The sequence below is a fragment of the Dicentrarchus labrax genome, unplaced genomic scaffold (assembly GCF_905237075.1).
Source record: "Dicentrarchus labrax unplaced genomic scaffold, dlabrax2021, whole genome shotgun sequence".
In the NCBI taxonomy this organism is placed as follows: domain Eukaryota; kingdom Metazoa; phylum Chordata; class Actinopteri; family Moronidae; genus Dicentrarchus; species Dicentrarchus labrax.
The window spans coordinates 4587140-4658504 of NW_026136715.1; the positions used below are offsets into that span (position 1 = coordinate 4587140).

Here is a 71365-nt window from a genome sequence, read left to right on the forward strand (position 1 = left end):
TCTGTTTCCTTAAAGAAAAAACGTGTGAAATTCAACATTTGTATGTGATTATGTGGCTTTCTTTTTCTACTATATGTACAACTGTAATCCCCCCCAAAGACCCACTTTTACTGTAAATACACATACACAGTCGGTCCAGGTGCCCCCATAAGTCTGATTGGAGGAGGGTCGGTCTGCAGGAGGAGGATGGGGGGGGGCACTTCATGAGGAAGGAGGCGTTTCTTCTCCAGTTTGAGGTCAAACATCAGCGAGTTTATAAAGACTGATTTCTGTTACCTGATGCTCACAAAAGGGATATTTCGTAGAGAAAAAGGTGCGCTGACAATGCGGGCGTCTGTTGTTCTGCTGGTGTTGCTGGTTGTGGCTTCACACACTGCGGCAAGTGAGTACAGAACTAGTTATTATATACATATACATTATTTATATATATATATATAGTTTTTAATTTGTTTTAAGTCTCCAGAGTGGATTTGCTTGTTTCAGTTTAATTTTTATTCTTTAAAAATGTTTAAAATGTTTACTTTTAGTTAAGTTTTTATTAGTTTCCAGATAAGTTTTAGGTTTTTTTAAATTAAAATATGAGGTTTTTTTGTGCTCTTGTGTCGACACATTTGACTAAAGATGAAAACTAAAGACATTTTTAAAAAAAATGTAATTTCAGTTAGCTTTTATTTTTTATTTCGGGTTAACTAAAATGTTTTTTTACACCTAGTTTTGGTTTAAGTTTAGTTTTAGGAAACAATAAACTGAATTTTAGACACATGGAAGCAGTTTAACACAATAAAAGGAGAAAATATGTCTTAAAGGGACGATAAGACGGTAGTTTCAGACATAAACACAGTTCAGACATCTTTTATCTTAATTAATGTATTACTAGTATAATTCAGGACTGTGAATTACGCACTATTATATATTATAATATTGGATTATTATTACTGGTGCACAATTTTGTTCTTGCATTTGATCAAGAAGAAACTAAAACTGTCAAATAAATGCAGTAGAGTAAAAAGTACAATATTTGTAGTATAAATGTAAAGTAGCATAAAAATACTACAAAAAAATACTTGTGTAAAAGTTACTTTTACCAGAAGGGAGATCAAGTCACAAAGTCTCATGTCTTAACACTCAAGTCCTAAACTTTGAGTTCTGAGTCCTAAACAATACAACAAAGAGATCACCACAAAGTTTTTATACGCGAACACAATTCTGTCTGTAAATTCAGTCTTTGGTATTATTTCTTCGTCATGTAACGTTCGTTATTTGTGAGTCTCTCCTGCAATTTGATTGGATGCTGTCGGATTAGTTCAAACAAAGTGGATCCGGGGAATTAAGAGCTGAATGAATAGAGTGAATTTATTCGTGGCACTTTTTTCAAGGTCAAGTGTGAAACATTTAGGAGACTCTATTGGCAGAAATGATATATAATATTCATAGTTATGTTTTCATTAGTGTATAATCACCTAAGAATTGTGTTTTGCACACTTTGTGGCCCCCGCAGTTCACTCTCAGCGAGTTGTGATCTGCAGCTTCACCACTAGATGCCACTAAATCCTTCACACTGGTCCTTTAAATAACACCTTTTAATCTTCGGGGAGAGGAATCTAGTCTAAGTCTTAGTCTAAGTCAAAAAGTTTGAGGCTAAATTAAGTCATTGGTGTTAAAGTCCAAATCTTTTTTGATTCTGTCTCCAGTATAAAGTCATCACATTTGTCATGTGACCTGTGTCCACACCGCTGCTTTCCAAAAGATAAACAGACGACAAACAGCACTTTACATTATTCATCATTACACAGTCAGTGTCGTAATCATGGTGTTACACTGTGTAGATTTAATGTAAACCTTCATACATTTTAAGACAATATTCACTAAATTGACTATTATTTTATTTTTTTAATCTATATCTCAGTCACAGTTTTAATGAGCTCTGTACTCAAACCTTAAAAAGGTCAAAAATTGTGATTCAAAATCAAATCAATTCGGGTTTCATCATCATTTTCTTTCCTTATATGCAAGTAAATCCATTTAGGTAAAATGTTTTAGTCTATAAGATCTGAGTCGAGTTCCCATGACCTCTTTACTCAACCATGCATGAATGTAAACGACACAGAATGTGACCCTCTAAAGCAAAGGCTGTTTATCTTAATCCTTTTTATTCTGAAGTTAAAGGACAAATTCAAATTGTCTGTCTTAAAATGTTACACACATTAAAAGAGTTATCAATAAAGAGCCAGTATGGAGAGAAGGAGTTATAGTTACAACCAATAACTGTTTCAATGTAAACATTCGAACAGATAGAAACAATATTTAAAAGGCAGAGAAATACATTCCCCCCCATTTGGCATCAAGTTTAGTCATACGAGAAGAAAAGCAGTGATTACTGAATTCATAATCACATTCATAACTCTGATTCAGCTGACGATTAGCTCTGTTATCAGCCACTATGTTTAATCCAAATTCAGCCCTGTGACATTGTTAATCTGTGATAAAATCATGCACACGCTCAGCTGAGCATCACATGAGAGGGATTGGAGGGAGGAGAGAGTTATATTGGCAATAAAAAGACATTTAAGTGGGCACCCTCAGTCACATTCATCTAATTATAACATAGAAATATACACACATATGTAAATATATATATTTATCAAGGCCAGAAATGTAGTTGGGACAACTGTAAAACTAATAAGAAGTCACTCTGGTAGATATTTAAAGTGGAAATAGGAAGTTCCTTCGAAGGGAAAGTTTAATTTAGTTTAGTTTAATTTAGTTTTTAATCTTGATTTCACATGTTCAGCTGTCTCTATTGTAAGTTACTATAAATGTAATACTAAAACTTTTTTTTAAAAAATTTAAAAAAAAAAAAAAAAAAAAAAAGTTCATGTGTTCACCTTCTGTTAATACAATATGTTCATGGTTTGATCCGTCAGAGCCCAAAAACCGCTTCACTCGCTATCCATCATGGAACACTAAGATGTACCCAATCTGGAAAGATGGAGACCCGAGATACAAAGACTCCTGGAAAGGTACAACTGTTGTAATATTGTTGGTATAATCACAGATTATGATTATCAAATATTCATAATTTCTTACTTAAACTATCTTTTTAAAGTATTTTTGGGGCTTTTTTGTTAGTGACAGTAGAGACCTGAAATGAGGGGAGATAGAGATTGTATTGACTTTTTTAATGTTTGTTAGGACTCATTAAATGGTCTTATTAACCCTCTATAGGACACCACGGCTGCCCCATTAATATATACTTTAAAAAAAAAAGTTAATTAAGGTTTTTGAGGACGCACAGAAATGTACATTTTGTGTCCATTGCTCAGTGTTTTCACGTCTTCTTCGTCCAGGTGGAAGAGTGACTTTCAATGTAGGGAACGATTCACCAACTCTGACTGCAGCCAAAGTTACCTTTACCATCGACCTGGAGTTCCCACACAACCAGAAGGTGCAGCCGGATGGAGACGTCGTTTGGGCCGAAGACTGCGTAGTCAATGGTAACACAGCATGTGCGCACACACACACACACACACACACACACACACACACACACACACACACACACACACACACACACACACACACACACACACTCTGTCCCTCTCAGGATGAATTGTAATAACTTTGGTGATATTCTGCACCATCATCAGTTTAATTCTTTAGTTCATGACCAAAAACGTACAAATTAAACTAAACACCTCTATTGTCATTGTGAGCATGTAAGCACACTGGGATTAGTGGACTGTCTGAGCTCAAACAGCCGTTATAACACAGTCACAAGTCTCTTTCTCCTGCTGCAGGAACAAAGTACCACGGGTCTGAGCCAGTGTACCCAACTCAGAACACAGACTGGGAAGCGGTTTTCCCTGATGGGTCACCGGTTAAGAAGGACAAGAAGCCGAACTACGTGTTTGTCTGGAAGACCTGGGGTGAGTGGTGCTGTCGCCTCTGAGTTATGTTCACAGAGGGTCACAGAGTTCCTTGTGGCACAAACCTTGGCCTGAAGTATGACCCAGGATGGATTATGTATGAGCCGTATCATATGATCAGATTATGTCACTTCATTATACCTAAAAAAAACAACAATCCAAGCCTTTTAGTTTTGGGATTCAGACATTGCATGACTGGAAGCACGAGGCCTCAGTGATGTTATATCCAAAAAAGTGTTATATTAAGAAGTTTACATAATGAGTATGCAATCTGCTTATTGATTATCCATCACTTCATGAGTGTACTTGTGTTAGTATTCATATAAACAAGGCAACCCTGAACGCATCATACAAAGAACATTTATTTTAACCTGATATTATTAGATTAATTAATAAAGTGTTTATATATATTTGTAGTGAAAAGACAGGAAAGTGTCTCACATGCACTCTTTAATCTCTGGATGCTCATTTGGCAGGTCAGTACTGGCAGGTGGCCGACGGCTGCTCTTCCTCCCTGACCATCGATACAGATGACATCCCACTGGGCTCCTACACCATGGACATCGTTATCTACCACTACCGCAGCAAGGAGAAGTTTATTCCTCTGGGATACGCCTCCACTCAGTTCTCCATCACTGGTGAGTTAGAGACGGTATGAACAATCTACTTAATAATAACATATTTAACCGGAGAGTATTGAAGGGGTAGAACTTATTTAACCATTAATAACTAAAAGAGGAAAAAATATACTAAATATAATTTTGTATATTTAGTATATTTATGGCAAACACATATTTATCTGCAATTAAACACTACACTACCAGTAAATCCTCCTTTTATGTAAACAGGAATTAGGTTTTACATGCAAAATTATACATATAAAAAAGCTTAAAAGCTGCTATAATAAACGATTTTATAATAACAATGAACTGAATGACAATGTGAAAGGTGTCTAGTGATGAATCCACCCAGAATTATTACCTGAAGGCAGCTGTTTTCAGAGAAAAAGCTCTGATAATCTACTGTAAACTAGCATTTAGCAGCGATATTTCACTCAGGAGTTGGTGGAGATCAAAAATAAGCAACTGTTTGCTGCTGAAGTTCACAATATCAACTTAAAAAGGTGAAACTATGTCAATGTCGTGTTCATAACTCGATTCTGCTGCCTCCTAGTGGCCAAATTAATCAGTTATCGCAATTTAGTTTAGTTACGGATAATTAAATGTTAGTATAAGAAGCTAAATTTACATCAAATTTATGGTCTGACTTTATTCATCTAATTTAATTTGTTGCTTTTCTGCTTTCTGAAGCAAAACAGAATAAATGAGTAAAAACATTTAGCTATTTTTGCTAGAAGAACTAATTAGCTACTTGATTGTTATGTTATACACATCTTTGACTAGTTTATTTAGTTTATCTACTGGTTTATGAAACAGGTGCATATTATTAAACCTTGAAACGAACAGGGGGATTCATGTCAACAGAAATATGCAATAAATAAGATAAAATGCTGAATTATTAGACACTAATCAACCAGGATCTCTTTTTAAACTATATAATAAATCTAACAAGCAAAAAACAGCAAAAAACTTTATATGCAATGTGTTTTATGAGTACTTAATATCATACTATAAGCTGTAAACTGCAGCTATCGCCTGTTTATTTTGTCAACATCATTCTTTGTTGTTCTCCTCAGATCAAATCCCCTTCGCCGTCTCTCTGGATCAAGTGAACGACATTGTGGCCGGGGACATGCGCTTCATCCAGAACAGGGCGATCGCCTTCACCATCACCCTCCACGACCCCAGCCAGTACCTCAGCAACGCAGACATCACCTTCAACTGGGACTTTGGGGATGAAAGTGGAGCCCTCATATCCAGAGAGCTGACTGTCACTCACACCTACATCAGCTCCGGCTCATTCAAACCTCAGGTGGTGATCCAGGCGGTGATCCCAGATAAGGCCTGCGACCCACCCGTTGGTACCCCGACCAAGGCCCCCGGTCCACCCACTGATCGAGGCACCACAGGTAAGGAATAGATGGTGTAGTTCCAGCACTTAAAGGGACAGTTCACCCCAAAATCAACCTGACCTGTGGTGCTATTTATCCACTTCCATTGTTTTGGTGTGAGTTTTAGAGATACCAGCACTAAAACGTACAACAGCAACCATGACCTGGTTACTCAAGATAATCCACAGACCTTGTTGTGAGCAGTTTCATGTCGGAACTATTTTCTTTCTACGTATGACTGCGCAGAATGAAGCGTGCATCTACTCATCTGCAACAGGAAAACAATGGCAGCTCGCCTGGTCGCACACGATCTTGTATTACACCAACAATAGTTGTTCAACAGTGAACAACAGTTTACTAAAATGTGTTTGTGAGACTATTTTAGGTGAGAAATAGTCAATGCAGTAACAGAATCTGGATCCATATTTGATCAGCACTGCCTAGTTTGACAGTTTGATCTGAGTGAGAATGAGCTGTCAATCACAAGGTAGCCCCACACTTGAAGCATACCCTGCTTTATGGTCTATTTTACTCCAAATGGGACCATCATTTACTAAATGAACATCATGCTGTATGGAAGAAGACTTGGGACTAAAGATTGAGACCATAAACTCATTAGAAGCTCATAAATCAAGTCAGAACTAGGTTCATTTCACCATAAGACTGCATGGTATCGGTGGTTTATTGCAACCAATTGAGGTGCCCCCTGCTGGCCATTTGAAAGACTGCATGTTAAGGACACTTAACTTGGAAGCTCTGTCCACTATAAAAAACTGTCCATGATGTAAACTTTAATAGTGGCCTCCTCATCTGAGGTGTAACATTAGTGAACTGAAAAATGCAGCCTTCCTTCTGCACGGTGATACGGTTGGCAGCATAAAATGTCCAATTATTCATTAAAAGTTAAAAGCTGTAATAATATTTCCAACATTTTGTACCCATGTACCTCAGCTCCACATTCATACATCTTACTGAAGCACAGACCTAAATCAACAATCTTCCCTGTGTGTAGTGAAAGCTCCTGCACTGGCGTCTGCTGTCCCCATACTGGTTTCCACCAAGTCAACTGGCCTGAACGTCAACCTGGTGCCTTCGGACACAGAGGAGGACAACACTGAGGATGAGGCCTCCACTGCCTCCACCCCTCAACCTGCCCAGGAAACACCCGGGGTGGCCAAAACTCCCTCCCCCGTCAACCCTGTCCTGCCAGCTGACAGTGAAGCACAGACCGGGCTTGCAGCAAGTACGTTTATTTATTGTATTTATTTATTTAAATAACTGCTTGAACATAATTTACCAGAGAATAATTTTACCAGAAGGTCACTTGTTGAATCCCCACCAGAGGAAGTACGTGCAACTACAGCAGTGTGTCATGTTAAAGTGAAAAATAATGAGTTTAGAGCAGCTGCCAGATGAACCAGATAAGAGCTGATTTCCTAAAATGTAAATGTGATGTAAATCTTTAAAGAAGCACTGTCATTGTATCAAACGAGCAGAATGAGTCACTCTATTCTGCTTCATCGTTTGAATTCAGATTTACATGCTGACTGACGTGGTCGGCTCAGTTTTTCTTGTATCATCTGAATTATTTATAGAGCTACAAAACAACCATGTTGGTAACATGTTAAATAATAAATAGCTCAAGTAAATTGCTAATAATAACCTGTTTGTGTCAACTTGATATCGGATGAAAGGCTATTCAACAATACAGCAATAAAAAACAAGGTTTCTAGCTACATACATATACAGGAGGCATAATGCATGAAAGCACTTTGACCCTGGTGTTAGAGCAGGGTTTAAAACGTTTACTACCTGTGCTTGTTTGATACTCATACCTGTAAAAAGTACATTATCTGTACCGTATACTGGATCCAGCCCAGTACTCGCTCAACCATACTGTGAACACAAATATTCAGGAGCGGGCTCACTGAGGCAGGAACTCACTACTACCAACATCATGCTTTCAGTTAATGCTAAACAATGTTATTGTGCATCACAAATGTAGCTATCAAACCACTAAACCAAGCAGAACAAGCATAAAATGAGACTATAAATGATTATTCCTTAATATAAATGTCAAGAAGGATCTATTATCAGCGTATTAACTCCCTGCTGCTGTTTATTTTCCAGGTGGAAAGCGAACGGTGACACTGACGGGCCAAGCTACAGTGGAAGTAGTTGCTAAGAGGGCTGCTGGAGATAAACCCTCCGACGATGACTGTGTCATATATCGTTATGGCTCCTTCTGCACTGGCATTGAAGTGTTTGGTGAGTTCATCCCTTCATCAGTGTCACGTTTGTCGAGCTGTAAAATGAAAACCTCGGAGGTGATTGTTAAGTGACCGTCCTGTTCTTCTTGTCTTTGTTTTCAGAGGGAATTGAGAAAGTAGAGATTGTACAAATGGACAATGCCGTGTTTGCGACGCCTGAGATGGACAAAAATGTTTTGGACATCACTGTTACCTGCCAGGGAAGGTGACTACACCTGCAATTTATCAAATAATACAACACTTTGTTTCTTTTACAAGCATTTTATTGTCTATTTTGAACCACTGGAACAAAACTTTAATTAATATCCTGGGCTGTTATTTGCTGAACTCAACCTGCCTGTATTTGAAACAGGCGTCTATATAGGACAAGCCTTTAATTCATTTTGCACTCTTGCAAAGATAGAAATATTATCAGATTGTTTATTTAAACCTGTCTGAATATTACTTGTATGAAAATGTAGGCTATCAAATAACATAATGGATTATGATGGTTTCCATAAAGTCAACTTAAGGGTTAAACTGTGGAGAATCTAACTGATCTAACGATGTGTAACATGTCCCCGTTGTCGTTTCCTCTTCCACTCTACTCTGTCTTTCAGAGGCTGTAGTGAGCTCTGTTTTAAAGTTAGATTTTGGTTCCATATGAAGGATCCATTGTTAACAACCATGCCATGCTAGCATGTTGGGAAGGGGGCTAAATAACGCTCCAAATTGAGGCTATATTTTGGCGAATTTCAAAAGGGATTCCCTTGACCTCTGACCTCAAGATATCGGAATGAAAATAGCTTCCAAGGGTACCCACAAGTCTCCCCTTTGCAGACATGCCCACTTTATGCTAATCTCATCCAGTGTTGGGGCAACCCATCTATATGCATGTGTAGCATATTGACAAAAGTTGAAACATTTATATGTATGTAGACGATAAGAGGTTTTATACATCCAAAGAATTTCTATAAAATCCAGACCAGGCCTCTAAATGAGACCTGGGTCTATTTGGGACCCTGCTTTTAATTATCTGTTGTGTTCTTTGTGGGTCTAGCATGAAGAGACTACAACTTCCTTTTCATTGTGCAACCTTGTGTTATATAATGAAATAAACTACCTTGTATCGTCTCTCTCCAGCCTTCCGAAAGAGGTGTGCACCGTGATTCTGGATGCAGAGTGCTTGAGGCCGATTCACACGGCGTGCAACATGGTGGAGCCCTCCAAAGAGTGCCAGCTGGTGTTGCGTCACTTCTTCAACGACTCTGGCATCTACTGCATCAACGTGTCCATGGCCAATGACGTCAGTTTAGCTGCAGCCAGTGCCAAAGTCAGCGTCGACATGGGTACGCATCACAACCACCACACAACGGTCCACACATTTCAGTGTTTGGTTTGACAATGCAGCACATTTCTGCTTTATCCTGCTCACCCATAATGTGATCTTTGTTACAGGGTCAGGTCTGTCCTCTCTGGGCACTGTCGGCATGGTGTTGGGTGTCTTGGTACTCGTCCTAGCAGTAGGAATAGTGGCATATTCTTACAAGTAAGAGCTGATTTTTTTTTGTAATTATACAGAATCTAATTTATTTATTTTAAGGGATAACTTTGATTACATTGTATATTTGCCAACAAAGGCCCAGACCCATGCACTATATCCCAGGCATGACTAACTCTCTCACAGACAGGCATGTGCAAATAAGCAGTCCTAATCACTGGCAGTATGCAAAACACCTGTGCTCACTCTGGTGGCAGAAGCTCCACCTCTTGGGAAATAAACAAATAGAAGAAATACTTGTAACAACACACACAAAAATACAGAAAAAGGGCGTGAAACACAGTGAATACAGGAAACACATATAAAAACAGGAAGCACCTTAGCTGCATCATCCTGCATATGTTCCCAAAAACTATTAAAAACACCACCCTGCTGCTGAATACACACTAGAGGTCAAAGTGTGTATTAATCCGCAGCTGAAACTAGTCCTCCAAGTCGCTATCTCTTATGTTAACAATGGATCAAATTTGAAAGGTCACCCAACTCTCTAGTTGCCCTCAATTCTACAGAGCTTTATAACTAAGCACATGACCACTTTCAGCCATCACAGGCGGCTGTTTTCAGACTTCATTCAGCCCACCTTAGCTCCACGTCAGCCCATTTCTGGATTAGCCAAGAACCGGCTGAGTCAGGACTGCCAAGATGGCACCCACACCGAGCACTTTATAGAAATCTATGACGTCACAGAGACTATGTCTATTTTTAATTATACAGTCTATGCTCTCATAGCGTAATTCCCGTCCTCAGCAAGCAGCTGTTATAAGTAAAAACCCACACTAAGTTAGCAGCTAGATGCTTTTTATCATTTAGCAGAAAATGACATAGGAAGTACTGGAGACCAAAATAAAGCTAAAAAGAGTGTGAATATTGGTTTTACATCCTTAAAGTGGCTAGAAACACAACTTTAAGAGTATATTAATGTTGCTCCATGTCTGCTTGATGTCTAAATAGGCAGAAAACTCTCACTATAACAGCTCAATAGGTGATAATAGGTCTGTTTTGTGTTCACAGCTTGTTTCCATTTATATATTGTATATAATTGTGGCATGTTTTTACATTCGTACGTTATCTGTAAAACACATCTAGTTCAAACAACCTGTCTGGATTTTGTGTTTTACTCAACAGGCGCTTTAAGTCCTACCGCCCTCTGAAGGAGGACCTGATTGTGTCTGCCGGCCCGCAGCCCGACCGGGTTCACAGCTGCTCTGGAGCCTCGATGTTCTGGAGTCTTCTGAACAAACGGGGAGCTGTGGACAACTGCCCTCTGCTGCAGGACAGACCGGTGTAAACCATCACCAGCAAAACAAAGCAACTTATGATTGATGATGAAGTTATAGACACCTGGGAGGTCTTTTTATACTTTTTTTTGGTTTGTTTTTTTACATATTTTCTAAATGACAAATTCATGAGTGTGTAATATTTGGGTTCTCAATCAAATTTCCTGGAATTACTATTATTAGACATGCCCTGATCTTTTGTACCTACTTGAAGCTAGTTAAAAGTGTGTGCTTTTATTTGGACAAAACTGACTTTGAGTGTTTTTCCAATAAACTTTGGTCAAAACAGATTTGCTTTACTGTGATTTATGACACAAAAAGATGAGATAGACCCTCTAATCCCACCCAAAACTCATCCATGTTTTAAAAAACTAACATCCAGAAAGACTCCTCCCATTCCTCCAGTAAATAAAGGCTCTATTATAATCACAGGCTTGATATCATAACATTCAAACATTTTGGTGAAAATAATCCTTATAAATCATGTTAGAGCTTCACATAGTAAGCAAATATACAGCTTCAGAGTTCACTTGAGACATATACATGTCATTTTTCATACATTAAACCAATATTAATCAGAAGTCCTTCAGAAATCAGTAAATGGAAACAGAAGAACAGCATTGGACTACAGTTGAGGACCCATCTAGCATCAACATGCTAACTTTAACTAGGTGTTATATATGAGTCTACGACTTGATTACATGGTATAGCTCAACATTTTAGAATTTCAACATTTTGTAGGACTATGCACTCAATATATATTTAGGTTGAATTAAAAACAGACAAAAAAATTCACATGTCACAGGAATTTTATTTAGAACAGAGCCAAACTGGTAACTGATAGACAAACATTTCTGTTTAGAATGCATTCAAGAACACATTGCAAATCAATCATTTCCTGCTTAACTAATGCCTTTATGTTCCTTTTAATATTCCTCTCCTTCCTCCTCTCCCTCACCCTCAATGGAGTCAACTCCAACCTCCTCATAATCCTTCTCCAGAGCTGCCATGTCCTCTCTGGCCTCAGAGAACTCTCCCTCCTCCATACCCTCACCCACATACCAGTGAACAAAGGCACGCTTAGCGTACATCAGATCGAACTTGTGGTCGAGCCGAGCCCAGGCCTCTGCAATAGCAGTGGTGTTGCTCAGCATGCACACAGCCCTCTGGACCTTGGCCAGATCTCCACCAGGAACTACGGTGGGCGGCTGGTAGTTGATGCCAACCTTGAAACCAGTGGGGCACCAGTCCACAAACTGGATGGAGCGCTTGGTTTTGATGGTGGCAATGGCAGCGTTGACGTCTTTGGGCACCACATCACCACGGAACAGTAGGCAGCAAGCCATGTACTTGCCGTGGCGAGGGTCGCATTTCACCATCTGATTGGCTGGCTCGAAGCAGGCGTTGGTGATTTCAGCCACTGAGAGCTGCTCGTGGTAAGCCTTCTCAGCTGAGATAACAGGGGCGTAGGTGGCAAGAGGGAAGTGGATACGGGGATATGGCACCAAGTTGGTCTGGAACTCTGTCAGATCAACATTGAGGGCGCCGTCAAAACGAAGGGAAGCAGTGATGGAGGACACAATCTGACTGATCAACCTGTTCAGGTTGGTGTAGGTAGGACGCTCGATATCGAGGTTCCTACGGCAGATATCGTAGATGGCCTCGTTGTCCACCATGAAGGCACAGTCAGAGTGCTCCAGGGTGGTGTGGGTGGTCAGGATGGAATTGTAGGGCTCCACCACAGCGGTGGACACCTGAGGAGCTGGGTAGATGGAGAACTCCAGCTTGGACTTCTTGCCGTAGTCGACAGACAGACGCTCCATCAGCAGGGAGGTGAAACCAGAGCCGGTGCCACCTCCGAAGCTGTGGAAGACCAGGAAGCCCTGAAGGCCAGTGCACTGGTCAGCCTGAGGACAGAGAGGGAGAGATAACGATCACATATGAAATACAGTAATGGCCTTTAATTTTGATATTCTGGAGCAAAATCTGAACTCCTTCTGCTCTGAATTTACCAGTTTGCGGATCCTGTCCAGCACCAGGTCGATGATCTCTTTGCCGATGGTGTAGTGTCCGCGGGCGTAGTTGTTGGCAGCATCCTCCTTGCCGGTGATCAGCTGCTCAGGGTGGAAGAGCTGGCGGTAGGTCCCAGTGCGCACCTCATCTAAGAGGACAAAAAACAGACATTGCATCAGTTGTGGTTTATAATTATCAGATATTTCACTTTCCATTTGCCTGAGTTAATGTTAAGCTAAAGAGAATTACACTTACCGATGACAGTGGGCTCAAGGTCCACAAAAACAGCCCTGGGGACGTGCTTTCCGGCTCCAGTTTCACTGAAGAAGGTGTTGAAGGAATCGTCTCCTCCGCCAAGAGTCTTGTCACTGGGCATCTGTCCGTCCGGCTGGATCCCATGTTCCAGGCAGTAAAGCTCCCAGCAGGCATTGCCGATCTGGACACCGGCCTGACCGACGTGGATAGAGATACACTCACGCTGGAGGAAAGAAAAAACAGGGAGGTTATTGACTCCATTCAGCTTTAATTCCTTTACATACTGAAACTGCTGGCTTTTACATGAAACCTAAAACAATAATTGCATCTTGGAGCTGTGAACATTCAGTTGCTCCCCCTATCTGAGATTAACAGGCAGTGCAGCAGGAGGCACCTCCCTGCACCACAATCGGCAGGGGACAAAAAAATGCCTGACAGCAGCCCCCGCCGAGGCAGGACGCTGCTCTCGTCTTTCCTCCAGTCTTTTTTTTGTCCTCTTGTCTTTTCATCCCACACTCTCCCTCTTTTGCAAGCATAAGCAGAATGCAAATTCTTTTGCGCATGCACATCATGAGTCTGGAATATTCCACTTGCTCTCGTGCCTTGAGGATGCAAAATCACAGCGGATGCTTGGGGTGAAAACAGAATCCACCCAACCCCCCTCGAACACAACTCTTTAAAAAAATCAAAGAAATCTGCAAATAATCCACATCAAATTATCTGTTAGGATGAAATCAATTAAGAGATGTTGTGTGTTTATTTAAATAAGCCCTTTGTATTTAATGTCATGTTGAAATGAAGCATTGTGTTGCAGTAATTTCTGTTTAAAAAATCCTAAAAATACATTAAAAATACATTTTCTGCTGTATCCTATGAATTAAAAATGATAGCTGCAATCAAATGTCTCCATCCCCACCCAAACTGCCCCTCCCTGCCTGCAAACAGGGTAAAGCATTGGTGAGGTGTATGATTTTGGAATATTGACACATTAAATTTGACATAAAATAATAAAAAAAAAACAAGGTCAGATAAGCTGTTTTATAAAGAAACACAGATTTATCCTCCTGATTGTCTGCTACTGTAGCCTGAGTCAGTGCTTTTGTCTTCACACAATGACCCACTGCTGCAGACAAATCTGTGTTATCAACAGCAACATTACACTGTTCACCCTCCATCCTTAAATACACCCACAGTGCTGTTAAAGTGACGCTACAGCTGTAAAAACACACTCAACCGGGTCTGCAGGATAAAGTGGAGAGGGTCATCCGAGGATGGAAAAACCCTCCGCGACGTCGTGTCACAGCCGGAGACACCGGGGTTGCTGCTCAACCTTCATCTCTGCCTCACTAAACTGTCTCAGAAAACACACATGAGAAAGAGGAACTTACCATGTTTTTCGTCTGAGGTTCAAAAGAGGGAGAGGAGAAGGAGAAAATGTGAAGAAAAAAGGCTTTTTAAAAACGGTGTGTTTGCGTCGCGTGTTGTACCCAACGGGGTCGTTGCAACAACTGCTGAATGGGAGGGCGGTGCTATCAGATTTATACAGGCAGGGCAGGGGATTTGCTTCTGTGCACTGAGGGAAAAAAATCGCTTTTACTACCAATATTTGGTAATGCTGCTTAAACCACACTGTTCTGCATTTTTCATTAACATTTAAACAACATTGTAATAGTTTAAATAGCTCTTTAAGGGCTTTGCAATAAGATAAATGTTATTAGATGGTAGTGATTTTATATTGGAAGTGATTCAGAATATGAAAACTGTGTGGGGGATATTTTTTAAAAGCTTTATTGCAATGTCATTTTCAATACTTAATTTTAATGAGCATTAACATAAGCTCATGCTTATTGATTAAAGGGCTATTTAAACAATTATTGTTCAATTATTCATATTATTCATGAAGAGGAATGAGCAGAGACTGAATGCATCTATTATTTAGGCGTGGCAAACATTATGATGTGTTGTAATAGTCTTATATTGGTGTATATAATCAAATTCTCTACATAAATCTGAGTCTTTGCACCTGATGCATCGTATATTATGCAAAATAGCTGAACAAGATGCTTCCACCTCACTGGAGCTGGTATCAGCTGTGTGTCCATATTGCTGCTGAGGCCTGCCATGGTATCCGCCAGGCATGCCAGCTCTCCTGCTCTCCTCCCTCTTTGTCCCAGATTCTCTGCAATGATGTCATCCAGTGGGCCGATCACGTGGCTGCATGTCTGCCTGTCTCTGTGTGCCTCTGCTGTTCAGATGGACAGAGATCTGGGGTGTGCTTCCTCTGGTTCTGTCTTGTTTGAGGAACTGAAATTGCATTTTTTTTTCATGTGTCATACTGGTTGTACTGTACAGAACTTGATCTGCACACTGGTCTTTCTTCACACTCTGGCCCTTCCAGTTACAACATTAAATCCCTTTAAGCTGCCTTGAATCCTGCAGGGAATGACAACCATTTGAAAAGAGGCTTTGTACTGCTTCTAACATAACAAGTACTTTCCAAGTTTACAGGAAGTCTGGACAAAATATCCTCAATTCAGTCTGAACCCAAAACTTTGCTTTTAGTCCGAACACCCACCACAAAGTGGGAGCTATCATTTATTCAGCAGGGAAGTGATGTATAATTCACAACAAGCTTTCTGTGGTTGCTGTACTCAATATGAACTGCAGGGGATGAAAGAGAAGGACAGGAAGCTGCCATGGCTCCCAGCCAGGACTTCTTCAGAGAACATTCTCCACTCTGCTCCCTCCTCCTCTTCCTCCTCCCCATCCTGCTCCTCCTCCTCCCAACCAGCAGCTGTGAGACAGGGAGGGTCTGAGCAGCTGCACACCAAGAGGAGAGAGGCAGGATGGGAATGCTGGAGAGATGGGAGTGGTCCTTCATGGCATGAAACCGACTGCACTGCAAATAGAGAATATGATACCCAGCGAAGTGACGCAGCATATTTTCCATCTGTCACGGCATGTTGAAGGTTTCAATGCAGGTGCAGTTAGATAAAAGAAGAAGGTTGTGATAACTTTATTTACTTACATGAATGAGCTAAGAAAGATTTTGATCTTGATATATGTGTGTGAGGTTGAAAGGGTAGGGCAGAACCTTCCTGTGCTGTGCTATTATACATGATTTGGTTCCTCAAATCAAAAAGAAAGCTGTTAATAAAACGTAATAAATCATGATTGACATGCAGGTATAATGACAAATAAACTGACTGCCATTTAAAAAGAGTTAAGCTACTCAGACACAGAGATATGAACACACATACATATAATAGATAATGAATAATAATTTATTGATAGATCTAGATGTGACAATTGATCAGAGAGTATTGTATCATGTATTGTGTATAATGGCAGAAGGAAATGAACACTAAAGAGGGTAGAGAGAAAAGGAAATAGCACATTATCAACCAACAGAACCGAAGATAAAAGAAGCAAATGAGGAATAGAAGGAGACATAAATGACATTTAGGAGGATTTATTTTAAGAAATTTAATATAATATTCATTGGTATGTTTTCATTAGTTTATAATCACCTGAATATAATAATCTTTTTTTTTTGTTACCTTAGAATGAGCTGTTTATATCTATAGAGGCTGTGGGTTGCCCATGGAGGCCGCCATGGTTTTACTGTAGCCCAGAACAGACAAACCAAATGCCGGCTGTTGATAGGGCCTCACGTGTTTCTCCTACACAGTTCACAGCCTGTTCTCATTCCCAGGTCGTCAAATACAGGAGCGAGCAGTGTTCAGTTAGCTGCAGTCTGAAACATCCCCACTAGATGCCACTAAATCCTACAGACTGGTTCTTTAAATTGGGCAGTGCCGTCTTTCTCATGCAGTATATTCAATTCAATTCAATGCAGTTTTATTTGTATAGCGCCAATTCATAACAGAAGTTATCTCAGGACACTTTTCAAATAGAGCAGGTCTAGACCGAACTTCTTATAACATTATTTACAGAGACCCAACAGTATATGTGGCATTAATCTCCTTTAAAACCTTTAAAATGTCTCAGGGTGAATAGGCTTCAGATATCAGAACAGTACCGGGGAAAGCACAATGACATCAACTGTAAAAAGACAGGTAGAAATGTTGGTGATTTGATGGTATGATTCACTGAACAGAGAGAATAATGTGCTAACTATGAACCGTCATTCGTTCCTCTTAACTTTGCATTTCAAAATCTGGGTTATTTTAAGCAGCTCCACATTCAGTGAAGTATGGTTTCTTCCTCTGGGACGACTGCTGTTGTAGAGTTTCTTTTGTTGGTAGCAACCAACCGTCTTAACTGTCCTTTAGTTTGCTGGGCTGCTCTTTAGGCCCAATGAAGAACAATTTATGGCCTTTGTCATTGAAAGTTGACTTGACTTTAATACAGACACCAACAGAGCTGCTTCGTGCGTCCAGTAACATTACTGTCTCCAGAAAGAATGAGCTTTTATGAGAACAACAGCTGCTTTGATGAATTGTACAAACAAAAGAGCTGACCCACATTGACGCCATGCATCTAGTGCCGCAGAGGCCGCACCCCATCATCCTGACAGGACATTTTTTTAATCCTATTTAGTCAGCAGTTTTATAAGAGGAGGACACGTTTAGTTGAAGGTGAGAGAGCAAGTGTATTTCCTTACAGGCACAGGACATCAGTGCGAAAGGTTTTTTTTTGGAAAAGAGGTGGCTGAGGCCTACTCACATCTCCCCAGAGAGGCAGCTGCACTGCAGCCCGTTAATGCTGCCATTTAAGCCGGGTCACGTGACCGCCAGATAAAGGCGGTCTGTGTGGATACTGGGCTGTATCCAGGCAACTCCGTTATTCATTTCCTAGCAACGGGGAAATCTTGGGAGGGGGGCTGGGGGTTGGGCGTCTGTGGCTCTCACAGCCTACATGTCCTTCATCTATGACTGGACAGCTTGACCTCTTTTATCTCAGACAGACTTGAGAATAAAATCAGGATATTAAAAGTCAAGTGATATTTCTGATCAATAACATCCACAGCCATTGTCTAAACAAAAATGTAGAATGCTTGATAAACTGTATGATGTAAAACAAGTATCACAGGAGGATAGAGGACCAAAAATATAATGAATGTAAGATAATCTACCTAAAAACAGGCTTCAAACTACTTCTGATCAATAATAATAATAATGTAAACAAAGATATTTTTAAATAATATGTAGAACGCCTGACAAACTGTTCGATGCACCAAGAATATAACAGAATCTACTTGGAAACAAGCTTCAAACTTCTTTCTTGATTTTGTCTTCAGATCCAGTTTCACATTATAAAAGCCTCCCAGTCTTTCTGGAAGATCTGTATAACTCTGCAGTGTGGAATCATCCATATTTGAAATGTTGGCTAATTAGTACCAGAATTTCGGGGGCAGCTGAGTTGACTAATTACCTAATTGATTTTGATTGGCAGGTGTTCAGAAGTCAATCATGTGTATTATGCATGAGGCCTACTCAGATCAAAGATATAATCAATATGATTATGGTCAACACTGCTGTATTCTCAAATTGCACACTATACTCGAGTCTATTCCTCTCTATTATGTTCTATTACAAGCAATGTAATGTGTTATTCAGCTTGGATTCATTAGTCTTTAATGCGGAAATACATGCAAACTTTTTTTTTTCCATATGGCAGACTGGGCCTGTCTGGTGCCAGCGTGCTGAAAATTACGCAGCATTTCCCACACAATAAGAGTCGCCATGCTTACAGCACAGTAACTGGAGGATGACGGGATACGGGTGGGGTCTAGGAGGTGGTCCTTGTGGCGACAGAGGCGCTCATCCAATAGAAAGCCGAGGACGGCTTCAAACGTCACACTGACAGGAGAATTGACCAATAGCGGTGGAGCAGGCACCAGCGCCAGCGCTGCACTTGCATATATACCACTGTCCATCCTCATGTGCGCCATTATCTCTTACATCGACCCCATAACTGTCGAACTGTAAGACTCTCTGTGAAGGAGTTTCTTCAACCGTCTGCCGCGACTTCAGCATAACAACATGGTAAAAAAAAAAAAAAAAAAACTTTTTCTAAACTTAAATAGTCATATTTGAGGTCCAGTGTGTAAGGATGGGAGTTGTGAGGATGGGGATGAAGAGGAGGAGGAGGAGGAGGAGGAGGAGGAGAGAGCATTAATGTAAAAGCAGGAATGAGAGTTTGAGGGATTATAAATTGTTAAAGTGTCACTTTGGTTTGATTGTGAATGTTTTAGTGTGAGCTCTGGTGTTGGGCTCGTGTTCCGGCGGTGCTGAGTGGGACGTTACGTGGCAGGCAGGGTGAACAAAAGAGGTGTTCAGCAGATTGCGCTGTGGGCGGAATGAATAACGTTAACGCCGTCTGTTGCGGTATTTGATTTCTCTCCCTCGGCTAACGGCTAAGCTCGTGACAGCGCTGCCCTGTAACGTTAATTCGGTGTACTGGCACGGAGGATGCGCAGAAGCGGTACCCGTCTCCAAATGTCCCACACCCAGAGAAACCCAATCCGTGGGGGGCCAATGGATGAAATGCGCTGTCAGCGTGGCGCAAGGCATTAAATATTCATGCCGGTAATGGACACTGCCGAGCTGCTGCTCACAGAGAACAGCTGAACGTTCTGTTGTCAGAACTCACACGTTACTCTGCATTCTCTGTGACGCGCGTTCTAAGGTGAACGTTCTTTTTTTTTTTTTTTTTTTTTACGGTTTTCACACGAATTCGAACTCACGTCATCCGCTGCCAGAGTGAAGGGCTTGTCGCATAGCAACGTAGTTCCAGACACAATGCGGCGCGCCGGAGTAAAGTTGAGTCTGTCAGTCGACCGTTACCGGACTGCTGCTGATTGGTTGTCGCTAATAACGTTAGAGTTCTGTAGCCAGCCCACTTTTTAACCAGGTACAACTCAGAATGAGGCGGTTTGATTAATACATGGAAATATTATGACTATACAAGTGTATGAAATGTATATTTCTTTCCCAGTATGACATGTCTAATTGAATGCATGCAGGTAAATAACTTTTTGTTTTGCTTTCCTCCAGCGTGAGTGTATCTCCATCCACGTCGGTCAGGCCGGTGTCCAGATTGGCAATGCCTGCTGGGAGCTTTACTGCCTGGAACATGGGATCCAGCCGGACGGACAGATGCCCAGTGATAAGACCATTGGAGGAGGAGACGATTCCTTCAACACCTTCTTCAGTGAAACTGGAGCCGGAAAGCACGTCCCCAGGGCTGTTTTTGTGGACCTTGAGCCCACTGTCATTGGTAAGTGTAATTCTCTTTAGCTTAACATTAACTCAGGCAAATGGAAAGTGAAATATCTGATAATTATAAACCACAACTGATGCAATGTCTGTTTTTTGTCCTCTTAGATGAGGTGCGCACTGGGACCTACCGCCAGCTCTTCCACCCTGAGCAGCTGATCACCGGCAAGGAGGATGCTGCCAACAACTACGCCCGCGGACACTACACCATCGGCAAAGAGATCATCGACCTGGTGCTGGACAGGATCCGCAAACTGGTAAATTCAGAGCAGAAGGAGTTCAGATTTTTCTCCAGAATATCAAATTAAATGACATAACTGTATCTCATATGTAATTGTTGTCTCTCTCTCTCTCTGTCCTCAGTCTGACCAGTGCACCGGCCTTCAGGGCTTCCTGGTTTTCCACAGCTTCGGAGGTGGTACCGGCTCTGGTTTCACCTCCCTGCTGATGGAGCGTCTGTCTGTCGACTACGGCAAGAAGTCCAAGCTGGAGTTCTCCATCTACCCAGCTCCTCAGGTGTCCACCGCTGTGGTGGAGCCCTACAATTCCATCCTGACCACCCACACCACCCTGGAGCACTCTGACTGTGCCTTCATGGTGGATAACGAGGCCATCTACGATATCTGCCGTAGGAACCTCGATATCGAGCGTCCGTCTTACACCAACTTGAACAGGCTGATTGGTCAGATTGTGTCCTCCATCACTGCTTCCCTTCGCTTCGACGGCGCCCTCAATGTTGATCTGACAGAGTTCCAGACCAACTTGGTGCCATATCCCCGTATCCACTTCCCTCTGGCCACCTATGCCCCTGTTATCTCAGCTGAGAAGGCTTACCATGAGCAGCTCTCAGTGTCTGAAATCACCAACGCCTGCTTCGAGCCGGCCAATCAGATGGTGAAATGCGACCCTCGCCACGGCAAGTACATGGCTTGCTGCCTCTTGTATCGTGGTGATGTGGTGCCCAAAGACGTCAACGCTGCCATTGCCACCATCAAAACCAAGCGCACCATCCAGTTTGTGGACTGGTGCCCCACTGGTTTCAAGGTTGGCATCAACTACCAGCCGCCCACCGTAGTTCCTGGTGGAGACCTGGCCAAGGTCCAGAGGGCTGTGTGCATGCTGAGCAACACCACTGCTATTGCAGAGGCCTGGGCTCGGCTCGACCACAAGTTCGATCTGATGTACGCTAAGCGTGCCTTTGTTCACTGGTATGTGGGTGAGGGTATGGAGGAGGGAGAGTTCTCTGAGGCCAGAGAGGACATGGCAGCTCTGGAGAAGGATTATGAGGAGGTTGGAGTTGACTCCATTGAGGGTGAGGGAGAGGAGGAAGGAGAGGAGTATTAAAAGGAACATAAAAGTGTTAGTTAAACAGGAAATAATTGATTCCATACTTTCTTAAATACATTCCAAAAAGAAATGTTTGTTTGGTTATTACCAGTTTGGCTTTTCAGAATAAAACTCCTGCAACTGTCAATTTGGATGTTAAGTACCTGTGATAGGAAGGGCAAGAGAGGATGTAAACCAGGTTGTTAGGTTGGGAGTAAGTTGAAGTCTTTAAAGGCACGAGGAAGAGCAGTATTAAAAGGGACATAAAGCATGAGTTACACAGGAAACAACTGCTTCAAATTTTCTCTGAAAGCCATTCCATAAAGAAATGTTTGTCTATCAAATATCCTTTTGGCTATGTTTTAAATAAAGTTCCTGTAACAAATGAAGTTGTCTGTGTTGTTAATATAACCTTTTTAAAAAAAATCTTTAGTCAGGAGTGTTTGGTCTTTCAAAATCTGAATTCTGAATCATTAGCCAGGTTGTGTAATCCAATAAGGGAGTTTTAGATTTAATCTTACAAATTGCCATATACCAATACATTTACATTACATGTGAAATTATGCAGCATACATTGCACCCACTGTGCTTACATTGTTCTACATACAAGAGGTTTGATCCTTTCAGTAACAGCAGCTTCTTTAAATGTCAGATTAAGACACCAAAACATTTACTCATTTAAAAGTTAAGTGAGTTAATGCATCACTTTCTTAATGTTACACCAGGGATCTCAAACTTCCAGCCCAGGGCCCATTCCCCATATTAAGTTCGCCACCATACTAGCTTAATTTTTTCCTAACTTACTTTGAGTACATATTCTGAATTCATATATGTTTCTATAATATTTAAAATGACAAGATGGATAGGTGTCAGTAAACTATGTTTATTCTCCACTACATCTACTTGGTTATTGTATAAAATATAAGAGACATTATAAACAGCCTGTCACATATATCTGATATCTGTTCCCCACAGAGGAAACCACGCTGTATGAGCTTCTTAATGATACATTTCCAGTTTTTATTACAGGGAAATATATCCGATTTTAGTCTTAGTTATGCGAACATAACTTGAAAGCAAAAGTGGTCTGATGCTTTTACTGCTCAAGAGAATTACCCAAACATTTAAATTTGAGTCAGCGTTTGTTAACCATCGAACTTGGATTGCAGCGATGGCAAACTGATCAAATTTGGTCACGATATATATCAAGGCTGATAAATTATTGGCTGTTAACGGGACATTTATGTTATGTATTATTCTGATAATTAAATTATGGGCCAGTAATAATGATTTATTTTGAATTACAAAGTACGTTTGATTTCTTTTACTAGAAAAAATAAATGAACATCAGGTTATTAACTTCTTTTTAAAACACAATTATCGGTTATTGACTGAAAAAATATCCATATTGTTCATCGCTAGTCAAAATTTCTGAAACAATTTAAATGGGACTTACAATAGCTCTTTTTTCATTCACTCATGACAATAGCTTTCATTAACCTGCACGTTAAAATACAGTATATGGTGGCCCTGACTGCTCAACACACTGACACTTAAGAAAACACATGCAAATAGACAAAACATAAGTGAATTAAGAAAATATCATCACTAACAGCAATCCAGATTGTTCTGTAGTTTGATAAATGCTAATGAGATGCTGCTGTCTTTGGCAGTATCACATTAGTTTGTGAAGAGTTCTAGAGTTTTTCGTGATATTTTGTACTACAAAGACCTTTAACTCTGCTCACACTACACTAAAGATCTAAAATACTTTGACTGTAGAGATGATCTTGTTGCTCCGCTCACTTCAGTCACTTGGGGGCAGTGGTGTTCAACAGATGTAGTTTAAGGACTGAATGACTTTTACAGCATCAGGCCTTCTCAGGTGTGATTTTTGCTTTTGAATCCCTTCAGATTGCAACTAACTGAACTCAGTGTACAACAATGCAAGCAATGTAGATTTGTAAAGCTGAAATCTGTCTACTAACAAAAAAACATGTCTCATAAAACTATATACATCCAACCAAACTCCAAACCCACTGTCATGCCTACTGTTGCCTAGACGCTCCTCTATGTTGTCTAGACGCCCCCCTACTGTGGCCTAGTAAATCTCCATGGAGACACTACAGCATAATCTCCACTAATCCCTGGCTTCCTCTTATGGCAGGGTTGGAAAGGGGACTTTGTTGTCAGACTGCAAGGACGGGGGGGTGGATATGGGGGTTTTAGTGGCTGGGTGTGTGTGTGTATGTGGATGACTCAACTTCTTAATTTACAGAGGTCAAAATGTCACAACTTCTGCCAGATGACCATTTCCACCCCATTTCCTTTAAAGGACCAGTGTGTAACATTCAGGAGGATCTAGTGGCAGAAATAGAACATAATATTATATTATATAATATACATATAGATATAGTTTTAGTTCATTAGTGTATAGTCATCTGAAAATAAGAACTGTTGTATTTTTGTTACCTTAGAATGAGACGTTTTTATCTACAGACACTGCAGGTCACCTTCCATGGAGTCCGCCATGTTTAACCGCTATGTTTTTACAGTAGACCAGAACGGACAAACCAATCACATGCTGTAGACCAGTGGTTCTCAACCTGTGGGTTGGGACCCCCATTAGGGGTCGGCAAAGATTTGTGTGGGGTCGTGAGGCCTTCTTGATTTTAAGGTGCGTCAGAAAACTAAATGAAAATACACACAGTAGCCCTAAATCTCAGCATTTAACAAAGCATCAGGGACAAAGAAACACAGAATCTGTCAGAAAAGAAGCCTATTAACTATGTATTATTATTTTTTAATTATGAAAGAAAATACATAATACAGAGAATTGTATTAAAAATTCCCTTTAGAGGAAATAATCTCCAAGCTTCTTTCAGTTACTGAGTTCACTATTTAGGTTAATTGCACAGTTTTGAATATAATATAAAATGTCCATAAAATATGTGAGTTAATCAGGGGTTGTCAGTTTACTAAATAATACATAGTGAGTTCCTTAAGGAAAAAGGTTGGGAACCACTGCTGTAGATACTCCTTTGAAGGACCAGTGTGTAGGATTTAGTGGCATCTAGATGTGAAGTTTCAGATTTTTGCTTCCGTCTGCATTTGATGACCTGGGAATGAAGACAGGCCATGTGAAGTGTGCAGGAGAACCTATGGTGGCAACAAAAAGGCCCTCTGATCTACAGCCAGTATTTAGTTTGTCCCTTCTGCGCCACTGTAGACACATGTGCTTTCTCGTCTCACAGGTTCTCATGGATCCTGGTGGAGCCTCCTGCCATGGTCCTGCTTGACTGCCATTGCCAATACTGTTGTTGCTGTGCACCTGTCTGTCTGTCTGTCTTTTCTCTCGCCTCTCTCTCTCTCTCTCTCTCTCTCTCTCTCTCTCTCTCTCTCTCACCACCGCCGGGGTTTCTCACCCCAACTGGTCGCCAAGTGCTTGCTCATGGTGGTACTGTTGGGTCTCTGTAATTAATGTTAAAGAGTTCGGTCTAGACCTGCTCTATTTGAAAAGTGTCCTGAGATAACTTCTGTTATGAATTGGCGCTATACAAATAAAATTGAATTGAATTGAATTGAATAGTGGTTCAACATTTCAGAGATTCCTCTGTGTACCACTCGTGGCAGGTCGTGTACCACAAGAGGTACACATAGCATAGTTTGAGAACCAGAGGCCTACACACAACAAACAGCACTGTCCGCGGTTTTAAATTAACCGCTAAGTGACAGCCACATGTATCTCGGGCCAATCATTTTAGATACATAAAGCTTAAACAGAGGGTACAAAACTACAACTAAGGGGGGCAAATCCACCTTAAGACCACTCATGGCGCCAGGCCCGGCTCATTCATTCATACCCTTCCTGATACATCTATACTGCCTTTAAAATACATGGTTAGTTCCTCCATAGGGGGTAAATGAAACTCCATGGTTAAGGGAGATTTTCGCGAATTTCCGCCTCAAATCTACGCTACACACACACACACTCACAAACACACACAGACATACAATATGCACACTCGAGCTGAGCCTCTGAGGGGTTAAGAGTGGGGGGTGATGGGGGTTTGTAACACTCATAAGAATGAAGCATTCTCCCCTCCCCTTGACTCCCACCGTGTTATTCCCTGGAGTTGTTTCAACATTAGTCACACACTTTTCTTTCTTATCTCCCACCATCATTCTCCCTTCCTGTTCTCCTCATTACACCGTCTCTTAATCTCATCCTTTCCTGCATGCACCAATGCTCCCAATAGTGAACGTGTCCTCATTATTTTCACAGGAGCTTATAAGCTGAACTGGCTGCAGAAACCTTTTGCGCTTTGTGAACTCTCCAGTACGTTGTTGTTCTTCTTGATCCTCTCTGTCTCTTGAAAGACAAACCTTCTTTGAAGTCAAGTTTCTGAGCAGTTCATATTGTCTGCAGCAGACTAGAACTTGAGAATAGTGTCCTCCACAAGTCTAACTGTATGCTTTTTGGGGGTTTCAAAGGTCAATTGTGGATCTAATATACACTGTAAAACCTGATGAGTTAGTTCAACTGAAACTGATTGCTTTAAACCATTTAACATTAGCAACCAAAAAATATTTGATTTGAGTAGAAGTAACTCAAGTATTTGTTAAGGTAAATTAAGTTAATTTGTACCCATTACATTCAGTTAACTGAAGTTACACTCATATACAGCATTTCTCCAAACTTATTTAAAATGTGTTGAATTTATCTGCTTAAACGTAACTTAAATGCATCTTCTTTATACAAATGTTACCACGATATTTCCGATTGATGTTTTCTGAATAAAGAGCTTTCTTGTGGTGGAATTTACATCATTTGATTGGTACTTTTACTTACTAAGTAAAAGATCTAATTAGCTTGATCACTGAACAGGGGCCTGGAGGAGGAGGAATTTGGGGTGTTGCCTTTCTATCTACGCCTCCCTCTATGAGTGTGAGTGAGGGAGAGTAGAGGCACTATGGGAGTGGGTCAGTCAGTTAAAGCAGCTGACCCTTACAGGTGGTTCCCTGGTTATCAGCAGCAGGAAGCACCAGGTGGATTCTCTGTCTCTCTCTATATTGCTTCAGAGCAGTAGCAGCAGGATATGCCAAACGGAAACAAAGGTGGACAGTTGAAGAAGGATCGGGTGCATGCTGACCGGGAAAATGTTGCAGCTCCCGGTGTACAATGAGGACTATGCACTTTCTGTCAAGGTAATCGATGTAGTGGTGGTGGTAGATTTCTGAATGAATCATTCTTTTTGAACAACTCTTAATGAAGATTTTCAAGCTTAAGCCAAACCAAAATCCTGTTTCTGTAAGGTGAGTGTGCAGTTGTGCATCAGATCCTGGTAAGAATCAGTTAACTTCAGACTTCATAGAGACTCTGAGTTGGTAGTCAATGGCACAGTAGTTTCTTGTGTGTTCTTTAGATAGTAACATGCTTTGTTTTCCTCCAGCGTGAGTGTATTTCACTGCACGTTGGTCAGGCTGGTGTTCAGATCGGGAATGCCTGCTGGGAACTTTACTGCCTGGAACATGGGATCCAGCCAGACGGACGGATGCCCAGTGACAAGACCATTGGAGGACGAGATGATTCCTTCAACACCTTCTTCAGTGAGACTGGAGCCGGAAAGCACGTCCCCAGGGCTGTTTTTGTGGACCTGGAGCCCACTGTCATTGGTAAACTCTCATTAAACATGCATTCTAATAAAAGCTAATATATTTGCTTCTTGATTCTTCTTAGTTGAATCTTTCTATAATTTATGGTAACTCCACTTAGATGAGGTGCGCACTGGGCCCTACCGTCAGCTCTTCCACCCTGAGCAGCTGATCACCGGCAAGGAGGATGCTGCCAACAACTACGCCCGTGGACACTACACCATCGGCAAAGACATCATCGACCTGGTGCTGGACAGGATTCGCAAATTGGTGGGGAACTTGATACCAGGGATCCATTCGTAATTTTTATTTAAAATATCAAACTAAATCATTGTATTTTATCTTATATATGTGTCTCTCCCTCTCTGTCCATAGTCTGACCAGTGCACTGGCCTTCAGGGCTTCCTGGTTTTCCACAGCTTCGGAGGTGGCACCGGCTCTGGTTTCACCTCCCTGCTGATGGAGCGTCTGTCTGTTGACTACGGCAAGAAGTCCAAGCTGGAGTTCTCCATCTACCCAGCTCCTCAGGTGTCCACCGCTGTGGTGGAGCCCTACAACGCCATCCTGACCACCCACACCACCCTGGAGCACTCTGACTGTGCCTTCATGGTGGATAACGAGGCCATCTACGATATCTGCCGTAGGAACCTCGATATCGAGCGTCCGTCTTACACCAACTTGAACAGGCTAATTGGTCAGATTGTGTCCTCCATCACTGCTTCCCTTCGCTTCGACGGCGCCCTCAATGTTGATCTGACAGAGTTCCAGACCAACTTGGTGCCATATCCCCGTATCCACTTCCCTCTGGCCACCTATGCCCCTGTCACTTCTGCTGAGAAGTCTTACCGCGAGCAATTAACGGTGTCCGAAATCACCAACGCCTGCTTCGAGCCGGCCAATCAGATGGTGAAATGCGACCCTCGCCACGGCAAGTACATGGCTTGCTGCCTCTTGTATCGTGGTGATGTGGTGCCCAAAGACGTCAACGCTGCCATTGCCACCATCAAAACCAAGCGCACCATCCAGTTTGTGGACTGGTGTCCCACTGGGTTCAAGGTTGGCATCAACTACCAGCCACCCACCGTAGTTCCTGGTGGAGATCTGGCCAAGGTCCAGAGGGCTGTGTGCATGCTGAGCAACACCACTGCTATTGCAGAGGCCTGGGCTCGGCTCGACCACAAGTTTGATCTGATGTACGCTAAGCGTGCCTTTGTTCACTGGTATGTGGGTGAGGGTATGGAGGAGGGAGAGTTCTCTGAGGCCAGAGAGGATATGGCGGCTCTGGAGAAGGATTATGAGGAGGTTGGAGCTGATAGTCTGGAAGAGGAGGATGAAGGGGAGGAGTATTAAACATTTCCTTGTATTGATCTTTGATCTGTGCCTCTAGTGTTAAAAATAAAGTTTGTTCATTCACTGCACTGTTTATACTCTTTAATACATACCTTCACTACTGTTGGTAAGAACAGCTCATTGCTTCAGTTTAAAATCTTTGTGACTTCACAAAATTCAGATTGGAAAGTCAAATTAGTGACGTATGTTTAATATGAAGAATACATCCAAACCAAAAAAATGAAGTCTCTGATTGTATTAAATGTTTTGTGGATGCATCCAGGGAGAACTTTACTGTAAAAGTATCCAATGTATGAAATATTATTCAGCCTAAATATGAAATCAAGCAGGTTAAGAAATTGACGATTTGTAAATAAATGGGGACCTCTGGTGGTGAAACTAAAGTTTAGAGCAGAAAAATTCACACATCAGGAAGAGATTGCGAGGTCGGAAACACTGGATTGAACTACTTAACTGTATGTGAAGTATTTAAAACAAGCTCCAACTTGACCATGTGCCTCAGTATCAAGATTAAATAATACAATAAAATATCAGCCAGAGGGTTTTTTTTTGTGTAGAAGGCATACTTTTACTTTAGATACTTTAAGCACATTTTGCTGATAAACAACATTTGAATGCAGGAGTTTAAGGTTGTATTGCTACTGTTACTTAAGTCAAGGATCTGAATATGAGTGGTGGAAATAGTCAGATATTTTACTTAAGTAAAAGTAACCTAAAAATACCCCAGTGTAGAAATACTACAATAAAAGTCTTGCATTCAAACATTTCTTTAAGTAAAAGCATCAAAATATACTTAAAGTACCAAAAGTAAGAGTACTCATGGTGCACAATGGCCAATTTCATAAGATTTATTATATAATTTGATTATAAATACTGGTATGGATGCATGTGTACATGACTTTAATAATACATTGCAATTTATCTGTTGATAGTATTTGGTATTAATCATGTGAAACTGCAAAGTAACTAGTTAACAAATACATTTTGTAAAAAGTACAACATTTACCTCTGAACTGTAGCGGATAAAGTATAAAGTAGCAAAAACTGGAAATACTCAAGTAAAAGTATCTAAAAACTGTACATGAGTAAATGTACTTACTTACTTACTCTTGGGTGACCTCAACACCAAATATGTAAATAAAGACAAGAGAAAAGACAATGTTAGTAAGATTTATTTATGCAAATATATTCTATAAGACAACAGAACAATGTAACCATTGAAGAAACGCAAACAATGGAAAATGGAAGATTTTTGGAATCAAAAATGTGTCATCTGCTCAGTGTGTTTTAAAATTGTAATCCTGCTAAATAATCCCCATTTTTACTTAATGCAACTGTGACCTGATTACATATTGTTCTCTGTAACTTTAATTCTTTTGTGTCCCGACTATATAATCAGGCTTGAGGCTCAGGAGTCGAGGTGGTCCACTAATCAGAAGGTCGGCGGTTCGATCCCCGATCTATTTGTGATGATGAGCAAACGTAGGAATGTGTGTGAAGCACTTTGAGTGGTCAGAAGACTAGAAAGGCGTCCATTTAATACAACTAAGTTACATATAATACGTGTACTTAGTTACTTTCCATCACTGCTGAGCGCTTCTTTCTGTTTGTTGGTTTTTAAAAGAAAAAAAAACCACATAAAACAGCCGATTTTCGAGAACACAAAAGAAACAGCGAATCTGAAACAGTTATACTTTATGTATATGTATTTATTTATGCATTTTTTTAAAGAGGCGATACAAATAAAAGACGGTAAAGGATCAAAAATCCCTTTAAAAGGTCTTCACTTCCGGTCTTAATCACGCTGTCGGTTGGCCTACTTTCCTACAGAGCTCGTGGCACGTCGCAGCGGAGTCACTGTTTCGTTTTCCACCAATAGGAATCGCCCCCACGTGACACCCGACAGCCAATCAGAATCGCCAGAACTTTTCCTCCGGCCAGAGAGTATAAAAGGCCCCGCCCCGCTCCAACACAGCAGTTACTTCTTACACAGGACACATAAAGGCCTAACTGTGAGAGATAACTTGTTCTCTTCCTCTTCCTCATCCAAACTCCGACACTTTCACAACTCCAGGAAACATGGTGAGTATTCATATATATATATATATATATATTACGTTTTTTTTCTTCAATTATGATGTGTTGATTTAAGCAAATTTAAAGGTTTTAAAGTGTGTCATGTGGGAAAAAGTTTAATTATCAACTTAACTGGCTGCTTTTGAGTTTATATGTGAAACAAAAAAAAAAAAAAAAAATGTGTCGTATTTACTAAGTGTAACTCGGGGCCCAGCCCCAATTCAAGTTCAGTCTGGTTTCAGTTTCCGGTCTTTCTGTCTGCATATTGACCCAGTTGGCGAAGGTCAATGTGCTTTCATCCTGAAACATTCCTGTTTGAAGGGGCCTGGCCCTTTATGAAACTGCAACCACAAGCTTTTCACACAAAAACCCATTCACTAAAAGCCTTATGGGGGCTTTTTTATATTTAATCTTTCATGTTGTGCAGGCCTATAACTTTTGTATTAAAGTCAGTACAGCTGTGTTTGTTTTCTTCCACTGCAGGACTTTAATGTGGAAAGCGTTTGTTCAAGGTTTCTTTAAGCACATTGTATGTCTGAATAATGAGCCTCTCTGTGATGTCTTTCTTAAGGGTTAATCAATGTGCAACATGTGGTCAGGTGACTCAGTCATTATCATGTGGTATCTGGTTCTTCACAAAAGAGCCTTTTTTCTCCTCCGTAGATATTGCATCAGTTCTCAACATGTGATGAGTCGCCTCAGGTGTCAGATTAGTTCCACTTTTCACAAGAAACTTCTAAACACAGCTTTTCAGCCAGCCGAGTGTTTATTTATTTCTGTTATAAATCCTTTATGACAGATTTTACGTGTCTTTCCTCCAGCGTGAGTGTATTTCCGTGCACGTCGGTCAGGCCGGTGTCCAGATTGGCAATGCCTGCTGGGAGCTTTACTGTCTGGAACATGGGATCCAGCCGAACGGACAGATGCCCAGTGATAAGACCATTGGAGGAGGAGACGATTCCTTCAACACCTTCTTCAGTGAGACTGGAGCCGGAAAGCACGTCCCCAGGGCTGTTTTTGTGGACCTGGAGCCCACTGTCATCGGTAAGTGTAATTCTCTTTAGCTGAACATTAATTCAGGCAAAAGGAAATTTAAATATCTGATAATTATAAACCACAACTGATGCAATGTCTGTTTTTTGTCCTCTTAGATGAGGTGCGCACTGGGACCTACCGCCAGCTCTTCCACCCTGAGCAGCTGATCACCGGCAAGGAGGATGCTGCCAACAACTACGCCCGCGGACACTACACCATCGGCAAAGAGATCATCGACCTGGTGCTGGACAGGCTGCGTAAGCTGGTAAATTCAGAGCAGAAGAAATTCAGATTTTTCTCCAGAATATCAAATTAAATGACATTACTGTATCTCATATGTAATTGGTGTCTCTCTCTCTCTCTGTCCTCAGTCTGACCAGTGCACTGGCCTTCAGGGCTTCCTGGTCTTCCACAGCTTCGGAGGTGGCACCGGCTCTGGTTTCACCTCCCTGCTGATGGAGCGTCTGTCTGTTGACTACGGCAAGAAGTCCAAGCTGGAGTTCTCCATCTACCCAGCTCCTCAGGTGTCCACCGCTGTGGTGGAGCCCTACAACGCCATCCTGACCACCCACACCACCCTGGAGCACTCTGACTGTGCCTTCATGGTGGATAACGAGGCCATCTATGATATCTGCCGCAGGAACCTCGATATCGAGCGTCCGTCTTACACCAACCTGAACAGGTTGATCAGTCAGATCGTGTCCTCCATCACTGCTTCCCTTCGCTTCGACGGCGCCCTCAATGTTGATCTGACAGAGTTCCAGACCAACTTGGTGCCATATCCCCGTATCCACTTCCCTCTGGCCACCTATGCCCCTGTTATCTCAGCTGAGAAGGCTTACCACGAGCAGTTAACGGTGTCCGAAATCACCAACGCCTGCTTCGAGCCGGCCAATCAGATGGTGAAATGCGACCCTCGCCACGGCAAGTACATGGCTTGCTGCCTCTTGTATCGTGGTGATGTGGTGCCCAAAGACGTCAACGCTGCCATTGCCACCATCAAAACCAAGCGCTCCATCCAGTTTGTGGACTGGTGCCCCACTGGGTTCAAGGTTGGCATCAACTACCAGCCGCCCACCGTAGTTCCTGGTGGAGACCTGGCCAAGGTCCAGAGGGCTGTGTGCATGCTGAGCAACACCACTGCTATTGCAGAGGCCTGGGCTCGGCTCGACCACAAGTTCGATCTGATGTACGCTAAGAGGGCCTTTGTTCACTGGTATGTGGGTGAGGGTATGGAGGAGGGAGAGTTCTCTGAGGCCAGAGAGGATATGGCGGCTCTGGAGAAGGATTACGAGGAGGTCGGAACTGATAGTCTGGGAGAGGAGGATGAAGGGGAGGAGTATTAAAATGGCATACATTCCCTTGTATTGATCTCTGATCTGTTTTTTTTTATGTCAAAAAGAATAAAAATTGTTCATTGACTGAACTATTGTTTACTGTCTTTTAATTGACCCATTCCACAGGGCAGAACTATTGTTGGAGAGCATTTTTAATTGAGCAGTTCACTCTATACTCTAAGCCTGTTTAATATCTAATGCAGCCTATATGACTAATGGGTTTATATTAATTTGACTGACTTAAAAGCTCTAAAACACTTTGAGTATAGAGATGATCTTGCTGCTCCACTACATTCAGTCACTGGGGGGCAGTGGTGTTCAACAGATGTTTGACACCAGGCTGAACTGGTGAACTACTCTAAATGTCAAACTGTTGCAGGCAGCCTGTAGTTCAAACTATTAACTTTACAGCATCAGATGTTTTCAGTGTAGCATTTCCTGATCTCTCATCGACCACTTCAAGGTGCGATCTGCTTTACGTGAGAACTGCAGAGAAGAACCGAGGCCTAACCCCCCGATCTGGTTTAAAATAGGGTGTGGTATTCACTTTGGCCCAGGGGAGGGATAGGGGAATTCTCATGCTGGCCGACAGGTGGTGTTTAAAAATACTTAGTTCTGCTGTTACTAGACTGGATTTTCTTCTGGATAATGACCGGTATTGTATGAAAATCATGGATCACATTTAGAAAACATCACACGGGCAAAAGACCTTTAACCCGACTGATTCACCGAAACAAAGCACATTCACAAGTGTTGTAAAAGTTTTTATTTAATTTCAGCTTTTGTAATTTTGTTTGGTTACACAATTGCATTTATTCAAATTCTGCAATGTTATTTTGATTTCATTAAACGCACCAAAAACAGACAAAACAAAATGGCTTCTACATGAAACTGGCCTATATGGATACTGTTTATTGCACTTAGCATTGAGTTCAACTGTCAGTGTGTCTCTTCTGTTATTGATTCATGTATTCATAAACTATCTGGGGGAGATTTTGGCTTGAAAACAACGCACAACCAGTGGCCTCTGGGTTAATTTGCAAACTCAAAGGCAAAACAATCTCAGCTAAACACCCCCTTTTGTTCTTTTTAAAACCTGTGTATTAATTAACAGCTAGAAGAACAATGGAGAAATATTAAACAGCACATCTGGAGAGTGCTCTTCTCAATGTAAGACATGGAGTTAAGAACCTTTTATATATTTTTTTCTCCATCTCACAATCACGAGGTAATCCGACTCCTTTGGGAAATAAATAAATTTAGGGTTTGCATATTTCTTCTGACAAAAAAAAAAGAGAATATTTTGATTGCTGAAAAGATGTGCACTTCAAAACGGTACAAAAATACAGACACGCAAAGTGCCCTCATGCGTACAAAAGTTGAACTCGCATTTGGCTCTAAAGCACAACAGGCCCTGAATATAATGCGGTGGAACAGTGTGGACACTGAAACATACATGAAACCAAGAAGGTTACACTAGCTCACAGGCAAACACATCCCAACCCAACCTCCTGCTGTATATCCATATACATCCGGAGATTGAGCAACCTTCCTACTACGTACAGTGATTGTTTTAAATAAGATAAATCCCAGCCTCCGGTTTTTACCTGCTTATCCTATTACAAAACATACACAACTCTCATTTAACCCCCCCACCCCACCCCCACCCTCCATACAGTGGACATACAGTACATACACAACAGCAGTGACACTCATAAGCTTCCTATTTTTTCTTCATTATTTGGTTTATCAGCTCCCAAACAAAAGCAGCAGAATGACAATAAATGCATATAAATCCCAGTGAAAATAGAAAGTTTCACAGTGTAAGTACACCACAGTCTCAAATACAGATTTTTTTGCAGGGCGCAATAATTAGCTGAAATGTGAGTCATGAGTCTTTTCTTTAAGAGAGTGAAGAGCAACAAGATGAAAACAATAACCTGGCTTTACAGTAGCATTGGATTACAGTATCTTTACAGCTACTTGATACGACTGACGCGCACATTTCAGACTCCAACTAATGAATCTTATTCAGCTTTTTTAATCCCATTGCAGATAATTAAAACAACGACAGTTACAGTTCAGCACTCCCTAAGCTTTCACACGTCTGCTGCAGTTGTCTTCGTGTCTCAACGATCAAGTTTAAAGGGTATAGTGGAGAGAAAATTCAGTCTGCATATGTTATCAACATTCCTTCAGCCGGCGATTACAAAATACAAACAAACGTATGTCGTGACAAAAACATAATTATCTACTGAAGTAGTCTAACTCTGTCTGATTCGGTGTTGTGCGAGCCAGCCAGCGTGTGCCAGATAACGGTTGAGTTAAAAAGCCTTTTTTTTCTCCATTGTTGTAAAATGTCGACACACTTGTGACACACTGTGATTGAAGTTGAACTGAGACTTCTTGAGCGCCACCCTGAATCTCCAGTGTAAGCACCGAGAACATACTCTCCCCTCCGGCCCCCCCCCACCACCCACCACCCACCCACCCTCCGCCCTGACTTTAACATACAAACATCCTCATATTCATATTCAGATGTACTGAATCGTTTCAGTCACTCAAGTGTCCTTCAGTTTTGTCAAACCTCTGGGAAGAGAGGAGCTTCACAGAGCCTCACACAGTCACACCAACAAAAACCTTTAGAGGAGCTTGCGGCTGTCTGAACGAGGCTTCTTTAAATCCTCAGCGGTCGCTCTGATCTCGGGTCCAAACTGAGGAGGAGGCAGGCCGTCTCTCTCCAACACAGCTGGTGACCTGCAGCAGAACAACATTGGTTCATTTTAAAGGACTTCTCGTCACTCACGTACCGCAAAGGCGATGTTTATTGTAGATTTCATTTTCACTGTGTCACTTTTCTTTGTATTCAGCAGGTTTTTTTTCGGACGTCACATTTATTACCTGAGGAGGTGGACGATGTCTCATGACAAAATGTGTACGAAGAGAATGGCCAGGCCGATGTTGAGCAGGATAACCATGCAGATCATTATGGTGTTTGGGCCCTTGAAAAGAAAGGAACAGCAGAACAAACTCAACAGAAGGACTAGAGGCTTACTGTTAGGGTTCACACCTTCTGAATGTGTAGAATTAGAGGACAATTACAGGTTAAAGGGAACAGTACATTTAGTTAGATGAAAAGATTGATACTCTGTAGCTTGGCTCTGTCCACCAGCATGTTCACTAATTAACACATTGAATCTCGCCTGTGAGCTTTCGAGGTGCCGGCAGTTGGAGTTTGTTACATATTGACAGAGTCTGGCTAGCTGTTTCCACCTGTTTACAGTCTTTATGCTAAGCTAAGCTAACGTATCCTGGCTTTAGCTTTAACATACAAACCACAAAGAGGGTGATATTGATTTTTTCAACTAACGCTACAAAGCAAATAGGAAAACCAAATAATTAAGAGGAAATAATTCATAATGGTACAATCATTTTAGGTGGTTTTAACTTATTTAATGTAGTTTCTATCCCACAAATACATAAACTAAAGACCAGTCTGTACAATGCTGCAATAATGAAAGGGAGAAGAATTCAGTATGACCGCTAACTGGCACTTTATGGGATTATAAATTATAATGAAGTGCTTTCCTTCGATGAGATAAAACAACTTTACCATTATGGCTTTGGATGATGTCCAAGTCAAACTTAAGCTAAAGTTAAGAGAGTCTATGTTTGGACATACATTTTGACCTGTTGATGGCGCTAGAGGAAAAAGTAACCTATAACAGTTCATCCCGAGGGGAACATGAATGTCTGTATATGGTTGTCGACACCTTTTACTCAAAGCCGTCAATGTCAACCCGATGGTGGCGCTCGAGGAAAAGTCAGTCGGACTGAATGTTTGTACCAAATGTTGTGGCAACCTGTCCAATAGTTGTTGGGATATTTTAGTCTGGACCAAAGTGGCGGACTGACTGACAGACATTGCCGACCCTATAGCTACGCTGCTAACAAGCCTAAAAATAATGAAATATGAGTCAACGTGTATATTTACTGTCTTACCTCCAGCTCCAAAGACTCTGCAGTCACCTCACTGCTTGGGCTCGACACTGCGGCCTTGAGCCTGGCTTCTGCTTTGGGATCCACCTTTGGGGCTGGTTTGGCAACAATGGCTTTGGCTTCCACTTGCTTTGGTACTGTCTTAGGTTCAAGATTGGGAGCAGGTCTTGGGGACGGAGCTGGGCTGGGCTGCCGTTTTGGTAAAGGCTTTGTCTCTGTCTTGCTGGAGGGCCTGCTCACCTCCCTGGACTCCACAGAGACGGACGGCACACGTTCGTGGACCGATGGAGCTCTTTCAGTTTTGACCTCGGCGGGTTTAGGCTCGGGGGTGACAGCCTTTAGGGACGCTTTCGAGGGCACTCTGGAGGTGGGGCGCGGTGCTTCTTCTTCATCTGGAGCGATGAGGCTATTCCTTACAGGGGCAGCAGCAGCAGCAGCAGCAGCAACGTCTGGAGCTTTTGCCTCGGAGTCAAACTTCTGCAGGGGCTTGATCTCCAGGTCAGAGCCCTGCTCGTTCTTGTTGCTCTGACGGCTGGGGGTGCGAGAGGGGCCGCGACTGCCGGGGGCTCCTCCACCCTCAGGTGCGGTCGGGGCAGGAGCAGAAACGGAGGTTGAAGGGGTGGTGGGGCGACTGTTGGGCCTGCTGTTGGTTTTACTGCTGCCCTTACTGCCCCCACCTTTACTGGTTTTGTCTTCGTTCCAGCTTCCTGGACTGAGGAGTTTGGGGTCCTCCTTGCTGATGATGCCTCGGCTGGGGGAGGGGGTGCGGCCTGGGGATGAGCCAGGCATGAGGCTGTCCAGTTCATTCATGAGTGGGCTTTCGGGTGGAGTGGGCAGGGGCTCCTCCTCAGCCAGCAGCGGCTCGTGCATGACAGTGTCTGTGTTCTCACTGCCCTCCGCGACCTCCTGTAACACCCGTTTCTTCAGATACTCAGGACCTGCGAGAGACCAATTCGATCAGTGGAATAGTGTTTTATTAGCATTTTTATGTGAAATTAATAGTGTCAGTACAAAATAAAAATATAATTCTGCTGTTTTTGAGTTATCATAGTTATTATTACAGTCAACTACAGAAGGGAATAACTTCTGGACTTTCAGAAATGTACTTTTTATACATAATAATCCTCTGCTATACTCAAACAAGACACATTTCCTTTATCTAACATGTCAGGAATTAGCTACAGGAGGAGAGCCCTAACATTTTAGAGATCAGCTTTATAATTATCCCGTTCTCTCCCTAATCTACACTCTTGTGACCACATGAAGCAGCTCTTGAGTTAAAGTTTGTATCCCTTACTAAAAATTCTCAACTTCAGCGCACATTTTCACAAGTTGGCTATTTTTTGCTTGAATTTCAGTGAAAATTGCCAAAGAAAACCACTTCACTTTAAGAAAAACTGACAAAAGTGAAAATGTTTTTGTTTGTAAAACTTTGTAATATGATATTCTTGTTATTGTCAACAAACCCCATGAACTGATGACGAATAATGCATTAAAGTCTCTCCATATCTTGTGTTATTTTTAATTTATATTTAGCTGACTAGTCACAAATATAACTAAAATATTATTTGGGGGTCACTGTAGGTTTTAGCAAATGTTACTCAAATAGAAGTCCCCACAGCCCATGTGTATGTGGTAAATCCACTCAAAGTAAACTACACTACCCATGTTCATAGTAATACAGGAACACTTCACCAACAGAGTGGCTCACTGATGTGCTTTTAATAGTCTTTTAGGGCAGCAATGCCCTACGGCACAGAGGAATAAGACAATACTTATTAGTTACTGCAAGTAACCAGGTCTCAATGAGGAAATAATCTAAACATTTTCTGTAAAAAAAGCCTAAATATAGGTACTGTACAATTCTTGTGTTGTTTGTTTAAAGCAATGACACTGCAATAAAGGCTTTCCTTCCTTCCTCATTTACATTTATTTGGGTATCTTGATTGCCTCCCTGTTTATTCGCTGTCACATTTGATCTACAGTTGAGTATACAGAGCAACCAGCCATCTTCTTTCCCCTAATACTTATTAGTTAAACATTCATTGTCAGTTTTTATATTATCATGAGATTTGCTGAAAATGAAAATAATAATAATACTTATCCAGTAAATTGTGAAGCTAAAGCATTGTCCCCCCCCCAAGTATAATTAAACCAGATGGTGCACACAATGACTCTGTATGCCTGTGTTGTTGTCTCCTTGGTGAGAGATCTTTCATGGAAGAATGCATAGCAGGACTCAGCCAGGCCTCGTCCATTTGTAGTATTAGTCAGATACAATCCGGGCAGCCATTCAGAAAGCTGGATGACTGTCTGTCTGTGTCTGATTCCTTTAAGCTCTCTGCCGAGGGAGAAGCAAGAGGCTCCTAAATGGCTGGGCTGCTTTCGTGTGAATGTGTAAGTGTGTGTCGCCAGACCCGCAATGAAACCGATACGAACCCCTCGACCCAATAAGATGTTCCTTTTTTTAGACATTCAAATGCGACTACCCTTGTGGGGAGTCTGAGCCAAGGATCCGCTAGCTCAAGCTGGAGGTATGCACACGGACACTTTATAAACTAGATGAGTGGTTAGAAGTTATCAGTTTATATTTACAGTCGCCTTCACATAAATGTCATAAGTGGGGAAAGTGTTGTATCTCTGCTCCAGCTGAGCAAAATATTAATGTCAGTGCTTAGTGTTTGTATTGAAGCCACAAATATAAAGCTACAGACAGGATTTTGTCTGTGTTGTGCATTTTGTGGCGCATTCATGTCACTTGGGAAAGATGGTAAATATGAGACTTCTACTGTAGAAGAAAATTAATTCATGACAAAGTGTTTGTGCTTTGAGTGATCGAGATTTTCATACAGTTGTTTCCACACTGTGTTTTCCCTTTTCCACGGAGGTAACATCGAGTTAATAGCTGTAAAGTTTCTCCATGTTATTTCAGTGCTGATCTCAGAGGAGATGTTGTTCACTGACCTGGCTGGTAGAAGGACGGGGAGAGCTCTTTGGCCACCAGTCTGGCGATGCTGGACTCACTGTTGGAGGCCTGGGCTGCCTGTTCAGCTGCATCTGACTTGGCCTTTGCATGGGTCGTCCTGCAGGGGACAGACGCAGCATAATTCACAAATCATGCACTAAAAATTATTTGCTTTCTTGATGGGAAGATTGACTGCAAACTGGAACCTCTAAAGTTGACAAATGAACACATTATATATTGTTTGTTTGATCCATACAAAAGAATCCTCAATCAAGAAATAGTTCCAGCACATAACTCAAATGTGCAGATTTGCTGTGTTTGTTTATATATGTGGCAGTAATGTGGATATCTTTGGGTTTTGGACTGATGCTCAGAAAAAAACAAGCAATTGGCAGAAAGTTCCTCAGGATCAAAACAATTATTGTATCTCAGGACACGTAAATAGAGCAGGTCTAGATCGTACTCCTTATAAAACTACTTACAAAGCGGCAAGGAATAACTACAACTGTTATAGGTTGTTATGTCATATCTTTATGTATGTGTTAATTATCAACCTTGATCTTGAACCTTCCTAATTAAACAAAGTATGGACCTTGAATGTGAACCCTTAGAGATGGAGGCTTAAAAAAACGTTTAAGACTGACCAAAAATACCACAGCACAGGGCTTGTTTATAGTATTCAATCATGTTGAAATGAAGGCCAGGGGCGGGTGGCTGCCGGTCATATGGCTCATTAGTATTATTAGCTATCGAGAGAGGATCTGTCCTTTTCTGCTGTTGTGCTGTGACAGAAATAAATTATGCTTTTATCGCCCCTCGGTAAGACAATGAGTTATTGCTGGCACGTCACTGAGGGCTCCATCACCACACGTGTTTCTATGTGGCAGAGAGACAGAGAGGACTGTTTGGACCAGCAGTCAACACTGAACTTTCTCCTTGTGTTTCTCATGCTTTCATTAAAGAACAGGTAACAGAAGAAATCTGGGCACAGAGTATAGCTAATACAAATAAAATACACCATGAATATATAAATGCATGAGACAATGGAGCAGCACACTTTCATATTAGTACTATTAGCTTTTTAATTAGCACTGTGTATAGCTGTGTGTGTGCAGGAATATCAGTTTTTTTAATATATATATATTTTTTGGGGTGGCTTTTATTGGCTTTAATTAATAGTGAGACTCAGCAAAGGGCCGTAGGTCAGATTCAAACACTGTGCCGCTGCAGCAAGGTCTCATCTTTGGTACATGGGGCACCAGCTCTACCAGGTGAGCTTCCCCCTGGCAGGTGCTTTAATCATGAATAAATTACTGAACAAATTAGAGTTTTGACCTGATGATGGCACCAGATGAAAAGTTCAGTCACAGTTCAACTTTAATACAGTTTATTATTTTTTTTAAAGTTATTTTTTTGGCCTTTATTTGATAGTTACAGCTGAAGATAGACAGGAAAGGGGGGCAGAGAGGGGGGATGACATGCAGCAAAGGGCCGCAGGTCAGATTCGAACCCTGGGCAGCTGCAGCAAGGACTCAGCCTCGGTACATAGGTCGCCAGCTCTACCGGCTGAGCTAACCGGGCACCCTATTACAGTTTATTCTTTGGGGAAGATGAATGTTTGCACCAAATTAATACCAATAGTTATTGTATTCAAAACCACAAATCAGTGATTTAAGGGGAAAGTTATTAGGATACATCATATGGGAACTTCACGCCAATCCATCTTCTAAAAGTATAAATATTCAACCTTTTGCACAGTAGGATAATCACAGGTGTTACCAGTTAATTAGTATCACTGGTAATACCTGTGTTTGCCCTACTATTTCATGTCAAAATGGCTGCTGTGAAAAAGGTCTACTGAAAACATTTGACCTGCTGGCACTACATGAAAAATCAGGGGCTCACTAAAGTCAGTAGGTGTCATGTACTGGGGGACATGAATGTGAGCGTGACATTTCACCACCATACATCCAATAGTTGTTGGGATATTTCAGTCCGGACAAAAGTGGTGGACCGACCGGCCAACAACGGACAATGCAATCCATAGAGCCACGCCGCTAGCGTGGCAAAAACCCCGACATCTGATTGCTCGAGTAGTTCAAGGCTACTGCTATTAACTGGGAGAATTACTGATTGTGATTACTCTGTGGATACTTGACATACTGTAACTTTACCCTGAGCTGAAAATAGCTCCCTGGTCCACTTGAAGACTCAGTGGGGAAGGTGCTTCCCGCTGGAACAATTAGAGACTCCTGAGGTTCCCTGTTTGAGATAGATGAGCTCCACCTGTCCGCACACAGTCAGCACCTCCTCTTCCAGGAACTCGTCCACCCTGTTCTCTAAAATCTCACGTTTATAATCACACTTAAATCATTCATTAAAGCTAGAGTTATAAAAACCAACAGCTGCTATTTAGCTACAAGCTTCCAAAAGCAATTGTACAGTTCAACACACATTAAAGAAACACACTTGAGGAAACACGCCAACCACGTATGAAGTGGGTAGTTCTGAATGTGTAAACAATAAAAAAAAAGGTGTTTTTGACTCATTATCCAAAAGCAGCAGATGCCACAAACAGTTTCCACCAGGAATTAAAGAGCAGCTCAGTGCGGCGTTTCCCTAATGGAACCATATATTTGTAGAGGGCCAGCAATGTAAAAATATATCCTGCACGGTGGTTATAGTTGCTAAAATTGACTGGCATAGCTGCTAATAGTACGGTAGGTGGCAGCGCTAATATAGGGATTGTTTAGACCGATAATTCCCACCTGAACACAGTCTAAACACTGTTCAGCTGTTGGTTTTTTTCTGAACATTTGATTCCAACAGTACTGTTATATCATAGAGGCAATTCTGTACATATGCTCTTGACTATCACTCAGCCACTGTATTAACTGCTGGTCCAGTTCAACACCTTCATTCACTGAATACAACATTTCAAAAAGGCTTCGTTCCACGATATTAGTTCACTTTTACGACAGAATAACTGCCACAAATACAGATAAAATCAAATAATTAACTTATATTAAGATGTAAAATAAATAATACTAGCCTCAGTAAATGAAAATCTTATGATAAATTAAAATTGTAAAATAGGAGTGTCTTGAAAAAGTGTGTGATAGGAGATTACTTAAAATACATTTCTATGGAATCAGAGATTCAAAATCCTTTGATTTTAGTCTTTTTTAGTGATAACTATCCTCACACACGATCCTGCTGAACACGAGGAGACACAGGTGGTGGATTAAAACTACATTAACACATTTTTTTGGCCACAGAAGCTGTGAACACAACAGTGTCAATGGCATCTTAAGGATAACTCATTCACAAACAGTTGCTTATTTCCACATCCAGCAGACACAAAGCAACATTAGCAATCACTTGGAGTCGATTTATGTCCAGACAAACTTGGTGAATGTCCAACATTAACTCTCATTTTTAGCTTTGTTTCGATCTTGTGAACCAGTTAACGGTAAAGTTGTGGTAAAATAAAATACATGAAAGTCCTGCATTCAAACTTTTACTCAAGGAAACATACAAAAGTATTTGCATCAAAATATACTTAAAGTATCAGAAGTAAACACACACTTTAGGCAGAATGGCTCATGTCAGAATACTGTACTTTACATTACTGGTTTATAACTAATGTGTGCATCCCTTCAATGATGCAGTTGGTAAATATGGAGCTACTTTTAACTACTTTATGTACTGCTGGGTAGTTTAATCCATAATAATACATCATAATCTATTAGTTGATTATATATTCTATTTAAATAACCTGAATCTGCAATGTAAGTAAAGCTTTAAATGAGCAGGAAAAGAGAAGTAAAGACTTTAATTTCCATTTTTTAGCTACTGAGTACCTCAAACCTGTACTTGAGTACATTACTTGAGTAAATGTACTTTCCACTGCAGACAGAGAATAGAAGTACTGTATAGAAGTATAGAAGTAGGGGTGATCCCTTTCACTACCCCCCTCCCTTCAACAGAACAAAATGATTCAGGAGTGTCTGTTTGAGGTGTATAACTGCTGCAGTCTGTGCTGTTCTTCCAGTGCTTCTCTGCAACCAAACATGACATTTGACACTGTGACCTAAATACCCTTTATGCTTTCAGGGCTGCCTTGAGGAGACGCTTGTTGTACTCTGAGGAGTGATGAGCTGTAGGAAGAGACTCCAGTTGACTCTACACACCCAAAAACTATTAAATCACTTAATAATCTACACCGTAATTCTGGATTTAAAGCCTGTGCAAATGTAAGAAGACTACAAATAGTTGCTGCTGTTTTGTAATCTTTTGTTTTTTTGTCATGCTGCAGTTGCCCTGGAGGCTGCTGATGGGAAGAGATATTCTGTCATTCTGGCATGTGCCACTGGATCTTTGTGTAGTGTGTGTGTGTGTGTGTGTGTGTGTGTGTGTGTGTGTTTGTGTGTGTGTGCGTGAGACAGAGGCAGTGTGAAGGAGTGATTTTGTTTCTATAAAAAGACGACTAAATGATACAGAGTATAATTGAATCACTTTGCCAAAATACACATACATTAAGAGCTAATTGCAACCTCATTATTGCAACATTGCTAAGAGGTCACACAAGGAACAGCTACAGAGATCCCATCAATTTCTCCAATTACTGATCGGTTATTTTTTCCTCTGTGACATTATTTCTCATTAAATAAGTAACTCGTAAAAGCAGACTGCAAATAGTTCTGATCTGAGGTCAGAACTGAACTGTGTTTACAAATGTTACGGCCTGGCCGATCGCCCAACAAACTGCTCGTATCAGCAGTACAGTATGTAATCCAAGCTGCACAACTAAAGCTAGGTGTGGTACATATATACGCTAACCCTTTATACCCAAGCACTTGCTTATGAGCTGTGTAATATTTATATCCGTGGAACCATTTGACACCCCTGCTGACGCAAGATGGACCGAGATCTGTGATCTGTAACTGTGGCTGGTGAGCGGTGGAGCTAAAGTGCACAGTGGAGAGAACGGCTAGCAGGCTGCTGTTTTTGAGTATTTGATTTAAGACAAATGTAATAGCCTCCAATATGTGCAGAGAAAACTAAAGAGCCACTGTGATTTCAAAGAAGAAAACAGTCTGAGTGTGTGTCTGTGACTAGGCAGGAAAGATGGGGTTTGGAGGCACGGGGGAGGGGGGATAATCAGCTGTTGCATTCCCCTGTGATTGTGATACAGCAAGAGTGTGCCTGTCCATATTTAGTCAGGGCTCCTCTGTGACCACAGGGCCCCTGTGTGTGTGCGTCATTTACACCCTGTCCTGCCACACAGGTCCTCCTTCAGCCAGCCCACGCAACAGAACAATGTCCACAGAGTGTCTGAATGCCGGCGAACGCTCAGCTAACTGGACGTGAAGAGAGAAAGAGAGAGAGAGAGGTCTGGCATCCCATGCGGTGCACAGGTTGTACGTGTATTTTTAACCGTAGACTTCATTTCCAATGGATCACAGAGTGAGGAAACCACTGCCAGGAACAGATGTGTCATGTCTGTGGCTGTTGTTTAGTTATAGTGCGGTGGCAAAAGTAATCTGATCCCTTTCTTACCTAACAACAATATGACGAGTAAAAGTCCTGCATTCAAAATCCTACCTCAAGTACATTGGTATTATCCGCAAAATGAAGTTAAAGTCTGAAAAATAAAACTACTTTCTGCATTTAACAGCCGCTGTGACTGATATTAACTAAAGCTGCATGATATGGTAAAAACATATGTGTCAGAAATGTAATATTCACTCAAAAAAACTATTAAAATCAAGATTTCTATCTTCATATCATTGACAGATTGTTAATACTGATGAACATTTTATTGTTGTAGCTGCTCGAGGTAGAGCTAGTTTGAACTACTTTATATACAGTTTTTAGTCCAGTGGTTCTCAAACTAGGGTCAGGCCCTCCCAAAGGGTCACTAGATATTTACAAGGGGTTGTGAGATGATTAATGGGAGATAATTTAACTGTTATTTAAATGAAACCATGTCAGAACTTTAGAGGTGAAATCTCTCTTTGGTGACTGTGAAACATGTAACAAGGGTCTACAACTTGACTCGTCTTTTTCATGAAATGCAAGGAGCCCAAAAGAAAGAGATTGAAAACCACTGGTTTAATATATAACAATGCTTATATAGATATAAACGTTTATAAGTAAAATAGTAATCGGTAGGTAACTCCAGCTGTCAGATAAATGCAGCACTTCAGCAGCGCCCTAGAGGTGAACTGGCACCTCTCCAGCTACCAGTCCACACTGTGGTTTATCATGGACTTGAACCAGGCACCCTCCGGTTCCCTACAGACTGAGCTACTGCCACCCCCAAAGTACCTCAAAATTGCACTTAAACAGATCTGTTCAGGAGTTGTCACATAGTCAAGTTTGTGGAGAGAATATATTTCCTCTGAGGTCATGTTGTGAAGGCCGCAAGGTTGTTTCTGAGAGCAGTCCTACATAAAGTGTTTTTCTTCCATTCTCCACTCGGTCCGGGAACGTGGCTTTAGGTGAGCTTAAAGCACGGCCCATAACTCTCATATACTGCTTATCCTTGGGAGTACAATATTTAGATTTCAATCTGCTGGGACAGGGGGTCTGCAGTCCATCAGGGTAAGTCTCACTGCTGTAAACACCGAGCTTATTTCAGGTGCTGAAAATGACTGTGGACAAAAACACAACCGCCTTGTACGGTCACAGACAAACTGAAGGTGGAACGTGTGCACGAATGAACAATATGCTGCGCAACAAAATCACCATTACCTACAGTTTGACTGGTTCACTTCATATGAACTGATTTCAAAATACACTGTGATAAGTTAAAGGACTATTTTAACATTATTTGGAAATATGTTTATTTGTTTTATTTTGCAGAGAGATGAGAAGATCAATAATACTCTGCTGGCTGAATATGAGGCTACATCCAGAAGCTTGTTAGCTTAGCTCAGCATAACACTTTAAACAGGAGGAAATGGCTAAAAAGTCCATTTACTTGCAACTCTTAGATCACTTATTAAGATGTTATACAAACTAAATAAAAAGCTAAAATTTGGTACATTAAGTTAACTTTCTAAATTCTTTGACATAGTCACGGTACAGTATTCATCTCTTCCTGTGAGCCTGCACTGAAGCAGGGTTAAATAACTTTAAATGAGGGTAAAATTAAAGTTAAATCTATATATGTGTCATCTATATTTAAACGGATAATCACATATAACTTATACAGCTTATACACGACAAGAAAAAACCTGAACTCTGAGATCACAGCTGCTCTAAAAGCAGATTGGAGTTTCTGACTCACAGTTTCACAGACAGTACAGACGTCTCTGAGGTAGCACTCGCTCACTCATTGGTCACACTCTACACTTCCACATGTGCCTTTCACATTTTCACAGTGAACACCGGGTGGAACGGGGCTGTAAGGACACTGGGAAGCCAACAGGGGCCACGAGGGGCTGAACTGTCAACTTATATTGTGAGACTGCTCGCTCCGGTGCACAAAACTGCAACTTTATGTAAGAAACATCAATATTTCTGCAACCTCAGGGACTAAAAATGTTGTCAGAAAGTAAACCAAGTGTCAAATTTTGAAACATCTTGGAGACTGGAACAGAGGCCGGCTTCACAAATAGCCTGGATAACTCCAGTCTGTTAGCTGAAGGAATTACAAGTTGTTCATTTTGGGGGGGGAATGCTAATTTTCTTTCTTGTTTAATGATCAATCAATCAATATCACTCTCATATCCACCTTCCAGCAAAGAAGAGATATAAAAAATGAGATATAATGAGTGAGCTTCAAAGGTGCTGGCAGATATAGTAACCTTTGGACTGGCTAGTTGTTTCCCCCTGTTTCCAGTCTTGTTGATGAAACTACTAACTTGTTGTATTTATTTATACTTGTTTTCTGTTCATTGGTCTTATTTGATTTGTATTAGCTGCTCTTTTGAGCCCAGAGATGTTCGTTCTTGGAAAGGTTCATGCCTGTCCGTTGAAAAGTTACTGTTCTGTTACTGAACCTCCTGCAAAAAACCTTCTCCCACCATCTCTACAGCCACTAGGAAGACTGGTGAGGATGAAATCAGCTACAATAACCTTTACGACTGCGACTCGGGACAGTGAATAAAAGTCACTTCAGTCTTAGTTGATGAAATGTCACACAGTATGCTGTACACTGCCAGTTCAGACAGATTTAGCAACAGATACAGAGGCACAGAGGGAGAACTGTGAGGTTAAAGTCATTTTAAATGGCGCAATCATTGCATAAACTAAACTGAGAAAAAGAAAAAGTTGTAAGTCACAAGTTAGCAACATTCAAGTCCTTACAACTTGTAACAAATTCAATAAGGAAAACCATGATAGGCTTGAACATTTGGTTATGAAAGCCTCTGCTTCAAACAGTGTTACATTGAACAGCCATTTCAGCCACTGCACTCATTATTCCTTATCTGTAATACAGTATTAAATAAACATAATGTCCCTTTGGTAGTGTTTTCTATTATGGGAATTGTTGAGACCAGCAGCCAGAGTCAGTAAGGAGAGTTAGTGGCTCTGAATGAATGAAGCGTCTCTTTTTTATTGCTACGGTCTCTATATGAACTGTTACCTTAATTCACATTCATCCACTGTCCTTTGAGCAAAGCGGGCCACAGTTTGTGTCTCTCATGTCGCCATTACATTGGAGTCACAGAACCAAGCATCAGTTTCTCTGAAGAATAAATACTCTGGGAGGTTTAAAAAGGTTTTAGAACATTATACTTATAGATGTGAATTCTTAAGTTATGACTATGTGACTATATTTTGGATCCAGGTAGATATATAAAAAAAACTTATCTTCTTGCTTGTTTTACAAGACACAATAAATTATAAGAACATGAAAATATTAATTAATAGAATAGGCAAATAAAAATGGATTATAAAACATTTTGCTTCATGTAATTTCTGGCTGACGGAGTATTGTTTTCCTCCAGATGTTTGGAAGAGTAATTGAATATTCTGGAAATACCTTCAGACCAGCTGTTAGGTGTTGTTAAATGACCTTTTGGATTTTTCAAAATGTCACCCGGTAATTATTTTGGTTTAGAAAAATGGATACTTAGTGCTGTGCTGTGAAAAGGTCACAGTGGGAATTGTTTGTTCATGCATTATGTTTTGCATTCCCCCTGAACCATAAAGAAAGGCCCAGTTGATCTACGGTAGGATAATGTATTATGTAGTACAGATAAATAACTAATGGAGCTAGTTAAGCTCCATACACAGTGTTTTTATATAACTGTCTGCTGCTGAGCTGACTGAGACAGGCTGTAGGTAGCCATTATAACACTGTGGCTGTGGCTGCAGACATTGCTGTGCTTTGGTATGATTACTGGCTGTGATGCATTTGTTTAAAATGGGTGTAACACTAGTACATGCAGGGGTTGTGTGTGTGTGTGTGTGTGTGTGTGTGTGTGCGCGCGCAGTGAACTGACATGGTTGTGCTGGCTAGAGTTAAGCTACTGTATTCACATCTGTCATCATCTGATAGAAGCCCCGTGGGTTCAAATCCTGTGTGGGTTAACAGTGCTTTCAGTAACACTTTATTTGGAGAGCCTGCCTACATATTTGTATTGTAACACTCCAACAGCTCATTTAACAACTGTTGGTTAAGGTTTTTTAAGGCTTTAAGGCACAAAAATGCAATGTTTGTTGAATTTACAGAAGTAAAACAGTTGAAATGTTACAAACAAGGGCTGTATTTGACTCAGTCCGGTACAATCTTAAATTTAAACTTCATACACAGCAGTTCCTGTGGTGGAAACATGGCTTCATGAGTCTCGTGTTCCAGCCTGCCTCACATTTTAATGCCTTTTTTGTCGTCTGTGATGTAAAAACATCATATTTCCACACAATAAAAGTGTGCGTCCTGCTCACAGTTCTGTTATAGATTCTCAGCATGCAACGCTGCATCTGTCCCGCCGGGCTGCAGCAGCGCTGTCAGTTGAAGAGTCAATCCCAGTGGACAGCCGTAGAGGAGGCTGTACCACCGTGTGCCTGCTGTCCACTGTCACTAACACTCTTCTCCACTTCCATCACAATTAGATTTGAGGTTTGTGGACATTTTGAGCGTCGCTTTGTAAAGTTTACAGCCTGTCATGCAGTTGCTCTGTGAACAATGATGCAACTAAAGAGCAAAAGTGCAGAGATTTGACTGACAAAATGTGAGTCGACTCCGTCTCTTCTTGACTAATAAGTCGACTACTACAGATACTCTACAAATAAACTGGATCTGTAGACAGACTATACAAATAAAGTGTTACCATGCCCTCTTATGTTAGCCACAGTACAGCAACCGCAGCTCATAGATTGAACCACTAGTGCGGCCGAGCAATCACCATCTTCACAGCCACATCTTCATCCAACCGCAGCCAGGAAGAGCAGCTGCAGTGTGCTCACAGTCACTGGCTGTATACTGTCAGAGCTCGGCCTTTTGAAAGAGTAATGAAGAATAAACACTTCATTTAAAGAGTCATATCATCACTCCTTTCTGTAGAATCTGCAGAGGGTTCAATGTATCAAAATAGACCGACTGGCTCTATGGATCAGGGGGGAATTCAGGTACAAGCGGTACAAACTAGGGCTTGAGTAAACCCTGAAAACAGTACTCAGAAGAGACTGATTGTCTAAATATTTCCCTGATAAATAAGATTAAAAAGAACTACGGAGAATCATCTCTCCACTCATCTGTTCTTACCTGGAAGCAGCGATTTCTGCCTTCTGCTTGCCGATGGCCGCGGCCCTCTGAGCGCCCTCCACCGCCCGCTCCACCTTATGCTTGATCTTGGTTCCCTTCAGCTGGATCACCCTCTTCTTCATGGCCTTCACCAGCATGTTGTTCATGTACTTGCCCTCCTCCTTCCCTCCCTCGGCGAAGGTGGTGCAGCCGTAGCCGTGTCTCTGGTTGTTCAGCCACTCGCCCTCGTACTTCAGCCCGCTGGATCTTTCGCTTATTCCATATCCCGAGCGTTTGTCGTTCTTCCACTCGCCCATGTAGACCTCTGTCGTGGTGGCGTCGATGTCAGCCTCCACTGGGGGGAAATCCTCGGCTCCGGCCAGGCTCTCATCCCCGATGCTGATGGTGGAGTTGGTGTCGCTGGCGTTGGAGCTCAGAGCTGATTCTGTCCTCAGGAAGCTGATCTTGCTCTTCTGGCTGGACAGCGAGGTACTTGAGTCAGACTTCTTCAGCTTCCCCAGCAGGGATCCCCTCCGAAACAGGCCCTTCTTCTTGGGTTTCACGGCCTCTGGGTCCACCTGGAGAGTGAGGGCGAAGCCTCCGCGGGACGGTCCCAGCTGGGTGGGGGTAGCGACGGGTGTCTCCTCACCTGAGGCGTTGGTGGTGGTGATGACGGGGATGTCTTGCTGTAGCACAGTGCCGTTGCTGTGCTCGCTGCGAAGGGAGGTCAAGGAGGTACGAAGAGGGGAGCGGACAACTGCTGCCATGCCATACGGGACGCTCTGACGGACCCCGTAGCCGTGCCGCATCCCACCAGTGAACTGACCCTGGAAAGTACCTGGAAACATCAGAGAAAAGGGGAGTAATTCTATCCCAACTGCACCACAGACCAAACATCAACGCCAGCCTGTCGGATGGTGAGTCCACCACTTTGCTCCAGACTTAAAATATCTATTCGATGGATGGCCAACGTTCACTGTGTCCAGAGGATGAATCCTAATGATTCTGGTGATGCTCTGACTTGTTGATGTCAAAGTGAAATCAACATCTACTGGATGGATTCGGCCAAACTTTTGTACAGAGCTTCAGGCTGTGTAGATACCAAATCCTGCTGTATTTGGTAATCCCCTGACTTTTCATCTAGCGCCACCAGCAGGTCAACATTTTTTTTTTGTTATGAGCAAAACTAATGGCACACTGAACGTTTGTGTTATTAGCAGTGTTATTGTGAGCATGTTAGCATTTAGCTCAAAGCACTGACACTAGCACGGCTGTAGACCTTTAAAGACGTCTCTCTATATAAAAATAAACTTTGATTTCTGCCAGAATGTCACGGATATCTTTAGTGTGAAAAGTCTCATCTCATCTTGAGGTCTGGTCTCATGCTAAAATTGACATGTGTGTGGATTATAGTGACAGCTAGGCCTACAGACCGTGAGGCCAGGAGGGCACGGGGCTTGTGGGCTATTATTACATCCTGACATCTGGTGCTATCACATCCCCCCACTGCAACTTCCACCAGACTGGGGCGCAAAGCTGATGAGTCAGCTGTTAAGCAGGGGGAACCACGGCTATTGTACGAGCACAGATCACCTACATTGATTTTATTTATCTAATGAAGGCTCCCGCTACACAGTCAAATGGATGAGCTGGGAAATATTAATGAACCAGAGAATATTTGAGGATTAAAATGGTCAGGAGTGTTTGTAACTGGTGTGGAGGGATTTCATTATATCTGACTTAATGGAGCCTGTTAACCTCAATCTCTTGACGATCAATCGTGGGATATAAAGAGGTTCATTTCCTCAGGTACTGAGTTTAAAGGAACAATTTGAAGGTACTTTACTCTCCATTATATGCTACTTAATACTTTCACTCTACTACATTTGTCTGACAGCTGGAGTTACTTTATAGATTCAAATTTAACATAAAAACATGCTCATCTGATAAAATATGATGCATTGTAATAGATTAAACTACCCAACAGTATATAAAAAGTTCAGTATTCTAATAATACTTATGTACTTGTACTTAGGTGACATTTTTGATGCAGGACTTTTACTTGTAATTGAGTATTTTTGTATTTAAGTATTGCCACTTTTATTTAAATAAATGATCTGAATGCTTCCTCCACTAGTGCAGAGGTCTGCAGGTGCCATTTTAATGTACATTTCAGCGGTGGAAAGTAACTATAGTACATTGACTCTGTACCTAAGTGAATTTTAAGGTACTTGTACTTTACTCGAGTATTTCCATTTTCTGCTCCTTGCAGAGGCAAATATTGTTCTTTTTACTCCACTACATCAGCTATATACATACATACATACATACATACATACATACATACACATGATCATCAAATAAAATATGATGCATTTTGTTTTTTAAGTAAAATTAGATCCACCTTTACCAGCTGATGAAAACATGAATGCATCAATAATTAGAATCCAATAATATAATATATATATGATTCTGCATGAAGAGTACTTTTACTTTTTTACTTTATTTTGATGCTAATACTTTAATACTTACAAACATGGCTTTTATTCATATTTATTTTTACACTGTGCTAATAACTTAAGTAAATGATCTGCGTACTTCTTCTCGTACTCAGATTAAGTTCCTAATCACAGGAACTTAATGCAGAGATCAAGTGGTGGAGTACATTTACTTGTGGTACAAGTACATTTACTCAAGTACTGTATTTAAAGGTACTTATGCTACTTTATACACTCTAAAAACAAATATCTTGTCTCAACAAAAAAGTTTGCATCAATCTTTTTGAGTTGTGGCAACTTCTAATGAAATTCTGTTCAACAAATGTATTTAACTGTTCCTCTATAATCGAAGGTATTTCTAATTACCACTTATCTAATAATTGGTAGCATAAACACAGATTTTTAAGTTTATGAGGTGACTCCTAAAATTAACTTGTTCCAACTAGTTTTTCCACGTTATTTATGTCAACACAACTCAGCAAAATAATGTTTATCTAAATGAATAAATTTGAAGTTTTATCTTGCAACCATACATTCATTTAAGTGTTGACAGCAGGCCCACTGAATCTACTCCACTACATTTCTACTAACTAACTACATTTACTTGTAACAGAGTATTTTTACACTGTGGTATTGCTATATGTATAAATAAAAGTAAAAGCCATAAGTTTTTGTCCCACCACTGCTTTTCTTTTTGCACAACAACAAATTAAAAAAGTCACATTTTTTCCAATCTCACCTCCATCAGCGTATGTTTCTGTTCCATATCCATCCTGAAGCCCATTATTCCACGTCCCTTCATACTTTGCTCCACTGCCAGCACTGATCCGGATCCCGTATCTGCCTTTGAAGCCATGAGTCCATTCCCCTTTGTAAATCCAGTGTCCTTTGGTTTCTACTCCCAGACCGTGACGCTTCCCCTGCGACCAGTACCCCTCGTAGGTGTTCCCACTGGGCCAGGTGTAGACTCCCACCACCTCGAAGCCGTAGTTCCAGGAGCCGGAGAACTCCCCCTGGCCCTTGGGTCCGGTGCAGATGCCATGGCCGTGGGCTTTGCCTCCCTCCCAGCCTCCGCAATACGCTCCGCCGTCGTCAAACTCAAAGCGACCTCCACTCATGCCTCAGCCCCCAAATAAGCCGCAACCCCGATCAGAAAGTAAAAAAAGCTGTGTGTTAGTCCGGTTACCTGGCTAAAGATAAAACCTCCGTCAGTCTCACTTCACCTTCACCTGACATCAAAACTGATTGGAGATATCCTTGGTGCTCAACTTGTGTGGGGGGATTCGTCTTCTGCAGGTGGTTTGGGGATTTCTGAGCGTGTCCATGAAGCTCCGGGGCGCACTGCAAACTTTATTTTGCTTTTATTTTATTTTTTAAAAATCCTCTTTTTACTCCAGTGTCGTCTTCTTCTTAGGATCCGTCGATTTCACCCAGTTATCCTCCAGAATAAGTTACAAATTTTGGATATAAATCGAATTATTCTTATTTTGTTTAAAGTCTTGAGAAGCCAGGGATCTTACATGGCTTTTTCCAGGTTGGCCCACAGAGAAAAAGCCCCTTTCCCCCCATGTGCCTGCCACCCCAGCTATCTCCTGACAGTCGCTGCTGGTGGAAATATTTTAGCAGACCTAACAAGGCGACCAATCCACACTCACACACCCTTCCAAAAATACAACCCAATCCTTACTCTGCTGCCTGGAAGGAGCCATGCCAGAAGTCTTGCCACCTCGGGGGGCTGAAGCTGAAGTACATGCCATCCAGGACTCTGCTCTCCCCCCCTGCACACATATAGTAGGAACAGTTAATGCAGTCTGAACATAAATATTCTCTAAATTGAATAAATATAAATCTCTGTAAGTCCTCAGTGATGCTCCTGTAGGGCCTGTGTGATCTCATAGATCTCATCAGGATATTTCCACAATAGTCCAAAAGGAAATTGGTTATAATTACTTTATTTAACACTATGTAAGCCTATGTGTGTCTCTTATAGTGTAGTAGGTGTTTGATGTTATAATCACGGTATATTTTGGGATTATATATTGTGTATATATATATATTGTTTTACTATAAAGGTTGAATCATAACTCTGTAGAATATTGTAATTTTCTATAAATAATATAGTTTGCTGGATAACTCCATGAGCATGCTTGCAAAATATACAATTTATTGATAACATATCCACTCATAATTATATTTTTATTATACAATGTAACTAATTTAATTGACAAACAGTGGGAATGAATGTAATGTAGCAGTATTGGAGGCTACTCTTCACTCTCTTCACTCCCTCTGCTGGGAAATATCAGTAACCGCATTGAACATGTTTCAGTCTCCTCTGTGAAGTGTGTTAAACTTGAGCAGCGGTGGAATAATTAAGTAAAATCACCAATACATTAATGTTAAAATACTCAATAACAAGTAATAATCCTAAAGTACTATGAGCACGTAGCTATTATCAGCTGAATATACAAAATAAAATAAAGGTATAGGACTACTTGTTGGGTTAGTGAATATACTTACAGATACATGGTTTGATTGTTGTTAGATTGTAGTTCAACGCATTAAGAGCATGTTTGAGTTTGTTAAGGTGGAGATATTACTTTAAAGTAGGGCAAACTACTGTTTGATAAAGGTAAAATATGTTAAATAACAGCTTTATAATAAAGGACTGTTGTTCTGAAGAGGCTACAAACCTCCAGATTTAAGAAAAAAACAAACATCATCACGATTTTAGTAGTTTTTTTGTTAAAAAAGTAATTTGTGATGCAAAAACAATCACTTCCACACAAACTGGGAATCATATCGCAAATATCTGTTAAAAATAATCACAAAAGATCTTTTTCACAGCAGCCGTTTTGAACTGAAATAGTAGGGTAGACACAGGTGTTACCAATTTGCTCACCGGAAAGGCTCTGCTACACTAAATGGAACATGAGCCTTAATTAGTATCATCGTAACATCTGTGTTTACCCTAATTTCATGTCAAATGGCTGCTGAGAAAAAGGTTTATTTTCTACCATAACACCCAGCCCTACTTTGCACACTTTGCTAGCAGTGGTTACACCGATTTTACACATCAGTCTCTCGTCTGATGGACTTGGTCTTGAGGAGCATTAATGTTACTGCATAAGCACAAAAAAAAAACTAAAAATAAATAAAGCTTCTCCCGAAATCGCCTCAAGTGATGTCACTTGAGTCAACGTCGGTTAAGGGTAAAGACACCACGTTTTTAAAATGAAAATATAAAATCTGCTGGTGTGTAGTGAGCAGGTATAGTATCAGGATACAAAAAAAGGTAACTGTAATCCATTACAGTAACATAAAACAGATGTAATCAGATTACAGTTACATTTAGTAATTACAAGTTTAAAATACATCGGTTTTTTTTTTTTAAATACACGAGCAGAGGACACGTATTTGATGCTAAAACTCTTTTCCATTTTCTTGTCAAAAGTTTCATTGTTATAATCCAGAGAATAGACATTTACACTTGCATCAGTACTTCTTATTGACATTTGTTTTCTCTTGCTTTTATTTTACACAGGCTATTTTTAGTTGAGGTAATTCAAAAGTAACAGAAAAGTAATCACGTTACGTTACTTAAATATTGTTATTTTTATTTAATTATAATTTTTTTAACAGGTAATTAGTAATTAAACCCCGAAAGTTACTCACCAGCCCTCTGTAACGTTAGCTCCTCATCTCTAGAGAGGGCAGAATACATTCTGCTGCATTAATATATTATTTATTGGACTTTTCTCTATTATTTTGCTTTTACGTGAAGAGTTTTACCTTATTGTGTCTTGAACAGTTATTTAAATGCTATTTAAATTTAAACGTAAACATCAGAGGTTTAAGGGGCACTGGTCTTTTGTATGGTAAAAAGATTGAAAAAACACATAAAAAATGAATTGTATCTTATAATGTTATCATGTTTTTTCTAATGCAAAATTATAGTACAGTAGAGTAAAGTTATATTACAGTATTTCCCATTGAAATGTAATGGAATAAAGCAGCAAAAAGTGGCACTATATTCCAGTAGAAGTAGAACATGTCACTCCTGGGACTACAGACCTGCACACATGTTGCAAGTATCTGTTACTTTGTTTGTTTGTTTGTTTGTTTGTTTGTTTGTTTGTTTATGTCGCCAGTAGCACGTGCAGACACATGTAATTCCCAGACCTTAAACAATGTGATCTTACATCCATACGTGTCCTTACACAGAGCCGCTTGACCTTCCACTGAAACGCTCCCTGCGCGCGTTTCCACCGCGCATGTTTGTGCGTGGCCCACCGCGTGATGTAACACGGCTACACACATTGATCTAACTGTAAAGTGTAACAACATGCATGCTGTGCTGGAGTAAGTAAGCTATTTGCATATGGATTAGGCTGTGTATTGCTTTTTTTTTATTTATTTATTATTGTTTTATTTGTGTTTTCATTCGGAGGTTGGAGCCGATTTCAGCACCGGAGCTGTCCGACACTGACGGATGCTGCTGCCGCGTGAACCGATGATGCTGAGCACGAGCTGCTGAAAATCCTCTCTCTCTCTCTCTCTCTCTCTCTCTCTCTCTCTCTCCTCTTCTCTCCCTCCTCGCTCCTCTCCTCCACACGCACAAAACGCTCTGTCATGGCGTCTTCCAACCATGTTACCCCCACCAACTGTAGCTGGTGGCCCATCTCAGCGATGGACGAGGACGGCAAAATCACAGACGGGGAGGAGTGCGAAGAGCCGACGGCGGAGCCCAAACCCTTCAATAAAGACAGGCTCGTTTTGTACCACTGGACGCAGTCTTTCACCTCCCAAAAGGTAAGAGAAAAAAAAAAAAAAGAGAGAGAGAGCAGAGCTTGAAAATGGAGGTGGCTCCACGTCTCTTTGCATGATGCTACAGCGTGGAGGAGCTCTGTGTTTGTTTATGATCAAAGCATGTTGTGTTTTTTTTTATTGTGTGTGCATGTTTATTCCTGCACATTGCTCCGGAATATGAATTTGATCCTGCAGCTGGGCAGATCTCCCGTTTGAGACGTTTAGACAAGCGCTGCTGCAGCATGGGGCTCATTTCCTCGACATATAGCCGGATTGATAGTCAATATTCTGTTGTCTTTCACTCACCACCGCATAAACCACCCTTCATATCTCACCAGCTTCCACCTTTTATTAACACCTTAAGGCTGCTTCTGTCCCTGTGGCTGGTTACAACCTATGTGCTCTGGCACATGACATCCTAAATAATTGATTAAAATGATGTGCAAAACAAACCAAAGGCCATCTTCTCTCCCTTCTGCAGCTGAATCATACCGTATGTTGTTATCGTAATGGCTTCTTTAAGTCTACCTTTGATTACCTTGGCAGACAGTCACCTGTACCTTTGCTGTGAGATGAGCATGCGTGAAGAAAGATGTTAAAAAAAGATTAATACATTCACAGTGATAACAAAGCTGCAGGAAGGCTGTGTACAGTTATGTATGGGCTTTACTACACAAGCATGTATATTAAAGAAACACTCCACCAATTTTACTACTTAAGTTGAGTTCACTCATCAGTTTGTGACTTAATCTTAACCTATAAACTTCCTTTTCAAAGTCATTATCCCAACTTTTAATGTGTAATCTCTGCAGTCTGAATGCATCTACAGCGTTCGGTTCATGTTATTATTAGAGCTGCAACAATTAGTCGATTCACTGATTAGTCAGTTGAAAGGAAATTAATAATAACAAGTACATTTTAAAGCAAAAATATAAAATATGCCTAAATATTTGCTGCTCTTTGCATCATAGACGATAAATTAGAAATAAGTTTCTATAAACAAGAAGTTTAAGGACGTCACTTTGGGCTCTGGGAAGTTGTGATGGGTGTTTGTTTTACAATTAATAGACTAAAATATTAATTGAGATCAATAATAAAAATAACTGTAAGTTGTAACCATTGACAGTATATAGGTTGTAACCTTAATGATTACAATGTTTGGACTATAGCTGCAATGCCTTGACTCGGCTCTTTTGTGGGGCTGTGATCTATAAGCTGCTACGATCAGTCGACTCATTGGAAACGTTTGTTAAAGGTCGATAATAAACAGAAATATTATATAAACAATAATATGAGATTGTTCTTTTAAGAATTTCCAACAACCCTTTTCCCCAAGGCTGGATCTTTAGCTAATTTGTCCCTCTGTAAACACTATCAAGTTGCATTATGGGGGAGTATAAGATCCAGTGTTTATGGAGCTCGACCCATAGTAGGGAGTAAAAGTCAGGATATCTCAGCCTCTGCTGCTTCGACTTTGATCATTTTGTTTTGAGATTTTTTCTCGTAAATTGCCCAAATGTATGGAAGTGCACTACTAAATAGTCCCCCTCTGTGCCTTATGTGTACACATGGATTCCACTCTTATGCTTTATTTATGTGAGTTTTAGAACTGAAACATTTAGTCGACTAATCACTTAGACCAGGGATCCACAACCTTTACTATCAAAAGCTGCTGCAAAACATATTTTATGATGATGAAATAAAATGTTGAGAAAATAACTGTAATTTATCCCCATCAAATTTTTATAATAACGGTTATCATTTCCACTTTATTTATTTCTCTCTTTACTTAAAGCCACAGGGAGCCACTGGAGTGGGGTTAAAGAGCCGCATTGCATCCAACCCCTGGCGCAGTCAGTCGATCAACAGAAACATTATCAGCAACTAATCAATTCTAAAGTTTTAAAGAGTCAAACATTACCTCGTTCCAGCTTTTCAAAATAAGTACAGATTTGCTTTTGTTTTGGGTGAAAACAAACAGAATATCTTGACATCCCTTTGTGATGGGCATTATTCACTTTATTGGACATGTCACCAATTAATGGATTCATCAAACAAATAATTGGCAGATTCAGAATCAAGAATGAAAATAATCTTTAGCTCTGGTGAGCTCCACTCTGCCTGTGCTTTGATCTTTCATTACACACCATAGTGTAGGATTGGTTACATTCTCTTGTTGTGAGAAGTGGCTCAATGCATATTTCCCGACATGTACTCAGCTTTACTGTATGAACTGAAGGATGGTGTTACAGTATATCCTCCTCTCCACCATAGACCAACAACCTTGTGCTGTTGCTCAGTCTCATGTCGGTACGTCGACTGTTGGCACACATCCACCGAGCGGTTGATTGTGCCGGTTGTCACTCAGCAGAGGGTAAACACCAGGCTCACTGTCATGATTATCACCTCAATCCTGGAGCTGGAGAGGCTGAAGTGACGCTCACTACCACTGCTGTCAATGAACAGACTCTTGGGCATGCAGCTTTAGAACAGAACACATAGATTTCAGTAAAACTGCGGCACTAAATTTGCAGAGCGATCCTGATTATATTTATTTGTACAATGGTGACTGACATTTGTTGTTATGCAAGCTGATGCGTGCTTTAGATGGTATTTTGGGGATGGCTTTTATGAGATTAAGAGGCCAAGCACTAGGTTGTCCACTCCACCAGAATTTAACTGAATATTTTAACAATTATAACGCAAACGCTTGCGATGTGATCAGAGGTATCTCTGCATCACCTTGAAAGATAGTGTTATATTTAGTCGGTCTTGTGTCACTTGAAAAACCTTTCTCTAAAAATGAATCCTACTCTAAACACTTTGGCAATGAGATACTGAGCGAGTGATAATGACAAAGCAGTGATTTCTCCAGCAGATCAACAACCGATATCTCTGTGTAGACAGTATCGTCATCAGGTGTTCAGGGGGATTATTTACAGGGCTGTGTATGCCTCAGCAAGTTCTTGAGGAAAGCGGGGAAGCTGTGCCATTGAATTCCTCCTGCACAACACTTTTTACCCCTCTTCTCTGTTTATGATGTTTCACGACTAACTGCCACTGTAACCGTGCTCCTGAAGTGGGTCATGTATATTCATCTAACTCACATGAGCGATGTATTGTGAACACAAGAGATATGATAAAGATAAAGACAGATGGAGCTTGATACCCTGGAGTAACACCACATTTAGAGGCCAGCTTCACAGATCAATACAGCACTGGCACCCTCAAGGCCTGCAGGTTAGAGATTTACACCTTCAGCACACCCTCCTTGAGAGTGTAACACTCTGCTGTTCTCTGTGCGTGTAGAGGCAGAGTCCGTGTCATTTGAGAATTAGGATCTTGTGATTTCCAGTGTAATTGTGCATTAACAACCAGTGGAGGAAGAAGTATTCAGGTGTTTTACTTGATAAATGGACCAATACAGCAATGTAGAAACTCTGTTACAAGTTAAAGTCCTGCATTCAAAAGTCTACTCAAGGAAAAGTACAGAAGTATTGTCAGTAAAAGTATTAATTCTGCAGAAAAATCTAATATATCATGATATATCACATTATTTCTAATCCTAATGCATCAAGGCGTGAGCTGCATTTTACTGCTGTAGCTGACATAGAGCTTTAAAATACAGATACATAGTGTAGTCCAGTGGTTTCCAACCTTCATTAAAGGTCAACCTCCTTCAAACAGGGGCTGGAGTAGAGGGTCAATAGGTACTGTAGGTAGTTGGCTTGTTAGTGTCATGGATGGATTACTGGACCAGAGCCTCATTGTGAAAAGACTGTTAACATTTCTTGTTGCGCCGACCACAAAGAGACACAGAATGACCACAAAGAGACGCCGCTGATTTGTATCTCTTTCAGGGTGGATGTATTGTTGCATTGTCGGAGGGATGGAGGACCTTTTACATGTTTGTGTCCAGGGTCCGGTTGTCTCATAATCTGTCCCTGTATGTAGACTGTTTGGAGTTACAAATAGAAGGTTTTTATTGATATTATTGCATGTTAGGAGATTTTCAGGGGCGCATCTAGAGAAATATTCATGGTGTGGCAAGAGGGTGGCATGAAGACTGAAAATATATGCTGATTTAATCGCAAACAATCTCCATGTTTGCTTTGAAAAGCCCCAAAATTAAAGATATTTGAACTCAAAAACATTAAATTACTGTGGCACATTAGTATAGTATCAAATAGAGAGGTTCTAATGGTGACATTAGAAATCAATAAACTGTTTTATTTCCAAATCTTTAGACATTTTTTCACTTAGTCTAAAATGTGGCCATAACAGATCATTAAATCAATTTGCGTTGCTTTTTTTAAATTAATCTAATTTAATGTGTTAAAGTTGACTGCATTTGACACCAAACTGGGGGCAGGCAGCTCCATGCCACCCTTCTTCATCCGGCCGTGGATATTTAATGTTGTTTATCTGGCATTCATTTATTACACTGAATAACTGCATAGTGAACAATTTGTTATTGCCAAGAACCAGACTCTTAACACATTTTTACACATTTTACAAAAGGGACTCCCTTCTGTGCCTCCAAAGGGTCACAGTATAAAGAAGAAAAAGATAATTCTGATAAACAAATTCGTATTTTTCTTTCTCTTTCTCTAATCTTTGTTTTTTTGTGAGTGATTTGACTTTTACCTCCTTATTCAAATGAAACCATGTGAGGAGTTGGTGGAAAAGCAAACAACTCAAGGACGAATGAAACATGACAAGGGGCCCCAGTGAGACACAGCTTTTTTGTAAGGGGTCAAAAAAATATGGGAAACACTCATTTAATCTTTAACAGCGTGTTATATTTCATAAGCTTATCATGTTTTTTTTTAAATGTAAAACCTGTTAACTAGTAACTCCAGCTGTGAGATAAATGTAGTGGATAAAAAAAGCATAATAGTTCCCTCTGAAATGTAGTAGAATAGAATTAAATGGAAAGTAAAGCACGTCAAAACTGTCCTTACAGTACTTGAATAAATGTTCCTTTCCACCACTGTTAACAGCAAACGTAGTGGAAACATTTATTCTTCAGTAAGTTTATTTTCTGCCTCCCAAGCAGATGAACTATTTGGCATCATTACTAAGGAGTGACTAATATTATTATATAACAAACTCTCGTTGCAGCAGTGTTATTGTGGGCATCACCGAGGGACACCTCAGCAGTGTGAGCCTGGGACCTCCAACATTCAACCGTTTTATATAGAAATCCTTGATTTAGTGTCTAACAGTGCTGATGGAGATGTAAAAAGTGTTTTACCTCTTTGATTTTCCTGCTGCATTCATAGATTTTTTCCTGCTGTCCGAACCAGTGGCCCCCACTATAATTACTTTGCTTGTGTTACTAAATCTCTCAGTTTTATTTCATTACACCGTGTCTGGCCATGTTTAGCAAAACTCCCATTTTGCTGTTCCTCCTAAGTGGCCAAATGTAGCACTTTATACCCCAAGTGTCATCTCCTTTCATTAATCTTATTCCCACTAATAGCTCTCCATGGACCTTGGCTTATCCTTCATCCCACAAGCAATGGATCCTGACTGTCCTGGAAGGTTTTTACTCAAACTTGAGCACGCTGTGTCTCATTATTTTGCCATACATTTCAGCTAAGCCTATTTATTCTATACAACATAAACATGATAACAGTTTAATGTCATAAACTAAGAGCTGAAGCTATTAGCCAGTCTGCTTAGCATTGTTGTTTTTGTGTTTTACCATCTGGATGATATTTTTAAAGCCACAAAATATTCCCTGTGCATTTAATTTATTTATATATAAGAAAAGGTGTGGTGTGTTTAGAGTGTACACAAACCTTTCTTGCCTATTGAACTCTTTTTGGATTTGTGCAACCTGCAGTAAACGAATGCCTTCAATGTCTCATCTTCCCCGCATCAGCCAGAAGGTCATGTGACGTTTTTTTTGTGCTTATAATTGCAGGTACGTCTAGTCATTAATGAGAAGGGTCTGGTCTGTGAGGAGAGGGATGTGAGCTTGCCGCTGCAGGAGCACAAGGAGCCCTGGTTCATGAGGCTGAATCTGGGTGAGGAGGTGCCCGTCTTCCTCCATGGGGACAACATCATCAGTGACTACAACCAGATTATAGATTACCTGGAGAAAACCTTTGTGGGAGGTATGCTACAGCACATTTGACGAGGCTGTTTCTCTTTCTTCTCGTCACTTTAAACTTTTGATTTTAAAAGAGTGGCTAAAAGCAGGTTATCCCGCCGTGGGTCCCTGTGACACAAAGAAGTTGTTGGACCCCAGTTGAGAGCTTGCTAAAGCCCCTTCTCTGCACAGCGGTTGTCCAATCGTAGCTTAGCAACTGTAACAGAAAGTAAAGTAAAGTAGTGTGCATGGGGTTGTAGTAAAATCAATACACTGCATTTAAAGAGTTTAAAAAGGGTTTCTTTTTAGAAATACACAAGAGAAAATGTTTCTTCCCTGGGTCAAATGTTCAATGTATGTACCACCTACAGCCTACTGTCTTTGATGCTATCAGAGTTTAGGTGGACATTAGCGGCTCCGTCCAGCTCTTTATTGGACTTTGGGATGTTTACACTCCAGCATCTCTAACCAAACTCAACATCCAAGATGTTGTTGTGTTCCACACACACATCAATTAGGCTGTGTGTCCAAAATCACTTTCTATTTACTATATAGGTCACTACTGCCCTCTATTTTATTTGAGTGTCCAATTTTTGAGTATGTATATTTATCCACTGTATAATGCCCTGGAAAATGTTCAGTGCGCTTTCTTTTGTAACGTTAAAAGCATGCTGTTTAAAACTATAAACATTTATGTAAGCTAAGCAGCCAAACAGGGTTATATTAGTCTGATCTTTCCCTTATTAAACTTATAATACTATAGCTCTACACTGCAATACAAGAACAGTACTGTTTCTTTATTTATGTCTTCTACATGAATCATCAATGTTGACTTTTCACCTGGGACATGCAGCTCTGGCTTTATCTTTCAGTATCATGTAGCCATATGTCATGTGCATATTTAAGACCCCAACAAGATTCTTGTTTTAAAACCGCTGGAAACACTAAAAAAATCAACTGCAGATTTAATTTTCAACCAACTCCCTGACTTAACGGTAGCTTAATTAGTTAGCTGGCTACAGTGGATTAAATCCACCAGCGGGAGTTGTCACTTCAGGGGGCAAAATCAATGGTTGCTGGCTAAACTTTAGAGGAAGAAGAAGAATATGAAGGCACCCAGCAGCAAATGTTTGCCCTGGGCCCCCCCTGACAGGCCATTGTTTTAGTACAACCCAAATGACAATTGGAGGTTGCCTGGTTTGTCCTGTTGCCAAGGCTCCCAGTTTGAGAAGCTGGGGTAGCAAAGACAATTGGAAGCCATTTGAGGCCATCTGTCGTCCTTGTACAGTGTGTGTCAGTGTGTACTGTGCTGAAAAACTATGTAAGTCATTGCAACAATGTCTTTGCACCAATGTCACAAAGATGAACTCCTCTGATTAGATTAGATGAAATTGGAGTGGTCCCTTTGGGGAAATTTGTGGCTGCAGACACAGATATGAACCTGAGAGAGAACTTAATGAATAAAGAAGCGATTATCACTAAAACACTGAGTGCCAAAAATAAATAAGTAGCGATATAAACATGTAAAATGCGCATTGTGAGGCATTGACGTGACTCAGATTCAGGCTTAACAGCCATGAATGTCATCCACTGCCTTTGCCAAGAGAAACACATACACTCAATCCTGTTATCCCTGTGTGTTGTGTTATAGTATCTGTGGGTGGCGTGTCCTATAAATTCATCAGTTCAGACATTATGCAGTTATGTAATGCCACAAACCAGTAAAGGCCTTAGGGATGTTGGCCAATAACTGGAGAACTCCCCTGTCTTAGTTTAGTTTGTGGTCACTTGTTCGGAGCAGCGATGCTTGAAAGCTTTGCAGAAGATCTGGTTCACTGCTTGCTCCTTAATAAAAGGCTAGAAGGCAGTGAGTGACCATGGTTTGATGCCTAGTTCTTCATTCATTTTAACTCTTTGATAGCGTTCTGTATGAAGGTAATAGCCTTAATCTCTCTCGGACGTTTTGATGGCGTACAAGAATCTGCCACTCAGTCAGTCAGTATTTTCCAGAGTGTAATGAACCAGCTCAGTTGAGGTGTATTTGTTGTTTTCATTTTGGTCTGTTGGATGTTAAATGAATCCACCGCATGTTTTAAAACCAGACCTCAAGCTGCACATGCTTTTAGTCAGAAGTCAATCTGCTGGATAAGACTCACAGACATGCTTTTTCTCTGCGCGTAAATCCCTAATGATCGCTGGCAACGTGGGCTGCAGCTGGCCTGGAAAGTGCAGATGTCTCAGAAAAGAGACTCTTATACCTAGTACAGAGCAACGTAGTGCCAACTCCAACTGCTTTACGGTGTTGTTGAGCTGCAGCAGAGCAGGGGCGAATCTGGAAAAATACTCATGGGGTGGAAAGAGGGGAAGCTTGGAGAGGCAGAAATATATGCTGACTTAATTGCAAATAATCACGTTTTTCAATATTTACTTGGAAAAGCCCCCAATGAAGTTATAAAAACATTATATTATGATGGCACATTATTAAAGCTTTGAATAGAAATATCTAAAGGTGGCATTAAATCATTAAATTGTTTTATTTTCCAAAGACAAGGCTTTTTCCCTGAACTGAAGCCGATCACTTGATCTAAAATATGGCAAGAACAGATAATTTAATTTCCATTTTTAACACATTATTTTTTTAAATTAATCTAAATTAATGTGTTAAATTGGACCGCATTGGACACAAAACAGAGATAGTCAGTTGGGGTGGCAGCTGACGTAGCCGGACATTTTTGTTACAGCTGCCACCCCATTACCACCCCTCTAGATCCGCCCCTGCATCAGAGTTCACTCTGAACTGTGTGAAAACTCGGCTGCCAACAATCAATAAATCACAGCCTCAGTTGCTCTAATATTCTGTAATGTTCATCGCTGTCTCCAAGACGATTTGAGCATTCGGTTGTTCTTCACATGGGTGTAGTTGCTGATCGAATGTTTTCACCACAGTGCTGCAGCGGACCACATAGGGGACCACTGCATGACATGCCCAGGTCGGCATGCAGGTCCCTGAGACTGATTACTCAGCTTTCTGGAGCTCTGCCAGGTGCGGCTCCACCCTCTGCAAGCCTTTGGCCCGAACATCCACAAGCAGCCAACTGACTATCTCTATTTTGTCAGCGATGCCGTCCTTGTGTTTGGTTGGCTGTGACCCTGAACAGAGATAAAAGCTCACTCTGCTCTGCTAACCTGTCGCATCCTTAATACTGAGTCTCAGCAGCAGGTCATTAAGTTGAACGTCCCTCCCAGCCATGCAGCATGTAGCCAGCACACTGGGTGCTAACACAAGAATTAGGACAGCAAAAATATAAAAGCTGGTTCCCTCAATAATAACTGCATGAAGTTACTCGGCCAGGCCAATAAATAGTCCGCTACACAACCTCCATGACATGACAAATTGACACTACTGGACTTAGTTTATCGTACACATTAGTTACACAATTTATGTGTTCATTAACGAGAGCTGCTGGTGGTTGCATTTTGTTAACCTCGGACAGAGGGAGGCGAGCTGTTGTCTCATATTTCAAGTCCTTAAGCTAACCAGCTGTTGACTTTGGCGTTGCACTTGAAGAGACACTCAACCAATTTTACTCACCAAGATCAGATTATTAGTGATGAGGAGCACTACGTTGTTCTGGAGGAGCTTTGTTAAGTTTTATAAAATGATCTCTACTGTTGTGTTCAAGGTTGTATAAGCACATGATTGGAAACTACAAGGTTTCAACAGAAAGCCTGTGTTACAAACTAGATGCAGACTTTATGATGTGGAAGTTTACCAGGCCGGGATGGTCTAACGTGTTGAGTTGCATTATGGGAAATGCAGCATCCAGCATTTTTTGGAGCTTTTGACTCTAGAGACAAAACGTTGGTGTATCTTGGTTCGTTCTTGTGAACACAATATATGAGGAAAGTCTTCATGGAATTTATTAAAATTTAAATTTTCTGAATTGGTCACACAGATCTTGGGTGTCCACCTTTAAGCTAACTGTACAGATCTTCTGTACTTGCTGGGTTGAAGATGTGTCTGAAAAGAATTTGTAACTTCTTTGCAGCAGCATCCATATTTGAAGTTCTATGAATGTTCTATCAGAATCAGCTTTATTGGCCAAGCATGTGAACACATACAAGGAATGTGACTCATGCTTCTCGCAATGAGCTTACACGCTAGTGGACAACAACAACGAAGCTCCACAATGTCAAGCCAAATCAGTTTTATTTATACTGTATATCCCTGTATGACAGAATCTGGGCTTCAGAATCTGTGCAGCAAACGACATCTTCTATTCTTAGACCCTCGAGTCAAATGAGAAATAAAGAAAGGGGATGGGTCCGTCGCCCAGGAACAGATGTCACTTGTACAGAGTAGACCAACATTTCATACAATTATGATGAGAAAATTGCAGGACCCAGGAAGACAATGAGCGACCCCAGGCGTCCCCAAACAGATCTGAACCACACGACCGCCACTCCACCATCGAGACCTGGAAGAGGACAGACCACAGAGACTCAAAGCTCAAGCACATCATTCACACAGGTAGTAAGAAAAGAGTGAGAAAGAGACAAAGATGGACAAAAGGAGAGAGAGAGGCAAGAGGAGAGGCCAAAGCTAGTGGAGAATTAAGATCCACATCCAAACATCTGGAATGTACATCTGTATGCATGAGGCGGTAATTCTAGTTCCGTCTCAACTGTATGGAAAGACAACACTAAAGCCTGCTAACCTAACCTAACCCTGCTGAGTACTGCATGAGAGTGGTCTTCTTATCTAACTCTTGGCAACAAAGCAAATAAGCTCATTTTGATTTATTCCTTAAATCTGAACAACAGCAGGTAAATAGAACGGATCAGGCCAGTAGGGGATCGGTGCCACAAGCTTACAGTGGTGCCTAATTAACCCGCATGTTTAATGAAACTGTGATATATTGTGTGTTTTTATTCATCTGGATTTTCCTTGAATTTCATCTCATGGGGGTTACACTTTGTTTTAAGCTTAAATGCATTTACTTTCCCACTCAGTATCAATTCTCAGGAGCTTAGTCTGCAGGAGATTCTTCTTTCAGATTGCTCCGGTATTGTTTAAATGTCAGGCTTTGTGAAGTGTGACCGGTGGTGTGTTACAGAGAGCGAGGGGTGTCATCTGTTACCAGGTTACCATTCTGCATCTGACAGCGGAAGCACTGAGAATTATATTATTTTTAATAACAGTTCATTAGGTATTCTGAAAATATTACGTGTCTGTATTCCTGTTTTTTCACATCGGTGTCTCGCCCTGCAGACACGGTGGCTCAGCTGATTCCTGATGCAGATTCGCCTCTCCACGAGCGCGTGCAGCAGTACCGTCAGCTACTGGACGGTCTGCCCATGGACGCTTACACACACGGATGCATCCTCCACCCAGAGCTCACCACAGACTCTATGATCCCAAAGTACGCCACCGCAGAAATACGTAGTAAGTGAAGCCAGCTCGCCTTATTGTGTAGGCATGATTGTTTATAACTGCATTAATTACAACAAGAACACTTTGAAGTATGTATGTATGAATGTATATATTCCACTGTATACTGTAATAAAATAAATAAAACCAGTAATAAATCCAGTTATATAAGATTTTACAAAATTACAGTAAAATTAAAAAAAGGGTTTTCTGGCCAATCAAAGTATGTTTTAGTAGAATTCAAATGTAAAGAAAAAGAAAAAGTTCAACATTTTGGGACATCCCAGTCTTACACTTTAGTTTTTTTAACAGATTAAACAAGATACGACTTGAGCTTTATAGGTGGTGAAATGTGGTTTTTCCTGTTTCCAGTCTTTATATTAAACTAAGCTAACCGGCTGCTGGCTATAGCTTCATATTTACAGAACACACGTGAATCTTTTCTTACTCTAAAGAAAGCAACTTATCATATTTCCCAAAAGCCGTTGACCACAATTACTTTATAAAATGTTACTGACTCAGGCAGCCTCTAGGGTTTTAAGACCCTGTTACAAACACCTCTGTAATACCTCTGCCCTGTGATCTCAAACAAGGCACAGCGAGACCATAAAGAAACAAATATAAGTAGCTTTCCATGAGGTGCCAAATCAAACAGCTTTTAAGCTTTCGCAGTTACTGAGAGTTTATCCGTCACAAACCATTGCTCCTAGAAAGACCCACACTATAAAGACAGATGATTGTCCACAGAGTCAGACCTCTGCAGAAACAGACTGGACTACAAATCCTAGCCACCAGATCCACTCAAGTGTGTATAACACACACACACAAATGCACACCGTGTTCACAGAATCACCTCGTATTGTGCATCGATGCAGCTTGATTTCATGTGACGGCGTGTTCTGCTGCATTTCACAATGCATGTTCACACACGCCTAATATTCTGAGCGGATGCATGTGTGTCTGCAGGTCTGTGTGATGTGTTAGCAATATGCTTAACCTGTTAGCATATCAGACAGTTTATTCAGAAGTAGATTGTAGATTGACAAGATAAAAAGTTGATGCTATTTTTGTTTTTTGTGTATTTCTACTTTTGGATGCATATTATAAATAGATTTGAGTGTTTTGAACTCACTAATCTGAACATTTACAAGCTCTGGAGGTTGAATCAGCTTCAACTTTGGGACCAACTAGTCTCCCAAAGCAGAGACAACAGACAGGCATTATGAATGCAAATCTATTCATCTTCCTTGCACCATTTCCCACATCATCGGCAAACAAATCCCTGTTTTTATGTGCACAGCGTGATTAGCATACTGTGTAATTTGACGCTACTCAATACCAAAAATCCCTTAGTGCAGCACACTGTAGTGATGCCAGGTTTATACATCCAAACAGCTGATATCAGGCCTCCTGGTCTGGACTGTTTGTGCTCTTCAGCCTGATTAAAGCATCACTGGTGTTTGTGTGTAATTATCCACTTATGTTGTTTTTTATGTACATTTTTTTTTCACTCTGGGTATTCAAAACAGTCTGAGTCTGAGTCTGG

General features: G+C 41.0%; 5 protein-coding genes, 1 long non-coding RNA gene and 1 pseudogene across 11 annotated transcripts in view; 4 read left to right on the forward strand and 3 right to left on the reverse strand.

Moving 5' to 3' along the window:
* Nucleotides 1-271: 271 nt before the first annotated feature.
* Nucleotides 272-11035, forward strand: pmelb (premelanosome protein b). The gene is made up of 12 exons (XM_051425568.1): nt 272-382; nt 2925-3020; nt 3348-3494; nt 3798-3926; nt 4403-4564; nt 5623-5955; nt 6950-7180; nt 8068-8205; nt 8310-8412; nt 9330-9535; nt 9645-9735; nt 10873-11035. The coding sequence occupies exons 1-12, from the start codon at nt 280-282 to the stop codon at nt 11033-11035; spliced, it is 1902 nt and encodes a 633-aa protein (XP_051281528.1). The 5' UTR covers nt 272-279.
* Nucleotides 11036-11815: 780 nt separating this feature from the next.
* LOC127377561 (tubulin alpha-1B chain-like) lies at nt 11816-14824 on the reverse strand. The gene is made up of 4 exons (XM_051425576.1): nt 14681-14824; nt 13293-13515; nt 13037-13185; nt 11816-12931 (listed from the first exon to the last, which is right to left on the reverse strand). Exons 1-4 carry the CDS (start codon nt 14681-14683, stop codon nt 11951-11953), a joined length of 1356 nt encoding a protein of 451 aa, XP_051281536.1. The 5' UTR covers nt 14684-14824; the 3' UTR covers nt 11816-11950.
* Nucleotides 14825-19148: 4324 nt separating this feature from the next.
* On the forward strand, nt 19149-33404 carry LOC127377560 (tubulin alpha-1A chain). Of its 6 annotated transcripts, none has more exons than XM_051425571.1 (5): nt 19149-19303; nt 20315-20537; nt 20645-20793; nt 20900-21172; nt 32623-33404. In XM_051425571.1, the coding sequence occupies exons 1-5, from the start codon at nt 19301-19303 to the stop codon at nt 33322-33324; spliced, it is 1350 nt and encodes a 449-aa protein (XP_051281531.1). In that variant the 5' UTR covers nt 19149-19300; the 3' UTR covers nt 33325-33404. The 6 variants fall into 6 exon arrangements, with proteins under 6 accessions (XP_051281531.1, XP_051281532.1, XP_051281533.1 ...); XM_051425572.1 differs by having other exon boundaries at nt 20900-21052; nt 32503-33404; XM_051425573.1 differs by having other exon boundaries at nt 20900-20951; nt 32402-33404.
* LOC127377559 (tubulin alpha-1C chain-like) lies at nt 26993-28935 on the forward strand (annotated as a pseudogene).
* Nucleotides 27961-32772, reverse strand: LOC127377564 (uncharacterized). Its single transcript, XR_007887707.1, has 2 exons — nt 32623-32772; nt 27961-28165 (listed from the first exon to the last, which is right to left on the reverse strand). It is a non-coding gene; the product is annotated as an uncharacterized LOC127377564 (long non-coding RNA).
* Nucleotides 33405-34066: 662 nt separating the features above from the next.
* On the reverse strand, nt 34067-55081 carry jph2 (junctophilin 2). The gene is made up of 6 exons (XM_051425563.1): nt 54219-55081; nt 51003-51819; nt 40279-40397; nt 37318-38252; nt 36217-36317; nt 34067-36072 (listed from the first exon to the last, which is right to left on the reverse strand). Exons 1-5 carry the CDS (start codon nt 54595-54597, stop codon nt 36237-36239), a joined length of 2331 nt encoding a protein of 776 aa, XP_051281523.1. The 5' UTR covers nt 54598-55081; the 3' UTR covers nt 34067-36072; nt 36217-36236.
* Nucleotides 55082-57775: 2694 nt separating this feature from the next.
* The window catches only part of gdap1l1 (ganglioside induced differentiation associated protein 1-like 1), a 21475-nt gene continuing 7885 nt past the window's right edge, over nt 57776-71365 (forward strand). Inside the window, exons 1-4 of the mRNA XM_051425170.1 lie at nt 57776-57841; nt 57930-58291; nt 64221-64413; nt 69661-69834. Of these exons, the coding sequence (XP_051281130.1) occupies nt 58112-58291; nt 64221-64413; nt 69661-69834 (547 nt within the window). The 5' untranslated portion in view covers nt 57776-57841; nt 57930-58111. The remainder of the gene's footprint in view (nt 57842-57929; nt 58292-64220; nt 64414-69660; nt 69835-71365) is intronic.

Bases quoted from the DNA above. Each gene is read 5' to 3' on its own strand.
- pmelb (XM_051425568.1), top strand. From the start codon at position 280: ATGCTCACAAAAGGGATATTTCGTAGAGAAAAAGGTGCGCTGACAATG. The intron at 383-2,924 runs GTGAGTACAGAA...TTGATCCGTCAG, and splicing joins GGCTTCACACACTGCGGCAA to AGCCCAAAAACCGCTTCACT. The intron at 7,181-8,067 runs GTACGTTTATTT...TTTATTTTCCAG, and splicing joins ACAGACCGGGCTTGCAGCAA to GTGGAAAGCGAACGGTGACA.
- LOC127377561 (XM_051425576.1), bottom strand. The intron at 13,186-13,292 runs GTAAGTGTAATT...TTGTCCTCTTAG, and splicing joins CCTTGAGCCCACTGTCATCG to ATGAGGTGCGCACTGGGACC. The intron at 12,932-13,036 runs GTAAATTCAGAG...CTCTGTCCTCAG, and splicing joins TGGACAGGATCCGCAAACTG to GCTGACCAGTGCACTGGCCT.
- LOC127377560 (XM_051425569.1), top strand. The intron at 20,538-20,644 runs GTAAGTGTAATT...TTGTCCTCTTAG, and splicing joins CCTTGAGCCCACTGTCATTG to ATGAGGTGCGCACTGGGACC. The intron at 20,794-20,899 runs GTAAATTCAGAG...CTCTGTCCTCAG, and splicing joins TGGACAGGATCCGCAAACTG to TCTGACCAGTGCACCGGCCT.
- jph2 (XM_051425563.1), bottom strand. From the start codon at position 54,597: ATGAGTGGAGGTCGCTTTGAGTTTGACGACGGCGGAGCGTATTGCGGA. The intron at 51,820-54,218 runs GTGAGATTGGAA...TGATGTTTCCAG, and splicing joins AGAAACATACGCTGATGGAG to GTACTTTCCAGGGTCAGTTC. The intron at 40,398-51,002 runs GTAAGAACAGAT...TGTCCCCTGCAG, and splicing joins GCAGAAATCGCTGCTTCCAG to GACGACCCATGCAAAGGCCA.